Raw genomic sequence first — 72,089 nt, 5'->3', positions numbered from 1 at the left:
GAATTGGTGACGCACACTTGTCGAGGACAAGTGGAAGATTGTTGGGAAATGTGTCCTCAACAATAGTGCGATCACATGATTTAAATATCATTATTAAAATCTCATTTTAAAGAATACAATTGGGAAGTAATTTTTACTGTCAACTGGTCAACATATATCGGTAATGATTGGCTGACTAGAGTTTGACATTACTGTCATGCGACGGTGGTGATCAGTTGACCCCCTAGGTCATACCTATAGGGCAACACTCTTAATTGATCATTTAATTAATCGTATAATGTTACGAGTTAATTAAATTACTTGAAAAATTGACGGACGATTTTGGAAGTAAAATTTACGTATCACATTGAAATGTGATTAAATGAGATACGGTCTGAGTAATTGAATCGTATCATTACTCGGATGAAATTATTGTTTAAAGAAACAATTGAAATTGAATGAATTATTATAAATACAATCTGTTGTGATTTATAAATGGTAAAATATTTTGGTACAAGTAATTGTGAATTACTAAGTCAATTTTTGTATATGACGTATTTTTAATAATACGTTGATTTTTAATATGTTAAAAATGCACAACAAATTTATGTAACATATGACATGTGACATAAGTCAAAATTGACAAAAATAATATGGATCCCATATTATGAGTGTACCGAAATGAAGAGGGAATTAGGCTAGAAATTGTGTTGTTTAAATAAGTGGAAAACACAATCATTCATAATATAGCCTAGCCATGCAACCCTAGTTTGCATTGTGAAGGCAAACAAGAGCATGCATTGGGTCTTTCTCTTCCCCCTTTCTTCCCTCCTACCCGGTTTCACCATAGAAAAGGCAAAAGGATTTTTGTTTTATTTTTGGTAATACACTACATGCATTAGTGTGATTATCATTCATTCATTCTAACTAATCAAAAATAAAGATTTTAGAAAGAGAAAATCACCTTCCATTCTCCTCTCTCTCAACCGGTTTTGAGAGCAAAACCCAAAATATTTTTGGGTCATTTTTCTACAAGAATTAATATTATCTAGTACCTATAATATTAATTTTAATTAAGAGTAAGCCTTGGGTATAATTCCTTGGGAGAGATCCTACACTTGGGTCTTTGTTCATCCAAAAGGAAAGCTCAAGAACAAAGGAGAAGGAGATCTCTTTTGTGCCCATAAGAACCGTACAATGTAAGGATAATTTCTTCTTTATTTTGCTAATTAGTTTGCATGCATAAAATCCATCTTTAATTTTATGACAAATTAAATAAAAACATATATGAATATGTAAGTATATAGATCTACTTTTCTATCAATTGGTATCAGAGCCACGGTTGTTTGCATGCAAATCGGTTAAAAGTTTTTCCGAGTTATAAAGATTAACATATAAAACTTGTAAAATTTGTGTTATTATGATATATCACGAAATTAATTCATGAATGTTAAAATTTCTGGTCCTAAAATGTTTTAGGATATTCTGGTTAAATTTACGGATTTTTATTGTTCATATTTTACAATAATGACATTTAAATATGATTTTGTGAGTAAAAATGTCATTTTCGGTCTAAAATTAGCTATACTTCAAATTTTGCAGTGATTTTTGGATATGTTGTCACATATATTATTTTGAGATAACCTGTAAAGTTTCATAATTTTTGGACTTGTTATGCTCGAAAAATGGATTTTTCATTATTAAATTCGGATTTAGGTGAAAAATAGGTTAATATGAGTTAAATTTCAAATCTGGTCATAGAAAATTAATATAATGTCACATACAATTTTACAAGATTTGTGTAAAATAATGGGCTATAGTGAAGTCTTTTTGCATGATTTATGGATTTTTGAAGAAAATAGCATAAATAGTGACATTATTAGTGAAAAATTAATAAAAACATAATCTATGACTAAGGAAAAACGTCAAATGTTGCATTTTATTACCTTTTTCAAATCTAAAATTGAAAAGTTGATGAATATAATTTTTCCCATGTTTTTATGATTATTTTAGTTAAATCGATAAACCGCAACATTGTTTTTCCGGAAAATTTCGAAATTTTTAACCTAAGTTTTTGAACATTATGAGTGTCATGGTATTTTTCCAGAATGTTCATGAGTTTAAATTTCAAATTTCAAATTTATTTGAAATTTTGTGATTTATTTGAAGTTTATAGCTTATTTTTGTAATTTTAGTCCATTAACGAACAATTTTATAAATGTGAGTTAATTATGGTCAAATTATTAGTGAAGACTAAATTTTGAGTCCTAAGAGGTTAGGGTAATTAACTTATGCATAAATATGAATTTATGTAATTTTTGTGATTATAAAATGTTGAAATCACGCAAATCCGTAAAAACCGAGTAATATACGATATTGGCTAATTAAAGGCGATTTAGCATAAAATTGAGCATGTTCATACATATTATAATGCTGCATTTTCTTTATGATTGTCATAATTTTAATTTATGTAATTTTACTTAGTATGGCCTTAGATTTTAATTGGTATTTCCCGAAATGTATGGGAATATCAATTCGGTTGTAATTTTATTGTGTTTTCGTATCACCGTTTTGTAATTTAAATAGATTTATTTTATTTTAGCTACAAATGTATAATAGGAAATTATGTAATTTATTATGTAATTTTATTCATTCCGGAGTTCCCAAAGACGGATTTCTTCAAGAATGGCGATACATAAAGACGGTGTTACCTCGAGATGCGTGCCACAACCGAAGTTCAAGGGACCAATGGAGTTGGTTTCCGAATATGTAATAGTTAAATAGTTTTTCTATTTTAGGAAAGGCCATACTAGGATTTATTTATTTTTATGCTTGCATTTTATTTTATGTCGCATGCATCGCTAAATCGCCATAACTAAAACATGCATCTTCTTTCATCGAGTTTATCGACCGTGTCAATTAAAATTATCGTAGTTCACCGCTTTAGTTCACTTAAAACGTGATAGATAATAAATTGACATGACCTCTCGCTAAAACAATCAATTGAGACATAGCCTTACCAAATAGTAGAAACCATGAAAACCTATTTCGCGAGGGAGTGCACTCGGCTACCCCGGGGTACAAACCTTGTTACGTAGGGGAAGTGGGTGATGAATGTTAATCCACCGAGTTCATGTCAATGAGGGGTATTTCGGCACACCGTGCCCTAAGTTGATATGGGTTTGGATAATGGACACATTTATTCGAAATTTGGGTTGTACTCAACGAAAGTATTCACGACGATTTCCGATGTGTTTCGGGCTAGAGATGAATATTAATGTAAATATCATCGACCAAGAGTTCTAAGAGTAGAATCGATTAAAAGGTTAATCCACCGAGTTATGTTAATAAAGGGTATTTCGGCACACCGTGCCCTAAGTTGATATGAATTTGGGTCTTGGAATCATTTCATATAGTTGGGTAGAGGTCACTATATAAATGCTCATATCTTGTTAAATTTAATTACAAGTATGATTTAAAAAGACAAAATGTTAATATTTCCTTTCCTCCATATTTGTAGTGCATTACAATGAATCCATCAAACGTTACCGCACTGATAACTATTGAGTCATACCACAATGTTTTTGACGACGTTTGCTCCAACAATGATTTTGACACTACTAGAGAACTTCATTTTGGGATAGGTTCGGATGAAAACCTTAACTTCATCACTTCTTCTAAACCACCTACTATTACTAGACCTCGTGTGAGTCCGTCTCAGGAAGACTACCTCATACAATCTATAGGGTCTTTGTCTCTGGAAGATAAAGATGTCAAAACTAGTGGGAGCTCAAGCAATCAAGTTCTTGCTTCAAAGGGCTAAAGGTTCAAGAAGAAGGGAAAGAAAATAAAAAAACTTCAAGCAAGTTGATGATGAGTGCCATTATTTCTATGGCATGGGACATTGGCTTAGGAATTGTCCCGTATATTTGCGAAATATAAGGGAAGGAATCATCACTCGAAAAGGTAAAATTCCTAAGGAAATTTATGTTATTGATATAAATTATACTTCCACTACGACATGGGTACTAGATACCGGTTGTGGTTCTCACCTTTGTAATCATTTACAGGGTTTAAGAGATGTGGAGAGGCTTAGCAAGGGAGATGTGGATCTACGCCTTGGAAATGGAGCTCGGGTAGCGGCCGAATCAAAAGGAACTTATGTTTTAGCTTTGCCTAATGGATTTGAGTTGCATTTACATAATTGTTTTTATGTGCCTACACTCTCTAAAAACATTATTTCAATCGCCATGCTAGACATTATTTATGTGCTGTTTATGTGCCGTTTCTTTTTGTCTACCTTGCAAACCTATGAAAATTTAGACAAATTACCATGGGGTTGAGGGGGGGGGGGATGTTAGAAGATATTACGATATATTACAATATACCGTAATCGGAATAATATAATATTAGGAATAAACTTATTATATGTTGCCTATAATAGTTGATACGATTTATATCTCGGGAGTACTATAAATGTCGAGACAATGTAATCATTCGAGACAAATTATCAATAATACGAGCGACTCATTTATGCTTTCCCCTCTCTACGATTCTAATACTATCTGTGCTCCACAAAGAAATAAGGCTCCAAAAATGAATGTACAAGTGTACTTAACTTTACGGTTTAAATTGTATTCCATCTTTAAAGCTTTATAAATTTTTTATCAAAAGCGAAGGCCCGATACTCACGCTTATGGTTGGACATGGCCTTAGATGCCCCTAGCTATATATGTATGTGTAAACGGCATCTTATTGGTAATTGCTTGGTCTAAGTGTTTGTTTTTTTTTTCCAAGTAAGGCTTATGGTTTGAAGGCATTCCTAATCTTGCAAGTTTAGACATATTTTAGTCAACGAAATAATAGTAGGGCCAGGTACGTAACTACGCAGTCGTGGTTGACATTGATCCGTTAGTAGCATCGATCCGTCACTCGGTTTCAATACTACCAATGCTTTCTGAAAGAACTGCATCCCGAGTACTAACTTGAAGTCATCCAGCGTAACGGTGGTGAAGTCGAGCTCACCTGCCCACTCCCCCACCTGGACCGCGTCCTTCTTTTCCACTCCTTGGACGCGTCTCAATTTCCCATTGACCGGCTTCAGGCAGCTATTAGCATCTCGCAATACTAGACCCAACCGATCAGCTTCCTCTTTAGTAACAAAGTTGTAGGAGGCGCCCGAGTCGATCAAGGCTCGTGCTTGATTACCATTCACCATCAAGTCCACGTACATGAGCCCGTTGGATTTCTTGGCGGAGGAATCTTCGTACTTCCCCATCGCGCTAATCCTTTGAAGTGAGCCCATCCGTGGTTGGTCTTCACCATCACTCGAGTCTTCGTTACACTCTTGGTGATAGTCGGCCAATGCCCCATCAAGACGTTCTTGAGCCCCTTTCGGCATCTTCTTGAGCATGGCATTGAACTTCGCTTTGTTCGGACACTCGGCCATCTTGTGAGGACCCTTGCAGACAAAACACGTAAACGGTCTCTTCGTTGTGGAAGCAGTTGAGTTTCCTGCCTTAGAAGACGAGCTTGAGGGCGAGTTCGTAGTGCTCGTCGATTGGGCTTGACTTCCTTGTGAGCGGAACCGACTGTTCCCAAGTGAAATGGCGCTATTCCGTGGCCTTTGTCCATTGTACCCACTCTGTGACGCACTAGTATTCCTCGTTGGTGCCATAACTCTTGGTGCCTCTCGTTTCCTATGAAAGTCGAGCAGGCGCTCCGCGGCCGATATGGCCGAAGACAGAGTTTTGGGATTCTGCCTCATGACCTCCTATTCTGCCCACCTCTTCAATCAGTCAATAAATTCGAATATCCTATCTGTCTCGGACATTTTGGTAATCTCGAGCATGCACGCTGAGAATTCCCTTACATATTCTCGGATTGATTTGGTGTGCTTGATTTTCTTCAACTTCTTCCGAGCAACAAACTCCGTGTTCTCGGGTAAAAGTGATCCTTCTAGATCCTCTTGAAGTCGGCCCACGATGTCACCGTAATCGTGCCCGCATCGATTTCCTTGTACCTAGCCCTCCAGCACATCTTGGCATCGTCGACTAGATACATGCTTGCCGTGACAACTTCCGCGTCTTCGTCGACCCCACTTACTCGGAAGTATTGCTCCATATCGAAGATAAAGTTATCGACGCTTTCGAATCCCTCGCCCCCATCGTAGGCACGAGGTGGAGGTGCCTTCACCTTATGGCTCCCCACAGATTTCCCGTCATTGGCCACCGCTTTCACGAGCGTGGCGCAAGTGTTCTCTAACATCTCGACCTTCCGATGCAGATGATTGATCTCTTTCTCCCGATCATCGGGGATCGCATCACTGATCACTTGGATGCGGGTGTTCATCCCGTCCACCTTCGTCTCGAGGTCACAAACCGTCTTCTGCAACTCCTCGAGGCTCGCGGCCATCCGCATAACGATGCCCTCGAGTTTGGGAAGCTTGACGTCGATTGCTTCCTCTAAGGCATCCACTCGGTCCTCGATTGTTTCGCCCATTTTCTCGATCTCGATGAACAAATGCGGCCGGCAGAAACCCGTCCGAAGACCGGGCTCTGATACCAAATGTCACGGTCCGGTACTTTAGCCGGATCGTGGCGCGCACCCTTGCCCGTCTCAAGGCAAGATGCAAGCGACAAGGATCTTCGTACTAGTGAAGGATCGCTCACTAGCACGATACTCGGGTCTCAGCAACACTCGACAGGATGCAACGAGAGCGTCAAGCACTAGTGTTTGTCAAGCACAAGGCATTCGTAATCGGTCTCGGGTGTGTGAGTCGGGATCCTAGTGTCGATCCCACAAACACGGCTTGTTATTAAAGTGAAGGCAAAGAGTCGTTCACAACAAAGCAACAACAAGCAATACGAAGGCACAAGGTAGGTAGCAGATTTCCATTCACTAGTACTCTCTAAAGAGGGAAATATGATAGTTACATCCTAGTAGCAGGAAACATTGAAATTTCAAAACTAGTGTAGAATAACGATATACCTATTTATGGAAACCTATTCTAAAGCTTTGCTAGACTAAGAAAATATTTACTACAAATGTACAAGGGAAATGAAATTACATAAGTATGAATAAATCTAAGGGTTCGAGTGTACGGATCGTCACACAAGGCACCAAGTGAAATAATAAGCCTGTTTTCATAAGAACAAGAGTTAGCTAATTAAGTGATAACAGTTTTTTTACTCCACTCGTGGGGTTGAGTTGATTCTCAACCTAACATAGTGTAATCGATCTTTTGAAAAAAAAAAAAAGTTTTTTTTATCAAAAAGAGAAAAGTTAAGATTGGGCCCCTTTTAAGATTGGACCGCTTTTAAGAGTAGTCCAATTTCTACGAATTATGTGCAATCTTCCATTCAAGATTAGTCCGATTTCTAGGGTCATAAATGTTCCAGCAACTCTCCTATAGGACCGTCCTATAGCATAAGACAGACCCAATAGGAGAATAGAGCCCAAATACAAGATACAAGAGTTAAAATCAAAACAAAATAAAGAAAAAAAATGAACGCCTTCTAGTCTTTTGTCAGCCACTAAACAACAGCCGCCATTGTCTTACCCGTCCCTGGTCCCCACTATCTCCACCACCAGGTCCGCCACCGACTCCACCGTGTTTGCAATTACAACTCACCGATTCTCTCCTTACACCAACCAATAACACGAGAAGACGAACACCGACAACGTCAACAACAAGTCAGTTCCGGTTTCGACCTTGGAAGTTTCAGATTTCAATTAAAATTCAGTCCATATGAATGAGTCTTCAAGTTGAGACAATTAGTACAACTAAATTTTGGTAACTAGTTGTCTCAACTTGAATACTCAATCCTTTAGATTGAAAACTTTAATCTTTAAGTTGAATACTTGATAGCTTCTTCATCTTAATTGTTTGTAAGATAAGATTTTAATTTAATAACTTCTGGTTTTAGTTCGACAAGTTTATATTCTAAGACTTTTTTTGTGTCTTTCATAATGTTAAATTATATGTTCCATGACTAGTTGATTGATTCCATAAGATAAGATTATACTGTGTTGTGACTTGTGAGAGACTACTAGTAGTGAGGATGAGAGAAAGGGGTAATGTTTAGGTTTTGTTTTATGGAGTAATTGTGTTTGTCTGGGATATGATTGGGATTTTAAGTAATTGGACTGGTCTTATGATATGAGACCGTCTTATTAAATAATTAGTGTCAATAATCATACATTTTAAATTCTAGAAAATTGGGCCTCTTTCAAACTTAGGCTCTAGGCCATTGTTCTTTAAAAACCCCTTTTGACCGGGCCGATATATAGGTCCTGAAAAAAAAAAATTCAACAATGACCATATATATATATATATATATCCATCTGAAAGATAATTTTAAAGCGATTATTTATCAACTTAAGAAAGTTTTATACAACATAATGATGCATATATAATTATATACTCCCGAAATCTTTTAATTTTGTATTTATCAGTAAGACCCTGTTCTTTTGGATTTTTCTTTACTTAAGTTAAGTTAAGAAAAAATAAGTTAAGTTAAGTTTAGCAAAAATATGTTCAGAAAAGTTCAACAAAAATAAGTTAAGTTCAGCAAAAATAAGTTAAGTTAAGTTAAGGAAAAATAAGTCCAAAAGAAATGGGCCTAAATGATTTTTTTTTTTGTCCAACGATGCCCACACTTAATCGTATTACAATAAAGGGAATGAGATTCAAAATTGGGACTTATTATCCACAATACCTCCGTTTTAATTACTTGACTAAGACATCTTCGGTATCAGTAAATGATTTTGTGTAGCTTAGCATATCTGTTTAGACATGACGTGGGAACGCCATTGAATACTTTCATTTCGTTCATTCTTCTGTTGAACTAAATTAAATAAATTTACAGAATTGACAAAATAATTAGCTAGTTTAGCAAATTTTCCATACAACTATCTAGTAGATAGAACAATTCAAAACGGAATTTAAAACTCAAACAAAAACAATTGCATACTTTAAAAAACAATTCACTTTAAATTTTATTCTTACAACTTCATACTTTTTAAAAAATGATATATTAGTCATATGTAAATATATCATTATAAAATATTCAGAAAAATAGGTAAGTAGAACAATTTAGCTAAAGAGGTAGATTATGACAACATAACGAAGGATCTTGGATCACCCACACAAATTATACAGATAGAACTCATTTCATTGTAGGCTCCTATGTACGCACAAAAAAGGTAAGATGTTGCTATTAGTAACAGTTTTTTGAGAGATTGTCTCTCAGTGACTACCGCAAAATGATTTTATAACTTGAAATAAAATGATTTTCGAGTACAAAATGATAAAAACGTGCGTGTACAAAATGAACTTTGAACTACTAATAGTATTAGAGAAATTCGGAAATTTTAACAAAAAAAACTTTGAAATTTTCATGCTTCGGTAGAAGCAATCGCTTCTGCTAACCCTCCCCTAACTCCATCACTACTTTTGGTCACAATTAATAATAAACATGTAGAATTCTATGTAATTCCATAGACATTAGCCATGGAAGCCATTGATGAACAAGCTTAAGCTCAAAATATCTAAGTAGAACTCAAGCTAAATAAAGTGTGATATTATTGATGTGTATGAAAATGAGAAAATGAAGTTCTTAACTTACAAGAGTTTGTTACAGCTTTATTTATATCAAGCTGAGTAACCAACTAGTAACAAACTATACAAAGAATGCTAACAAACTTTTGTTGACCAAAGTTGACTAACTATGTAACTAACTAGGTCCATATACTTAACACCCCCCCTCAAGCAGGACTGGGAGTAGAAGCAAGCAGACCTAGCTTGGCAACAAAAAAAGAATGTTGTGCTTCACCCAATGCTTTAGTTAAGACATCAGCAGTTTGCATTGAAGATGAAACATGGGCTGTTGCAATGAAACCCTCTTCAATACGTTCCCGTACATAATGACAGTCCAGTTTGAGATGCTTGGTCCTTTCGTGGAACACTGGATTTGCTGCAATATGCTGGGCAGCTTTGTTGTCACAAAATAAAGTGACTGGTTGGGGTATGTCAATCTGCAGATCTTTTAAAAGTTCTGCAATCCAGACCAATTCACTTGCAGTGTGACTCATGCTCCTGTACTCAGCTTCTGCTGAAGATTTGCCAACAGTATTTTGCTTTTTAGTCTTCCATGACACCAAAACAGAGCCAAGGAACACACAATAACCCGTGAGAGATCGACCAGAGAAAGCACAAGTTCCCCAGCCAGCGTCACAATAGCTTTTAAGGGTCAATTCTTGTGTAGCAGAGTAGAAGAGTCCCAAATTTATGGTATGCTTGAGATATCTAACAAGATGGAGTGCTGCATTGTAATGAGGTGTCTTGGGAGCACTCAGGAATTGACTCAAATGTTGTACACTGTAGCTGATATCAGGTTTGGTTATATTTAGGTAGAGCAATCTTCCTACCAACCTTCGAAACAATTCAGGATACTCCATCAGTTCTCCCTCATCTGTAGAAAGATGTAATCCAGTGGGTAAGGGAAATGAAGCAGGCATGCAGTCCTGCATATGAGTATCCTTCAAGATATCTACAATATACTTCCTCTGATTAAGGAGGATTCCACTTGGTGACCTTGCAACCTCAATACCCAAGAAATATCTTAGGTGTCCCAAATCCTTGATGGTAAAAGCATTATCAAGCAAAAGCTTGATTTGAGAAATACCTTTACTATCACTGTCAGTAAGTAGAAGGTCATCCACATAAACCACTATTGCAATGAATTTATTAGGAGAAGTAGTCTTAGTGAATAGAGAATAATCAGACTTGGATTTTTTGAAACCATGCCTGATTAGAAATTTGGATAGCTCTAAGTTCCATTGTCTTGAGGCTTGCTTGAGACCATAGAGGGATTTTTTGAGAAGACCAACATCATTCTTATCTCCCATGGTATAACCTTCAGGTTTCCTCATATACATTTCCTCCTCAAGGAACCCATGAAGAAAAGCATTATTTATATCCAGATGATAAAGTGGCCATCCCTTGGCAGCAGCTATGGCAATAATACACCTCACAGTTGTAAACTTTGCAACTGGACTAAAGGTATGTTTGTAATCTTTACCTTCTATTTGTGTATATCCTTTTGCCACTAACCGTGCTTTATATCTTTCAATAGTCCCATCTGGGTTAAATTTAATCTTATAGACCCATTTAACTCCAATCACTTTCTTGCCAGGAGGTAACTTGGTCAAAATCCAAGTCTTGTTCTCCTCAAAAGCTGTCAGCTCCCTTTGTATAGCCTCAACCCATTTAGGATCAGTGCTGGCTTGGGAGTAACAGGAAGGCTCATAGTGAGTGAGGACATTATAACAGGATGCTTGATAGACTGAGGAATAGCCTTGAAAATCAAGCTTGTCCAGAACAGTAGCAGAAAGTGTCACAGAATTAGCAGCAGCAGTGCCTTTGGAATGCAAGGAAGGAGGAAGCCCTTTGCAGATTTAGCCTTGTAATCTGCTAGAAAGCTGTCTGGCCCTATGTGACTGTATGGACTGAACAGGTTCATCAGTAGAAGAAATAAACTGATGTCTGTGTAACAGCATCAGTGCTAGCTGATGCAGTAGGAGAAGGGTTTGCCACTGGTTGAGCATCATCAGAGTCAGTAGCTGTTGTAGTAGGAGATGTATCATTGAGTGTAGGATTATTTGGTGTATTTTCTTCATCATAAAGGATATTAGAAGAGATATTGGTAGTTGGATTTTTTTGAATATTTGAGGATTGAATGTAATTTGGTGAAAAAGGAAACAAATTTTCTTGAAAGATAACATCTCTACTAAGTATTATTTTCTGATTAGCTATATCAAAAAGTTTGTAACCTTTTTGTCCAAAAGGATAACCCAAAAGAACACATCTAATGGCTCTTGGTTCAAACTTATCTCCCAACTTTTGTGCAGCATAACACAAACTCCCTATAACCTTCAAATGAGTATAATCTGGTGGCCTTTTGAACAACCATTCATGAGGAGTTTTCCAGTCTAGGACAGCAGTGGGCAACAGATTAATGATGTGGGTGGCAGCTAGGACCATTTTACCCCAAAACCTTTTAGGGAGACTACTTTGTATCCTTAGTGCCCTAGCAACCTCTAAAAGATGTCTGTGCTGTCTTTCAACAGTCCCATTCTGTTGAGGATTACCAGGTATGGATTTCTGATGAACAATCCCTTGGCTAGAAAGAATACTCCCACACCCATGTTGCACTATCTCAGTACCATTATCAGTTCTAATGATCTTAACATTGGTATGAAATTGAGTATGCACATAAGAAATAAAATTACTAATAGCTTGCTTAACACCAGTTTTGTCTTTGAGTAATATAGTCCAAGTGACTCTACTAAAATCATCCACTATGGTTAGAAAATAAGAAGCACCATTGATGGACTTCACTCTGTAAGGACCCCATAAGTCCACATGTATTAAATCAAAATGAGTATCACTCTTAGTAGTAATCAATGAGAATGGCATTTTGTGATGCTTTACCAACACACAAGTATCACAATGAAAATTATCTTTATTACTGCTTAAAAGTACATTATGGTGCATGACATGCTTAAGAGTAAAAACAAAAGTGTACCCTAATCTAGCATGCATCAAAGCTACATCATCAAAAGTTACAGCAGCATAGAAAGATGTACTAACATCATGTATTATTCTAGACTGATTACAAGAGGATGGAACTAAATGGAAGATGCCACCACTCTTCTGTCCATAGCATAAGATTTCCTTAGTTGAAATGTCCTGGATGAAACATCCATTATTATTAAAAATGGCATTCAGTAGACCATCCTTAAGAAGTTGTCCCAGAGACAACAGGTTATGTTTAAAATCAGGAATGAAGAGAACCTGATTCAATTTAATTTTATCATTGACAATGACCTCACCAACATATTGCACTTGTTTAGTCTGACCATCAGGTAAAGTAACTCCCAGTGACTTACTCAATTGCTTGATATTATGAAACAAGGAAAGATCATGACACATATGGTCTGAGGCTCCTGAGTCTATAATCCAACTAGACTGAGCAACATTATGAGAATGAGTACCAGCACTAGAGGCAAAAATAATACCTGAGTGCCTTGGTCCTGCAATATCTGAGTAAGTCTTTTGTGCCTGGAGCCTAGCTATCTCCTTAGCAACAAGCTGAATAAACCCTGGATTCATCATTGGATCAGCTGATGCAGAAGACGAAGAAGCTTCACAAGGAGTGTCTACAAGAAAACCAGTTATCTCCACCACATTTCCTGCAAACTTCTTCTGAGCACCACCAGCTCCCTGAGCAGGAGAGACAACTGCAGAGTGACCTTGAGCAGCAGCAGCCTTTGCTCTAGCTAGAAATTTCTTGTACTGCCAACAATACTCAATTGAATGACCAGGTTTTTGGCAATAATTGCAAAAATAAGCTGGTTTTTCATACTTTGGCTTCTTGTTATCCTTCCTCCAAATATTAGAAGGCATGTATTGAGTGTCAGGTGCAGCAATGATAGGTGCATTATGAGGTACAACATTAACAGGAAAAGTAGGATAGGATTGTGCAACATTGACAGTGGAAGACTGAGCAGCAGCAAGAGCAATGCTGTGATGATCATTCCCTGTGTCACCATTACTGATGTTCATTTGCACTTTAGTCCGATGGATCTTAGCAAAAGCCTGGTTGGTAGTAGGTAGAGGATCTAAAACAAGAATTTGATTCCTCACATGCTCATATTTCTTATTCAATCCCATAAGAAAATCAAGCAAATTGTGAGAATTCTCCCTATCTATGATCTTCTTGAGTAACATACAACTACATTTGTCAACTGCACCACAATCACACATAGGCAGGGGATCAAGAGACCTCATGTCCTCCCAGCTAGACCTTAAACGAGCATAATACTCTGCAACAGGCAAATCTCCTTGAGAAATCTGATGCACATCCTTCCTCAACTGATAAAGGTAAGGGGTGTTGGATTGATTATAACGCTCATTAAACTATTCCCAAAATTGTTTACTAGAAGTAGCATAACCAAGGCTTACAGCAATATCCTCAGATACAGAATTAACAATCCAACGCAGAACAATATAATCAGCTCTAATCCAATCATGAAATATAGCATGTGATTCAGATGGACGAGGACATTTACCATTGATAAAACCTAATTTGTTCTTTGATATTAAAGCAACGCGTAAATTACGTGACCAATGAAGGAAAGATTTACCGGAGAAGACATGCGGCGTGAGCTGAGACAAAGACTGATCACCGGTGGTCAAATGCAATGGATCCTTGTAGACAGAAGAATGCGTAACCTCTGGCATGATGATCGATCAAAGAAATGCAGCGGAAGATTCAATTGATCAAAAAATTGAACAAAAAAAGTGATTCGTAGCAACCGCAGAAGAACGACGAAAAGAATACGGTATTTTTATGTATTTTGATGAAGAAAGAAGAAAAAAGGAACAAAAAGTGAAGAAATTAGGGTTTCTGATTGAAGAAAACGAAAGAAATCAGAAAAATGATGATCATAAAGAAGATGATCAATGAAACGCCAGAATCGAACAATTCGAGACTGATACCATGTTGAATTCTATGTAATTCCATAGACATTAGCCATGGAAGCCATTGATGAACAAGCTTAAGCTCAAAATATCTAAGTAGAACTCAAGCTAAATAAAGTGTGATATTATTGATGTGTATGAAAATGAGAAAATGAAGTTCTTAACTTACAAGAGTTTGTTACAGCTTTATTTATATCAAGCTGAGTAACAAACTATACAAAGAATGCTAACAAACTTTTGTTGACCAAAGTTGACTAACTATGTAACTAACTAGGTCCATATACTTAACAAAACACCATAAAATTTCACATAAAATAATTCTCGATAAATTAATAAGAGACCGTTTTCACAGTTATTTGCGAAATGAAATATCCTACGAAATACGGAGTACATATTATTACTTTACAAAAATTTATCTACTTGTAATAATTAAGGGAATAGTTAGAAAACATGGATAATTTGGATGCATGAATGCAACCGCATTTTGGAGTATTACCCCTTGAATAATCCATGATACATTTTAGTCACTTTCCAATATTCGATTGTTATTTTTTTTTTTTTTTAGGTAAGGAAACTAGGTTGATCCTCTAGGGTAGGACCAACCTATCTCATCATTTAGAATGAGGGAGGTGAGTTGAAGCCACCGGCTATCAAACCACCTCGAAAGATTTGGACATGAATGTCCAATAGTAGCCATGAAGTCAGCAACCTTGTTGGCTTCACGAAAGCAATGTTTAATTATCACTTCATCGAAAAAATGAAGGTCTAATTTCATATCCTCGATAATACTATAAATTTCCCAAGGAATTTGCCAAGTACCTCGAATTGAGTTAATAACACATAAATTATCACCCTCCACAATTAACTTTGAGATTCCTAAGTATTTAGCTATTAAAATACCTTCTTTTAAAGCGAGAGCTTCCGCAACAAGGATACTATTGGATCCGCACTTTTTTGCTCCCAACAAAACGACTTTACCATTGTGATCTCTTATTTAATATCCTAAAGAAGCTTTATTACTTTCTATTCTTGATCCGTCAAAATTTAGTTTTAGGAAACCGTTTCTAGGTTTTTCCCACCAAATTTCTTCCTTACTAGAATTGTTTCTAGCTGACTCTTCTATCTCGAGATTGTTGAGATCCTTAAATCTAGTCACATTCCAGGTCTTAGTGCTAAGTTTTCTGATACTTAAATTAACATTATTAAATATAATGTCATTTCTATGAAACCATGCATTCCACCAAATAAAAATAATCTTAATGAAATCATCTTTTGGAATTAAATCTTTGAGATAATTAAGTTTCTTTAGAAAACTTTTACTTGTAATATTATCATAATTTGACAAAAACTCGTTAATACTAATAACGTTCAGGTTTTGGATGACAGACCCAATCAAGGGACATTCGTAAAAGAAACGATCTTTGTTTGCAATAGGATTGTTGCACAGAATACAATGAGGTGGGACATCAATATGACTCTTAAGAAGTCTACTTTTCGTTGGAAAGCCGTCAACACAGGCTTTCCAAAGAAAAAATTTCAATTTTAGAGGAATATTCAATTTCCAAATCTACTGAAATTCACATTTGTCAAGAGCTTGATCGAACAAACCTTGCGCTAACCAAGTTGCTGTTTTGGTAGAGAAATTTCCATCTACGGACAACCCCCAAATGAGGGTACCTCGAATATCATTCTGTGGCACTGGAATGTTAGTAATCTGATTAACAATATCTTTATTCACTAAAATGGATAATTTACAAACATCCCATTGCTTGTCCGAGGTTATGAAATCTTTAACCAAAAGATTAGGATCACGGTTACTCTCATCATCAACCATACTGCTTGTAAGTGGGTGTGAAAAAACCCAATTATCAGACCAAAACTTAATGTTGCTACCATTACCTACCTGCCATCTCAATCCTTTTCTAAATAGAGCCCGAAGACTCATTAGTTTACGCCATTGCCAAGAAGAGGCTGAATTAGGCTTATGATCAAAGAGTGAACAATTTCTCAAATATTTTTTAGATACCACTTTGACCCATATACTTTCTTTATCCATAAGAATTTTCCATAAAAGTTTCATTTGAAGAGCTTTATTAGCCGCTTCACAAGATTTAAATCCTAAACCACCAACCGACTTTGGTAAACAAACTTTATGCCAACCAACCAAATTAGGAGAACGCTGGGAAGGATTCTTATTCCAAAGAAAGTCTCTATTAATTTTATCTAATCTATTATGGATCGATGAAGGGAGGAGGAAGCTTTGCATCTAAAAAGTTCCCTTCGCTGCTAAATTAGCATTAACAAGAACTAGTCTACCTGCTTGAGATAGAGAATTCGCTTTCCATTTCGATAATTGAGTGCAAGAGGATTGAATAATGTTCTCGAAAGTATTTTTAGTTACTCTGCTATCAATTATAGGACATCCTAAATACTTACCCAAATGAGCTTCCTCGTTCATATGAAGAATGCCTCTAAAGGATTCACGAAGAGAACGCTTAATATTTCTAGTGCATTGAAAAGTGGATTTGTCAAAATTAACAAATTGTCCGGAAATCGTGCAAAATTTATCTAAAATAGACTTAATAGTTCTACAACTCTGGTTAGAGGCTTTAGCGAAAATGATAGTGTCATCCGCAAAAGTGAGAAACGGAATTTTCTCCACCCCAGATCCAATTCTAATACCATATCACTAGAGCTAACATCACTATTTTTTTGTAGAGATCTTGCTAAAATCTCGGCGCACCTAATAAATATATATGGCGAAAATGGGTCTCCTTGTCGAATACCTCGAGTGGGTCTAAAAACGTCTCCCGGTGTTCCATTTACTAACACTGAGTAAGAAATAGTGTTTATACATGCCATAATCCATGAAATCCACTTAGCATTAAAACCCATTTGCTTAAAAGTTTCCTCGATAAAATTCCATTCTAGTCTGTCGTATGCTTTCTCCATATCAAGTTTGATTGCAATCCAACCTCCTTAGCCCTTTTTACGTTTAAACGAGTTGAAAATCTCGTGTGCTAAAAGAATATTATCTTGAATGAATCGATTAGGTGTAAAGGCACCTTGAAACGGGTGTATAATCTTATGCAAGACACTTCAAAGACGATTAGTCAAGATTTTTGCAATAATTTTATAAATTGTTGAACAAAGACTAATCGGTCGAAAATGGTTTGCCGTTTGAGGATTTTCAATTTTAGGAATCAATGTTATGAAAGTATGATTTATTCCTTTTAGTAATTTCTCAGAATGGAAAAACGCTAACACTGCATTAGTGACAGAATTTCCTACAATATCCCAGTATTTTTGAAAAAACTCTGCAGGAAATCCATCGGGACCTGGGCATTTATCTGCGGCTAAACTAAACACAGTTTATTTAACCTCTTCCCTACTAATATTACATGTAAGAAATCTGTTATCTTCGTCTGTAATTAATCCACAAATAGACTTAAAATCCTCATTCTTGTCGAAATTACAAAGATGATTTTTCGCTAACCTAAGTTTAAAATCCTCGTATATTTCTTGCTTAATGAGGTTTTGATCAATAATACAAGCACCATTCTTATTAATAAACTGTTTAATGCCATTTCTACAACGTCTAATCGTGGCATGAGTTTGAAAAAACTTGGTATTATTATCTCCAAAATTAGCTTTGTTTATACGAGCTTTTTGTTGCCAGTAAACACGTTTATAGTCAAGGAGTGCATCCCGCTTTTTCAACCATCTCAATTGCGCGACTTCTAAATTGCTAACATGAGATATGCCTAGTTGATTTTGAATATTTTCTAAAAAAATTTCAGCAATTGAAAGTTGTCTAAAAACATTTCCAAAAGTAGATTGGTTCCATTTCTTAGCCTTTTGTTTTAGCAATTTGCATTTTTGGGAGAGACAGAACATATAAGATCCCTGAAACTGATATTGCCAACAACTTTTGACCATTTTACTGAAATCATTCCGGAGGGTCCACATGAGTTCAAATCGAAAAGGAGGGGCTTTCTTATGAACTTGGTCATGGAATTTCACAGAGATAGGACAATGGTCGGAGCTAGTGAAAGCATGATGCACAAACTGCATGTTTGGATATCTACTAATCCAATTTGGAGACGCTAAGGCTCTATCAAGTATTTCAAAAACATTTTCAGGGCCACTTTTCTTTTTTCTCCAAGTAAAAAAATTACCGGAGAAAGGGAGATCTATGCAATTTGTATTACTTAAAAAATTAGTTAATCTCATACAACGCGCATTCGTTACCGTTGCACCCCTTCTTTTTCACTAGGACTCTTAATCTCGTTAAGATCTCCTAGTAATAAAAAAGGTAAATCAAGATTAAGGACAAAATTCTGCAATTCATTCCAAAATTCCGACTTTTCAGACGGTTGAGCCGGAGCATAAACAAAAATAAGGCAAAAAACAAGATTCTTCGCTAAGTCGCACACTTCACAAGTAATAAATCTTTTCGACTTAAAAGTGACATTTAAAGAAAAAGTCATGGAAATAGACTCTTTCCAAAATAACCAAATACCACCAGATAATCCAGCGCTAGGAATAAAATCGCAATTATTAAACCCAAAGCTAGTTAAAAGAAAAGGTTCGGGCTTAGAGCTAGATTTTGTGTCACATATTGCTAGGATTTTAATTCCATTTGACGAGGAAAATAAATTAATTTCTTCGGCAAAATTCTTTCTTTTGGTACCCCTAACATTCCAAAATGCAATATTCATGGAAAACTTTGAGGCGAAATGACGCATAAGTGGCTGAAAGATATCACAAAAAGCTAAACGCAACCATGAGCAGCATAATTGATGTGCAATGTCACATGTACAATGAATTGCAAAAACAGTCCTACAAGATCCGAAACAATACTTGGTTCTAACAGGGGCGACAAGATCCCAATCAAACTTAAGAAAGCCAGTTTTTTTTTGGCCAGTAAACACATTACTCGTAAAATTCCAAAGGTGCATCGAAACCATAGAGACAAGAGAAACGATTCAAACCTATAGTAATAAGCTTGGACTCTACTCCAAGGGATTTCAAACTGGCAATAAAATCTTACAACCTTGCTTCGCGAAAAATTCGGAATAACAAAATTGGATTCAGAAAGAGCTAGAGAAACATCACCTAATATAGGAATATTTATAATAGTTGGGCTTCAACCATCACCTTAAGGTTTTGGTTGAGTTGGTTCATCTATCAGGTAACCTGTTAAAAAACACAACCCCCCCGGTACAAGATGTTCCCAGCACTTGCTTTAGTAGCAAAAGCTATGAACCTATCCAAAACTTGAAGCACTGCGGAAGAAATTGGAACAACAACACAGGCCATGAAAAGATCCTCATGATCAGATTGCATATCTCCAATAATGAAATTTTCTAGAAAGCAACTTGCAAAATAAGCAAAATGACTAAGAAAAAATCCATCAAAGATGACATAATACTCGGTGATAGGCAAAAATAAAATAAAATGCATTTGAGTATCACAGATGTATAAACCATCAGCTTCAACAATCAATAATATAGCATCATATCGACAAATGGAAAGTCTATTAGAACCGTGTGACAAATTTAATCCTTGAGCTGGATAAAACCATCTCAAACAGATGGCTAAACAAGCATAAAACAAATTCTTATGGGTAAAGAAATTGATTGACTAGATAAGTTTTGGCTTGGGTAGAACCTATGTCCAAATCATCCTCAAAGTAGACAATAGACTGAAATATACTCTCCTGCGCTAGATTGGAGAGCAAATCAATGTCCACAAATGAAGGAATCAATGGACTAGGCGAAAGGAAAGAATCCAATAAGAGTAAAACCTCATAATCAGACAAATTGAAAAATGATTGACAACTTACATCAAATAAATTGATAGAAAAACAAGAAGCCAAATAGTGATCTTCATCAAAGAGATTCAAGAAGAAAAAAACCATGACTGTCTTAATTTATCTACTTTCTCTCTCATTCTTAATTTATCAATCAATATTCGATTGTTATAGGTTGGATTGTGGAAGATGCTAGGTTAATCCTGACCAAAAGAATTTGCCAATTAACCACGTGTTAAATGTATGGCGGTTAAATCGTACTTCCTCCTATTCACTACTATTTTCTTCCCTTTTTTATTTTGAAAACATTTATTCTTATTTTATTAATTACTTTCTCCTATTATTAAACCCCACCCAACTCTTTTATCCATATTTTATTACATTTCTTAATGTTTTGGCGCCGTAATTCTTTATTTAAATCCTAATTATTCATACTTCTCTACTATCACCAAACCCCGCCAACTCTTTTACTCTTATTTTATTCCTCACCTTAATATCCGCACCCACAAACAAAGGAAAGAAAATAAAGACTAGGAAGGAATAGTAAAAAAAATTGAATAGCTAGCAATATGCATGCACAATTGCACATATATATAGTTCTAGAAGCAAGGTTCAATTATGTATATGAATATAGTACTCCGTATGAGGTAAAACAATTAGTCCTTCCGATTATTTAATTACCTATTAGTGTAGCTCCCGTGTAAATATACGATATTTTAGATACAAATATTATAAAATTTGACAAATATTAGAAAATTTGCAATGAGAAATTTTATTAGCCTTATTATTTATATAAAAGTCAATAGGTGTTGAACAATGATTTATGTTAAAAACTTAATTAGGAGATAAATATTGTTCAATAGTAAATATAGATAGTGAATACCAGCGGCGGATCTACTAAGGCCATTCCGGGGTGCGCGGACACCGGAAACAGAATTTTCTTTTTGCGTATTTTGTCTAATTTTCAGGCTAAAAAAATAAATTTATAACTTTTTTATGTGTTTATAGATTTTAAATATTAATCCGGACCCCGGAAAGAAATTTTTCTGTATTCGCTATTGGTGAAGACTAATTAATTACGAAATAAATATTGTCCAGTAAAATATCACTTAGACAGGAAATATAAGCCGGAGAATTTGGAGATGTGTTAATCTTTTACTAGTATATAAGGAATTTCATTTTCAAGCATCTCAATCAATTATTTACCCTTTTCGAATTTGTAAAATATTTAATCATTCCATTCTAATTATTTGCCATCCTTTATGTAACAAAAATAATAAAGGTATTTGATTCCTGACTCTTGCGAATAAAAAAAAGTCAAACTTAGGAGGGGTCAACTCAGGAGCGGATCCAAGATTTTGGTACAAGGGGCACAAAATTATTTTTTAACAAATTGTTTTCCATTTTATTCCGTAAAAGGCACTTTAGGCATTATTATAATTTAAGTTTTCTATAAAATATAAAAAGTAATGAACTAAATGTTATTGATAAGTAGTATTTTAGTGACATTTTATCCCTCATTTGCACCTTATTTCAACTCAATTTTGTGCGCTTTTAATGTCTTATAGCTCATTTGATTTACTAATTTATAATAATTAGTCGCCGTAGTTATATTTATTATTTGGTCGGATTTTTATTCAGTTTTAATATTAATATCATTTTATTACAATAACGTGTAGGCAAGGAGGAATAATGAGACGGAAATTAAGGAGCGAGTCGGATTGAGGCGAGTTAAAGACGGGTCGAAGTGAATGTAGCAAGGCGGGTCAAGTAATACACAATTAGAGCAAATGAGCCAAAGTCAAGTTGGCATATGAGTTGACCAAAAATCATTAACACTCTCCTGCTACCTCATGTTCTTCGTCCTTTGTTACACAGTCACACTGATCAAAATGGAGGTGTTAATAGCCAAGTTCCTCAAATTTTCATTACCAATTACAACGTTTGTCATTCCTTTTACCAAGCACACTCCTCACCTCCATTAATTGGCATGAAACTATCTCGTTACCTTCATTTGACAACTATTGGCAGCCAATAATTGAAGCATCAAAAACCCGAATCGGAGCTCTGTTCGCACATCACCAGCAACAACATCGACATCACCATTACAATTCCATCACCAACATCAGCAACAACCTCGCATCAACCACCAACTCCACTCTCATTCACCAATTCGAATTCGGCACCGAAATCCGACATCGGGGCTCCTCAATTCGTTCTCCGCCATTCTCACCTGTACCTGCAAATAACCCAGCAACAAGATCGACAACCACCGCACCAGCAAGCTCACCTCAACTACCATCAAATTCGCGCGGGATGGAAACTTGGGTAATTGGAAACTATTGTTTCCCAGCCGGTCAACCGACCGACGACTCCCATACCGGCTGGGAATACATGTATTTTCACCTTCATTTCCAGAGAGCTCCCGGCCGGCCTTAGCACCGGTGGCCGGCCAACCGGCTCGCAACACCAATTTGTTCTCCCAGACGGTCAACCGTCTGCCGCCCCCTCAACCGGCTCAGCGCACCATCAAATTACCCCTTTTTTTCCAGAGACTCCCAGCCGGTGTCAACACCGGCGGCCGGTGGACCGGCCGAGCCCCCTTTTTGGCGTGAATCTTGATTTCCCTTTTTCTTCCTTTTGTTGTGTCATCTCCCTTGCATATTTTGTTGATTTGTGTCGTTGGTTTTAAGGGATGAGAGTTAGAATGATTAATATCATTATTATTAGTATTATCTAGAGCTGATCAAGTGCGGGTTTGGCCGTTCGGCGCTAAAATAATGAACAGACGAAAAAAAATCAAAAATTAAATGGGTAATGGACAAGAAAATTAGCCCGCTTAGAATAAATGGACGAACTTGGACTAAACAAAATCTTCCGGGCGGCCCACAGCCCGCTTATTATTAATGAACCTCATAAAAGTCCTCAAACCCTCAATCTCAGACGTTTTATGCTCATTTCATTTGCAATTTGTACACACTAAATTAATTAGGTAGCGCAAATGAATATTTATGCCTTACGTATAAATGGGAGATTGTCGGTATTTACACTTATCGTATAAAGATTCTCTGAGATTGGACATGCTAATGGGATTGTCGTATAAAGATAGTACCTTTCAAGTATTTACACGGGAGTGTATGTAACCGCTAATAGGGCCGCACAAATAACGAGGCAAAAATGAACTTTTGATGTTTGTAGTAGAACATTGCCAAATTTGTGTTTTTTCCAAAGTTAGTAAACTTATCTTTTGAAAATTAGTATACTTTTTTAAGGGTAGACTTTTAAAGATAATTGTTAAGATTTAGGGGATGTAGCTATAACAAACTCGTGTTTTAATAAAAACACTAATTTTTGTATTTTATTTTAGTCAGGCCCACGGGCCGGCCCGCTCTCTTGAAGTGGGCGGGTACGGACAGTGGAAAATTGCCCGCTTAGCGGGCTCGGGCTATTAAATACGGTCCGTCGGACACTTTTTTAGCAGCTAGGCCCGGCCCATGTCCGGCCCAAGCCCGCTTTTGATCAGCTCTAGTATTATCATTAGGATTTTTAATATTAGTATTATAATTATTATATTATTAATTCTATTAGATTAGTATAAAAACACACCTTAGACATTAGGAACACAACCATACACACTACCACATTACACAATTACTACCTTAGAAATTAGACTAGTTCATCTTATTCTCTCTCAATATCGTAAAACCCTCATATTTCCTCTCTTATTTTCATTCAATAAAAAGTTGTTATCTTTCTTTAATTATTAGTTTAATTCTTCTTTTGTTCATTCAAGTTCTTCCCTTTTCATTAGTTTACAATTAGTAATTTTGGGTTGTATTTGGAGAATTGAAGAATCCTTCCATATTTCAATCCAAGTTCCTTTCTTTGCTATTGAGTGAGTATAATTTCTCTTTCTAATTTCATTTGTTTACATTTATTTTTTTTTCAAGTTTAATCTTAATTGTTTATGTTAGATTGTTGTTATTCTCTCTCTTGTTCATCTTTTCTCTTCTCACCATTGTTGTTTACAAGATTGAATCTTTGATTTCTCATGTTAAATATTGAGTCTTTGTGTTTATTGAGTTAAAGTTTGTGCCTTTAGTTTACTCTTCATTGTTTCTTGAATTAAATTGTCTTTCCTTATAATTTAAGTTGGATTGTTGCATGATTAGTAATAGAATTTGTACTTCCATCATGATTATGCATAAAGTTTCCATCTTTGTTGTTTCTCTTGCAATTAGGAACATGATTAGTGAGTAGTCTTCTACTAGGACTCGGTTTGACCCGACATGAGTAGTTTCACTAATTGAATTTCATAAAGGCTAATTATTTGGGGAAATTGGTGAGGGTAGTTTAGAGGATTGACTTGACTTTTGGATCGATTTTGGGTAGTGTCGACTTGTAACCCTTGTCCACCAACGAGAGTTGGTTAGGTTGTAAATCGGGTACCCGGAACTTGGTCTTATCGCCAACCAAGGTTGAGACCGAAAGGGAGAACCGAGGGAGGGTGCCTCTAGACTAGCGTTTGAAATCGACCCTCGAGAGAGGGAGTGGGATGACCCGGAATACGATGGGGGCTTAATGACCTTGACCAAGTTCTTGACCTCCTCGGAATTGTGCATGATTTTGGGGTAGTTGAGTGTTGAGTTAGGGATTCCTACCTTCGAACCCGAGCGGGGGGTTCGTGGGTAGTGCTAGTGTCCTACTTCGAACCCGAGAGGGGGGTCTTAGGCGAATTAGAGCCTTCTCCTCCTTGCTTGTCTACCCGAGTGATTAGCCTAGGGAATTAGTATGTGGAATTACGAATTGTTGTGGGAGAACCGAGTTCTAGGCCTTTTATTCATTTGATTTACAACTTTATTCCTCTCTTACCCATTTATCATCTTTAGTTAATTTGCATTTTATTTCATTTATGTTAGTTGTTTAGTTTAACAATCTCATCTTATATTGCCGACTTAACTAAGCACGAGAATTTAGACGATTAGTAATCACCCATGCTCCCTGTGGATTCGACCTCGACTACCCTACTACATTAGTTGAGTTATTTGTTTGATCGGGGGAGTGCGACAAACCCCGCTTATCAGTTATCTGTACATCAAAAAAAATTTAATTACTTACTTTTTTAAACGGCAATTATAGGATGTCTCTCTTATATAACACACATTTTACTTAGAGATTAGACATTGAAGACTAATAACCTAGTGGTTGAAACTTGAAACATTAACATCCTACATGGAAGGTCCCGGGGTTCGATTCTTGTTGGAAAAAAAATTTTGGGTCAAGAAATTATAATTGTAAGTAGACTATGGAGTATGGGCTATGACCTAAGGCCCAAAAATAATTAGATGCCTGTTGGAGGGGTCAAACCCGGGACGCCTTGCTACATATTCAACTCTTCTACCAACTACACTGCAACATACTTTCGTCTATAAACTACACTTATAAATATATATTCTTAAACTTTCATGGTGGGCACCTGCCCACCCGCCCCCCAGATCCGCCCTTGGGTCAACTCATTAAATTGCCTCCAGTACCCGAAAGAGATTGCCCCAACTTTCGGTAGGGCATACTCTAGCTAGTCAACACCAAAAAAAAATAAAAAATTAACTATCTTCCTTTGTCTCATCTACCATACTTAATTCATTTTAAGTTTAAGAGATATATTGTCGTCTTAAGCATGAATTTGTGAATTATCGTATATTTACGGTTGTGTCAATATTTTAGCATTTGTAATGTCTCAAATATCAAGATGTACCAAAAAAAAATGTTTCAAATATCAATCAAGTTTGTTGAAGAAATGGTCGAAATAATGAATTACATGATTTGAACGGAATATTGTCTTGATAATTGTCCAATAAGACGGCTCGTTAATTAATTCTACTTTGCATAAAATTTATTACTCCCTCGGCTCAGTCAATAAATTATCCTTATTTTATTTCTCTCTAACAAAATAAAATAAGTGTAAATTATTCAGTAGGACATAGTCACTGAGAGAAAGTAGTGAAACCATGTTACACAATCAATACTATATACTAAATCCAGAAACCAAGGGACTTCAATGTAATTAAAGAAAGTTATACAAATTAGTTATACTATATAGTTTTAAATCACTAGCACCGTGTGATGGACCCGATTAAGGGATCTCAATGCAAATATTATATAATTTGGGTTAAAATTAAATTATATAAAAGTTTGGTAATTTTCCTAAACATTACTAAGAGACTAAAACATCGTCAATTTCCTTAAAATAAAATAATTAATTAAGATGGTCAATTTCCTTCAATTAAAATAATTAATTAAGATGGTCAATTTCAAGGAAACTAAAAGAAAGAAGATGTTTGGTAATTTTCCTAAATATTTATAGAATACTAGAACATGGTCAATTTCCTTAAAATAAAATAATTAATTAGTATTAGCATGCACACTTATGGTATTAACTATTATCATCATAAAATTATATATTAAATTTAAAATTTATGCAATTTTATTAAACTTTATAGTTTATTGGATGTATTAATTATTTAACATAAAAAAAATATAATATAAGTAGGTTATAAATAATTCAAGTTAGATTCCATAATATATAATATTTCATAATTCTTTCGAATTTAATTTAACACATATATGTAATATATTTATATAAATATATAATCCTCTTAAAATTGCATGACTAAGTGGTAAAAGTAACTTCGTCACTAATATGATAGTAATTACTCATTTGAATAGTAAAAGTAACAATATTATCAGCGAGATTAGTGAAAGTGGTAGAAACAACAACATGAGTAGTAAAATAACCAATATTAATGCGACAATAGTGAAAGTAACAATAGTTACGGCGGGAGTAGTGAAATTATCATATTAATGCGGCAGTAGTGACAGTAACAATAGTTATGGCAGGAGTAGTGAAAGTAACAATGATTACGGGTAAGTAGTGAAATGTTATTATTGAAATATTATTACTATTGTTTCATTAATAAGAGTAAAATATTAATAGCGGAGTAGTGAATTTGTCTCAAAATTTATTTCATCTTAATTTTAGAATATGTCATAGAAAAATATATTAATGATAAATTTATCGGTTAAGCAAATTTAAGTAATTTTATTTAATGGAAAAAAAATTATGGTAGGTAAAGATAGCCCGGGCGAAGCCGGGCACCAACACTAGTTAATATGAAACTGTTTTACACAAGTTTTGGAAAAGCCGCCAACAAATCCAAAATACTTAATTAAATAATAATCAAACCTTTAATACCTACGGACTACGTACATCTTTCAATTCTCCATATTTCCTTTGGAACCCTAAAAATATAAACATAAAACATCATCTTGAACCATTCACTACTCCTCCACCGTGGAAATAGTAGCATGCATGTAACATGCACGTATGTTAAACTTGCCAATCTCCTTGAACAAATTCATTTCATAAACCTCGCCTAGGGTGATTATCAGCAGTCGAGCTAGGGGACCGAATGCTAATAGGGAAGCTCTTCCCTACCGAAGGATAAAAATTTCAAAGTTTTTTGCTATTTTTTTTCTCTTTTTTTTTTTTTTTTTTTTTTTTTTTGCCTTATACTATTACCTGTTTACCCGTTAATATTTCTTCACGGTAATTTCACGCATTTTAACCTATTTTAATGGCATGCTGTTGGTCCAACTATCAGTATTAATAACATAGTACTCACTCATGGGAGTCGGCCACATTAATGCCATGACATCATCAAACAATGACGCATTTGTTCATGTTAGGCACAAACGGGACTACCAACAACAAAACTATATATAGCCCATGAAAACGACTATTCATTATTTTATCTCCTCTCCTTAATTCCAGTGATTAATTAAGAACCGCCTAAGAAAAATGACGAATTTCATTAATTAAACTTGTTAATTTGATCACTAAACCCAAGATCCAGTTTCCGCATCAAACCCGAACATAACCTTAACAGCCCATAAAGGCCATAATTTAATACTCCCTCCGTCCCGGTTATTTGTTGTCCTTTTCCATTTTGGGTGTCTCAGTCATTTGTTATCCTTTCTATTTTAAGAATAAATTTGATGAGTAATGACGCATTAATGCCATGACATCATCAAACAATGACGCATTTTAGGCACAAACGGGACTACCAACAACAAAACTATATATAGCTCATGAAAACGACTATTCATTATTTTATCTCCTCTCCTTAATTCCAGTGATTAATTAAGAACCGCCTAAGAAAAATGATGATGTTTTCTCGAGCGAGAAAAAGATAGGCGATAAGTGGTGGTGGGATAATGCACGAGTGACGTGGCATTTCCTCCCATACTAAAATTTCACTTGTGAAATTTTAATAGTTTTTAGGATTCGACCTTGTGATCTTAAAATCATCAGGCATCATGCTTGCTCTGATTAGACGAAAAGCGGAAAAGGCTATGTCAACCAAAAACCTTGAGACTTAAGTTAATGGCAACTCAATCAACAATTCTTATAACTTAATTAGACGCGTCTTAAAATAAATTGGACTATGTGTTTTAATCCACAAATAAAATGGGGTCCAAAATATAAATACACAAGTGTCTTCGAATAATACATGACATAGCAACTAGCAAGGTTAATTACATGGGCCATTTAAACTTTGAAGTAAAGTATGAGAAGAGATAGAGGATGTAGGCATTTACCGAACCACTTTAAAAATTATGTTTTTGAATTTTCATTAATAAAATTTGTAAATTTAGGATTTGAACTAAATTTTGTTAATAAAACTTGTAAATTTAGGGTTTGAACTGAATTTCATTAATTAAACTTGTTAATTTGATCACTAAAATCAAGATCCAGTTTCCGCAGTCAGACTTGAACATAACCTTAACAGCCTATAAAAGCCATAATTTAATACTAAAATTATTCTTTAATATAGTCTCTATCTTACAACTCAACTAAGTTGACGATAAAATCATACAACAAAACAAATGATGTATGTAAGTCACACAAACAAATTGGATAGAACAACAAGCATCTATTTGGGACCTCGTATGTACGCAGAAAAGGCCAAGACGTGATTGCTATTTTATACGGCACACTATTTTTTCTCTAAAATATCTACGAAAGAATCAAAGGGAATAATTGATTTTTCTTTAAACGGTACAACAAAATATAAAGAATTTTAATACATATAGGGGAAAATTCATTCAAATCTATATAAAATTGATAGTTTTTTATTTAAGATTTAGTGAATGCTAAAACCAATATTTGTAATATATTGGGTAGCTAATTGAAAATTCAATATAGTAATTACACTACAAATATTTTTAAAAGTATAGGTGTAAAATTAAATGAAATTAAAAGCTCAATGTACCATACTTTTCGTGGTGGGTGGGAATCAAAATTGAAATTAAATTTCGTAATTGAGACATTTTAACCTTTTGTAAAACCCTAGAATTTAAAAATTGGAAAACTAAACGTGTTTAAAATTATACATACACTAAAAACCTCTCTTCCTAGGGCTTCCTAGGGTTCGTCTGGGAATCCTTGTTTCTTCAATTTCTCTTTGATTTTCCTCTCGATCGGGGCTACACTCACGATCTTTGATTGTGAGTTGGTCGGCTTTCTTTGTTTTTCTTTTCCTTTTGTTTCGTGTGCAGGTACAGATGGAGAGTGTAACGAAGGGACAACACCGGGACGGGAAAGAGCCTATGGGGTCGGATGATGGGTTGTTCGAATGGGAGGAGGACACAGGCGGGGGACAAGACGCGGAGAAAATAATGCTTGTGGGAAAGCTTTGGGCAACTAGGGCTATCAATGTCAGAGCGGCCATCGATACAATGGTAAAGCTTTGGAACCCGCAAAACCCTATTATTGGCAATGTCATCGATGCTAAAGAGAAGACGTTCATCTTCCGATTTAATTCGCAGCGGGATAAGGCGAGAGTTTTGGAAGGCCAACCATGGCACTTTGACAAATTTCTGTGGTGTTTTGACGAACCAAATAAATCGGGTAAACTTACTGACTCATCGCTACATCTTTTCCCAATTTGGGCACGCGTTTACGATTTGCCAATTTCGGGACGAACAAGCCTAACAAATGCTAAACGGTTGGGGAACTGCCTGGGCACTTTTATGCATTTTGAACATGGACCCAATCCGGAGCTTGATAGGGCAATTCGGATTCGAGTTTTCACTACTACAAATCCCTTACATTGATGACGCTTTTGTATTGATGCTTTCATAAAGCGTCGACCGTAGTAACCCTCCAATTTTATTTTTTTGCAAAACCGCCAAATACAATTAGCAAAAGGCGCAATTTCTAAAATTCACGAAATAATCTCGCTAATTATTCATGCTATCACCTTATACTCTACTGTACGCGTGTATACATCGCTTTCTTCAAAAAAAAAAAAACCCTAACCTTCAATTTCTCGTTCAATCATCAGATCTCCAAAGACATTCAATCTCTCAATCAATTCTTCTTCTTCACAAAGATGCAATCTGCTTATTACATATCATAGGTACGGTTTTCTCATTCATTTTCAATTACTTGTATGTTATTGATGGTAATTTCGATTGATTTAATCGGAATATGTATAATTTCGATCGAGAATTTCAATTCGATAATTTATTGTTTCTCATTCATTTTCATTTAGTAATTTCGATCATCATCAAAGATGATTAAGTTATTGCTTGATAATTTCAATTACTCGATTTTTATTTAGGGTTAATATGATGTTTTTAATATGTTTGGGATTTCATGATCTGTTATCTTCATTAAATCTGCCCTCTGACAACGAAATTATGTGTATAATTTTTACCTAGTTCTGTTATCTTCATTAAATCCTTCAGTATAATTTGTATAATTCATTTGCGAATTAATTCGACCTTTAATTTGCTTGGTTATGTGTATATATAGTTTGTCGTATTCATTCGACCCGACCGAAATGTTTGAGTTAACCCTTTCAAATATAGAATGCTCGGCGATTGCGATTGCGATTGCGATTCTTAGCGATTCAAATGAAGATAGAATGTCTATAATTTTTCCCGTCTTTGTATTGACCTATCTTAAAGCAAGAATCATACGACTCTGCTCTAATCGTGCGATTGCGGCATCCCTCGTAGCACGTTTGTTGCACCTGCATGTCGATAGAATTAACATAGAAAAATAGCAAATCTTAGCACCATATAGATAAATATCAGATAAAACATCCTCTGGTTCATTGAGTTTGAGTGAGTCGTAAATGGAGGAGCATAAACATTGAATTCCACCTGTTTCAATTTTGTACTAACCAAATGCTCTAATTCCCTTTTACCAACCATTAAAGTTGTCAGTCGGTAATTACTGACTAATTAGCCCATGGGTTGTTTTGGTTACGGAGTTGATGAATCTTACAATCTTCTCATTTCCATGTTTTTTTATCTGCTTGAATGAACTGTTAGGTCTTTGTCCTGTAAGATGATGAACTAATTTTGATTAGCATTCAAAAACTTTTATATGTGTCTTTCATTGATGTGTACCTTCTATGACAAGTACAGGGAAATATCACATTTTGAACAAAAATTATAATATAATAATCAGATCTGATTCGTATATAAATTGTTTTCCTATACCACACATCTTTCTCTTTTAATTTCACTTTTGATTTGATTTGATTGTTTACATGTGTTGTTTCTTCCTTCTTTTTTATTGTTTTCTCTTTTGACATTTAATTTTGATTATCTCATACTCTTTTCTGTTGTTTATCCTTTATAAAGTTTATATCTTTTTAGTGATTTCATCTTGTTGTTTGAGATATTGGCTTCCAATGCTTATTACTCAATAAACTTGGAATCTTTGGCTGATTAGCTTGGGATTTAGTTCAGTGGTGCCTCGGTTTAGCTTAGTAAATGCCAGGGATTTGTTATGAGAAATTAAGGACTCATCGTCAGGTGTAGAAATTCCGGTGCGTAGAGCCGCAGAGATATTAGTCCTTAAAGTTGGAATCTTTGGCTGATTAGTATGGTGTATAGTTTTCAAATGGGATCTTGCATTGATCAATTGTTGTTTAGAGATAGCATTATAGCAATAAGTGAAAATATCAGGTAGCCGTGAGTAATTGGCAAGGACTCAATTTTAGAAACTAGGGACTGATAGCCAGCCGCGTATATAAATTGTTTTCTTTTTTAGCATGTATCACGTGATTCGTATTAATTTGAGCGCAATATTTTTCTTAGATTAGAGTATTATATGGGGAGTATGATTGTGATGTAATTGATGGGTTCATTAATTCTTGTACTGCAAAGGAAGGAATTTTAAGTGTTGATTTAATTGGGGCACATGGTAGTGATTAGTGAAGGTGGAACTTTTTTTTTTTGAAAAAAGTGTTTTTGAGAAACAAAAACAAAAATAACAATCACTATGGTCTACGACTTGTAATCTACTACTCACTAGGATACAAAAATGAGGCACAAGTAGGTCACAGTAAATCAAAAGGGAGATATTACAGTAGTTCCGTCACTTTAACATACAAACAGGAAGAAAGGTGGGTGCTAAAAGGTGAACTGCATATATTCTTATTTTTTTTGTATGAAAGATTATAGATTTACGAATAACCTATATTGTTCATTTTGTTTATGTTCAGAAGTAAAAGCATACTCATGACAATGTCCACTATGCATAGACTATTCAAAAGGTCAGTGCATTCAAGAATGTCTTTTCTTTTAATTTCTCTTTGCATTTGATGTGGTGGATTAACTTTTAAAGTAACGAGTAAGACTTGAGAGATTAGAAGGGTTGAACAATACCTAGTAACTATGAATCTTTAGAAACAAGTGGAATATACTTTGATATGTTTGATTTGGAGGATAAGTTGTTCTATATTTTTCTTTTGGAAGTTTTCGTGTTGGAATGTAAATTAGGTCATGTCGAGAAAATTGCTAGTATTACACAAAATAAGATCGTGACACTAGTAATGTCTGAAAGTTATTGGCTGCTAAAGATCTTTACAATCTTATGATTTTTATTGTAAGTCATTATCAATGCTAAGCTAGTCCAATTGTGAACATCAGAGAAAATATGAACACTGCAGAACCTGCTAATGCAACATATGCAGGTGTGAATTCTCATCTTGATATATTTTCATTTCCCTTCCTCTAGTCACACGGAGAATGTTTTGTTAGTATATTTGCAATTATTTTTTGTTGTTTCTTCTATATATGACTTAAGTTTGCATATTCAAGAAATAAGCAGGAGGGACGATTCAAAATCTCGCTGCTAGTTGCTGATCTAATTCCTTGAAGGCAAGGTTATGATTTATCCCCTTTTAAGCTACACCATATGTATAAGTGTAAGTCTCCTTTTATTCGTCTTGTGATTTTTTATTCTAAATAGTATTGTACCTAATTTCTGTTTCAACATGTGCAAGTCTGGTGTTTCTCTTAATGCCAATGTGAAGTTGTATTCGCCAACAGTATATTCATACACTTGCATTCAAAGGAAAAAACTTTGTAACAATAGTTTTTTCTATTAATAATTACAGGCTTAATGCTCATGGAAGATAGAGAGTCCTAAAAAGAATGTCTCGGTCATAGTCTATATGAGGTTTTGGTACTTAACGTTGGTATAGAGTATGTAATGTCACCAAAATGTATGCCATCACAAAACTTCACTGAGTCCACTGATCTTAATTAGACATTAGCTTTTATAACATTTTATGTCTATGACTTGCAAAAACTTGTTTTGTAATAATGGCACTTAAAATTACATTCTCCCTTCGTCCCAGTCATTTTCTCGTTTGCGTATCCTTTAAAAAAATACTTATTCACTCATTAATAAATTTGGTTTCATATATTTAAAGTAGCACTTTCAAAAGCGTATTTCAACTGGTCACTAAATTTGTGTCTTACCATAACTTACTACAATTATACTCCCTATGTCTTAGATTATTTATTTCTTATTGATTACAACACCCTCACTAAGAATATAAAGGTAAACAAATGACTGAGACGAAGGGAGAAGGTAATTTTAAGTTTGTGCACCATAGTGCAAGTGTGATAGATTGGATGGTAGACTTGACAACGAAACTTCATTTATTATTTGGATTGAGCTTCTCTTGTTTCTAAATGGGTTAAGACAATGTTACTACAGATAAGCTTTGAATTCTAGACGAAAGTTAATTATTGTTTCTCCTTCCTGTTTTTTCTTCGTATAACTAGAGTGTTCTCAATTGTCTTGCACTTAAACTTGTAGGATTCGTGAATAAGGCATCTTCGATCGCTTAATTTGAATAGGATTTAAGCACAAGATGGATCAGGTATAACCTTACAGCGCATATGAAACACAATGCTATTGGATTTGAATGCCTACATATTTAAAAGATGTGCTGGTGCCATTTACATTAGGTGATCAAATTTGCCGTCTTTTGGTTGCATTGATCTAATATTCTTGTTTGATATTGTGTTCCTTACCACCTTGCCTAAGTTGTTTGAAATTTCATAATCAAGTGATAAATGGACTCTTACATATTTTTGAATGAAAATTGGCGCGGTTGTATAGATTACTAAGCGATGTGTGTACAAATTTTCTATTACATATCAGGTTTTAAGTTATGGACAAGCTATAATTTGGGGATTTCCTCATCAGAATTTGCTGGTTGATCAAACAAGAGGCATTCAATATGCCAAATGTAGATTAATTACTAATTATTGTGTTCTGTCACAGCCTCAAATGATATATTTGTTAATGTTGCAGCATTTTGTTGTTTTCACATAGTTTGTCAAGTTTCTTTATATACTAAAAATTGCCTTTTTGCATTGACCAACTTAAGGTCATTTGATGCTAACAAGTTTCTAAACCCTTTCTCTTTTGCTCTCCAGATAATGCATTCTAAACTAACGATGCTATCAAAATATGTCTATTAAGCTTCCGATTTCAGGTACTTCACTCTTTCAATTCTATCCAAGTGCAATGAGAGTAATGGACTGTTGAAAAAAATGACGACACAGTTTGCTCAAATACTGGACCTCTTTAGTACTGGAAAAGCTACGACTGAAGTTATAGACATGGCAAAATCAGTCTTGAACATGAACATGGGCAGTACACAGGTATGCGTAATTCTTTTTACTTGTCCTTATATAAATCAGTCTGGAACTCTTTAATTTTGTTTCTTTTGAGTGAAGTAGTTAAGTCGCGGTTTGCTTGTGCCTCGTGGGTGCGTGTTTGTGTTGTAATTGGCTGGAGTTTCTGTTGCGACTCTAACTTATTTCTATTATTGGGAGTTCTAACTATATTTAGTTAATTGTCCTCTAATCAAGTTTTTCTTGCGCTATAATTTTGCGAGATTGTGATTGTTTTTGTGCTTTATTGACCTGAATCTAATATTGTTTAGTAGTCTCATCCTCTCGCTAATTTTCTCTCTTCTTACCTTTCGACGGGTAATTCTATTCAGCATAATTTTGAAACATTTTTGTGAAGTGTATATGTACTAATCAAATATATTCATATAAATTATATTTTCTTTGCCCGTTATAGGTTTCAGATTCATCAAGACGGTGATGATGCGCCTTCAAATGTTGATTGAAGATGCGCCTTCATATGTTGATTGAAGTCTCTGTGACATTGCGCCTACATGATTGAAGCCCCTACCACATTCAAACTACTGGATCAGTGTCCTTGTCTAGCTAGTTACGTAGCATTTTTTACGATTTTTTGGACTTTTACTATCTTCCGGATCCCTTTTGGTATTTTTGATTTTGTCGTACTAAAAATTACTTACTAGTTTTATATTAGTTAAATTGTCAATGCTAGCTAGCTATAGTATTTGTGATGGAGACGGTATATGTATCAAACGTATAATTATTTATAAAAGTACGTGGGTACGTTATTAATTATATACGGAGTACATTGCATTATGTTTTATTTTTTATGATTTAGTAATGATAGCTAGTAGTACTATATTATTTATAGGTGTATTTAATTAATCTCTACGTACGATTTTATCAGAAATCAAAAAGTCGAAATTAGACCGTGACAAGAAGTGTCCATATATGAATAGTTGACGCCTAATTCCGTCTCATCGACTGACACATAAAACCATCAGTAGTCGCGGAAGACGCTTAAAAGCGTCACATTTATTGACAATTAAAAGTGTCAATAGCCACCAAAGACGCTTAAAAGCGTCAATTTTGTTGACAATTAAAAGCGTCAATAGTCCATGAAGACGTTTAAAAGCGTCACATTTATTGACAATTAAAAGCGTCAATAGCCATCAAAGACGATTAAAAGCGTCAATTTTGTTGACAATTAAAAGCGTCAATAGGCCATGAAGACGCTAAAAAATGTCATAATTATTGACTAAAAAAAGCGTCAAAAAATAGTGACGCCCCAAAATTTGTCGCTTTTATAAAGCGTCGATAAAAAAAACATTGACGCTTTAAAGCGTCGAAAAACGCCTGAAAAAGCGTCACCAATGCAAGGTATGTGTAGTAGTGTTTATATGATATAAGGGTACCTTTAAAGGCCTCAATTCCTATTCGAGTTAGGGATGGACGTAGTATTAGCTTCCCGGTTAAATATGAGAGGCTTCCGACGTATTGCTATGGCTGTGGGGTAATTGGTCATGGGGAAAAAGATTGCGAGAATGGGCCATATGAAGATGATGATTTACAATTTGGAGACTGGCTTCGAGCCTCGCCATGGAAGGTTGTAAAGACGGAAAAGGAGAGCTCGGGGAAGGCTGCTAGGGACCTTCGAGCCAAATTCGATGAGGTTAGTGCGAAAGATTCGGAGGAGATGGTGGCTAACATGATTGAAAAACTACAAAATATAGCATTAGGGCTTCGTCTAAGAAGCAAGAGATGCGTCAAACAGCGGGAGAGATGATGATTATTGAGGAAGGGGAGGGGCAGAAAGGAGGTGGGAGTGTGGATCTGGGGACGAAAAAAGGGCGAGATGGAAAATGGGGAGGAAGGTATTGGGGTTGAGGGTGAGCTGGGCGAGGAAGGAAATGGGTCGGTTAGGGAGAGCCAAGAGCAGGAGAGTAATGGGGTAACAAGAGAGGTGATGCAGGTTCAAGAGGAGCTGGTAGAGAACAGGAGAGAGGAGGTACGGGGAAGGGAGGCTGGGGTGGGGCAGAAGAGCTGGACACGGCTGCCAAGGTCGGGGGAAAAGGGAGAGGGTGCTGGTGGTGGTGGGGGAATTTTTGGAGTGGAGCAGCTGAAGAGGCGAAGGAAGGATACTGTAGAGGAGGTCGGATTCAAGAGAACTAAAACAACTTCAGACGGGGGCGTCTTAATACCTGAGGCGGAGGTTGACGATGGTCAACCCCGCTGGGCCCAATGAATATTTTAAGCATCAATTGTCGGGGCTTGGGCAACCCCGACACAGTCTCTGCACTTCGTGCTCTGGTACGGAGGGAAGCCCCGGCCATTCTATTCTTATGCGAAACAAAATTGAGTGGTCGTGAGTTACGGGGAGTGAGGGAGCGGATGGAGGGTTATTTTGGTATTGAAGTTGATAGTATGGGGAGATCGGGTGGTCTTGCTTTGTTATGGAAAAAGGAGCTCGATTGTTCTTTTGTATCGTCTTCGGTCCATCACATCGATATTAATATTAAAGGGAACGATGGAGAGTGGAGGCTTACAGGTTTCTATGGTTGGCCGGTTGCGTCAGACCGTCATCTTTCTTGGGATCTTCTGCGGCTTTTAAGTAGGCAATCCCCATTGCCTTGGGTTTGTGTTGGGGACTTTAATGAAATTCTCTTTTCCACTGAAATGAAGGGAGGGAGTCGGCCACAATGGCAAATGAATAATTTCCGGGCAGCTGTGGACGAGTGTGGTCTTAAAGATGTTTCACGTGAAGGGTACCAGTTTTCTTACGATAATGGGCAAATTAGTGAGGCTAATCGCCAATGTATGCTGGACAGAGCGATGAGTTCGTCATCTTGGACGGATATGTTTTCTTATGCTCGTTTGATCTACTTGGAGAGGGAATGGTCGGACCATGCCCCAATCAAGCTTGTGCTAGACCATAGGACGCGGGAGGTATATAGACAGAGGGGCTTCAAGTTTGAACAAATGTGGGTAGGGGAGGAGGGGTGTGCTGAGGCCGTGGAGCGTGGGGTGCAGCGGGGAAGGAGGGATTTGGTTCAGGTTTTGGAGGAGTGTGCAGTAGAGTTGAGAAAGTGGAAGGGCACCAATATAAAACAAATTAACAGGTGCATTGGTTTGAATCAACAACAGTTGGGCCGATTGAATTGTAGCGAGAGAACGGAAGCGAATGTGCTAAAGCGGCGTAAACTTATAGCTGAGCTGGCTGGATTGAGACGACAAGAGGAACAATACTGGCGACAGCGATCAAGGGCTCTGTGGCTGAAAGATGGCGATAAGAACACGAAATTTTTTCATACTAGGGCAGGTGAACGGAAAAGGAAAAATTTCATTGCCAAGCTTGTTGATGATAGGGGTGTCACGAGGTGTGGGGATGCAGCTGTAGCTAGCGTGGCCAATGCTTATTTCCAGGAGCTTTTTGCGACGTCAAATCCGGTTATTCCAAACGAGACACTTCAGGGAATTGCGAATAGGGTAACGGATGATATGAATGCTAACTTACGACGTGCTTATGACGAGGAAGAAGTGATTGACGCCCTACATCAAATGCACCCGTTAAAGGCCCCGGGACCAGACGGTATGAATGGACTTTTTTATCAAACTTATTGGGATTCGGTCGGGTCGGAAGTTATTAGCACAGTCCTTGCTATTTTACGTGGTGAAATTTCGGCGAGAGAGCTTAATAAGACAAACATTGTCTTAATACCAAAAAAGAAGGCTCCGGATAAAATTCGAGACTTTAGGCCAATCAGCTTGTGTAATGTGGCGTATAAATTAGTGTCTAAAGTTCTTGCTAATCGTCTGAAACTGTTCCTGAATGATATTGTGTCTGAAAACCAGAGTGCCTTCACGCCAGGTAGAACGATATCGGATAATGTTCTAGTTGCTTTCGAAATTTTCCATTACATGAAAAATTCGAAGAGCACAGGGGGTTACATGGCCATTAAATTAGACATGGCGAAGGCATATGACCGGGTTGAATGGTGTTTCCTGGAACGGGTTTTGAGAACGATGGGATTTGACCGAGCATGGATAGCGCGGGTGATGGACTGTGTCTCGACTGTCTCATTTTCCGTCCTTGTTTATGGTCATCCTTCAGAGACTTTTGTTCCTTCGCGGGGATTAAGACAAGGTGACCCGCTCTCTCCTTATTTGTTTATTCTTTGTGCTGAAGTCCTCTCGAGTCTTATGAGACGAGCAGTCGAAATGAACAGCTTACATGGTGTGCGTGTGTCGAGTAATGCACCTCCTATTTCACATCTCCTATTTTCGAATGATAGTATATTTTTTATGAGGGCAAATGAACAGGAGGCTGAGGTGGTGAAGGACGTTCTTCGAAAATACGAGTATGCCTCGGGTCAGTTGGTGAGTTTAGACAAGACTACTGTCTCGTTTAGTAAGGGAATACCGGTGCAAAAAAGGAACAATTTGGCTACAAGATTGAGAGTAGCAGAAGTGGCGGTACATGACAGATATTTGGGGTTACCTACGGTAGTGTGGAGGTCCAAAAAAGTTCTCACGGATATTTTACGAGATAAGCTTAGCAAAAGACTGTCTGGTTGGCGCGGGAAAATATTGTCTAGGGCTGGTAAGGAGGTTCTTATAAAGGCTGTGGCCAATTCACTCCCTACCTATGTTATGAGCATTTTTAAAATTCCTGCGAGTTTTTGTGATGAGCTTCGAGTCTTGATATCCCGATTTTGGTGGGGCTTTGAGGACGGGAAGAGAGGGATCAGCTGGGTTGCGGGGAGAAAATTGTGTCAATCGAAGAGTTTGGGTGGCATGGGCTTCCGCGATTTCCACTTATTTAATATGGCTTTGTTGGGCAAGCAGGTTTGGCGTTTAATGACGGAAACTGAGGGGTTATGGACGCAGCGGATGAGAGCTAAATACTATCCCACGGGCAACATAATGTCGGCTGTTTTGGGTTCCAATCCGAGTTACACGTGGAGGAGAATTCTTGAGGCTCGTGATATGTTGAGACGTGGATGGCGTCGTCGTATTGGGGATGGGTTGTCGGCTAGGGTGTGGGGGGATGCATGGCTACCAGGAACACAAACAGGGTGCATTATCTCGCCACAGGTGCCCGGCCGTGAGGGTATGATGGTCGCGGATCTCATGGAGGTGAATGGTAATGGCTGGAATGACGATTTGCTTGACACTATGTCTCTTCCTTTCGAACGGGAACGAATTAGAAATATTCGGCTGAGCTCTAATAGACCGGTGGATGAGTGGTATTGGGTGGCGGAGAAGGATGGAATTTTCACTGTTAAGTCGGCCTATCGACGCTTGGCGGGAGAGGGGATGGAGCTTGAGCTAGGAGGGATGTCAAATTGGGAGAGGGAGAAATGGTTATGGAATAAGCTCTGGAAAGTCCCGGTGTGGCCCCGAGTGAAGCTTTTCTTCTGGCAACTGTGCAGCGAAGCTTTGGCAACAAGAGCAAACATAGCTAACCGAGTTCGAGGTGAGTCTGCTTTTTGTTCTTTATGTAATTCTTTTAAGGAGTCAAGTATCCATCTGTTTCGGGAGTGTGCTATAGCTAGGCGGGTTTGGGAGGGCCTTGAGTTGGGTGAGGGCGAGGGTGAAGGAATGGGTATACGGGATTGGGTGGAAGCGAGGTGGAGGGAATTTGGTCACCGCGAGCAGGTCATTTTTATGGTGGGATGTTGGGCTTTGTGGGAGCACCGTAACAAAGTGGTCTTCGATACTAGGGAGGTGGACCCGAGTTCGATTGTTAAGAGGGTCGTGGATGTGGTTGAGGAGATGGAAGGGGGTGGTTTTGTACGTATGGGCCGTGGGGATGAGGGGATCAAGAGTGGTAATGAGGCGGGGAAGAAAGGGTGGGTGGCTCCTTCGGTGGGCTTCGTAAAAATCAATGTTGATGCGGGAGCAAAAGAGGGAGAAGGGGTGAGTGTGGGGGTGGTTAGCCGAGATGATAATGGCAGGGTGCTTTGGGGCCTTTCAGTGGTACAGAACTTGGCATGGGAGCCTCATTTAGCGGAAACAAGTGCGGTCTTTGAAGGCATTAGCGAAGCTGCGAGAAGAGGGCATACAAAGATCGTCGTGGAAAGCGATTGTCTGACGGTGATTGACGCGCTACAGAGGAAAGCTAAGGGCAGGAGCATTTTTTCGTTATTGCTAGATGACATTTTAATTTTATGTAATTCGTTAGAGTCTGTTTTGTGGTCGTATACGAGTCGAGTCAACAACATGGTTGCTCATTCGTTAGCTCATTTACTTCCTAGAATTCCTGGTAGAGTAGTGTGGTCGGATGTCCTACCTCCGATTGCAAACAATGCTGTTAATTTTGATTCCAGATTAATATAGTAAGGCCCTCGGGCTTTCACCTCAAAAAAAAAAACCCTAGAATTTGGAACTGTAATTGGATTCAATTCCTAATCAATTTCAACCTAATTAAAATGTGAGGTTCTCAAATTCTTATCATATAGTACTCATTTCAATTCCATCATTATTATTTACAGTTTTTTTTTCATTATGCAAATAGCATCGTAATATTTTGATTTATGATATTTTTTTCCTATTGCCAATATATTCCATGACAATATTTATTTATTTTTTTAAAAAATCGATTTTCGATGACTTCAAACTCATATCCGTCCCGCCAATTCCAGTTCTAATTCTATGGGTTTCTCAAACGAAATTTTGGTATTAGATTTGAAATTGAATTCAAACATTTTGATTTTTAAAACTGAAATCATTCCGCGTTTTCAAACACTACCTTAGGTTCAGTGAACTTCTTTATTATCCGAAATAAAAACATTATATGTATAATAAGTGAACCCACGACTTCATCTATTTGGGAATTTTGAATGCTTACTTCCCACCGCCTTAACTATACATACTTACGAGTTCTCTGCCTTAATTATTTGTTTACATCTGATTAAAATACTACTTCGTATTCACAAATAATACAATAGGTAAATAAGTAATCGGAATAGAGAGAGTATCATCTAGTTAAATGAAAGCAAAAAAGCAGGTAGGGCTATAGCCCATATAACCTATAGTATAGTCCTTATATGTTGGTTCATTCCCTAGATAAGACGGATTCATGAATGATGCATCCATATAGGAGTGCTAAAAAATTAGTACAAGGGGAATGGACCACATACACACTAACGAAAAAATTTTAAAAAAAATAAACATATACATTATCATAAGAGCTAGTCGGTTATACATTTAATGTACAACTGAAGCAGTTTCATGCTAGAATTATTTGAAAACTGAAAAGAACTAGTTACATAATCGAACTTTTAATCCTCCTTCTTCATCGATCATCGTTAATCTTCCAAAGATTACATTTTTCAATTCATCCGAACTCCATATCTCCATTGAAACGTTAGAAATCACAACATCTTGAATCATTAACTCTCCTATAGTAGAAATAGTAGCATGTTTAACTTGCAAATTAAGCTCCTTAAACAAATCCATTAATCTTGCGGTAGGGTGATTAATATTCTCACATTGAACCCTAATCATAGCCTCACTACCCAAAATCCTAACATTAACTTCAGTTGGAATTACCGCAGTCATTTCTTTACGGTGATTTTCACTAGGCACGTTAATCATTTTCACGTCTTTTAAAAGCGTACTCGTGCAATTATCACTATTGTTACTAGCACACTCCTTAGTGAATTTAAGTTGTAACTCTAAACTTTCAATTTTACTTTTTAACTCGTTGATATATGCCACGGCGTCACTTAACAGTGACGCCTTATCCATTTTGGACACATACGGGACAACAGACCTTAGGGCATAAAATCGAATATTCATTTTATCTCTCCTTTGTCTCTCCGCTTCCACGTGATTGACCGTGATAGGGAGAGTCCCACTACGACGTCTCCCTCTTCTCCTCGCCGTTTTTTCAGGACTCAGGAGCCTGTCTGAGTCACACCTCTCAGACAGGCTCAAATGACTATGTAGATCATTATTAGTTACAAAATTAGGCCGAGTGTAGCCCTTATCAGGAACACTCAACAACCCAAAAAGTTTATTAACTTGCTGAACCAAATCCCAATTCTCATGGATCGAGTCAATAGAACCCAACTCGAGAACACCATTGGACACAGGTATAATAACAAGAGTCTCTAGCCCATGTGAACCGGCTTCTTTCACGCGGTCACAATTATACGAGCCTAGTGAACCCGCTCCACTTAACCAAACTAAAGACCCGGTAGTGTAAACCTTGGCAAGTACACCACCTTGTTTTATTGGGTGTGACCTAGTAGGTGAAGACATGTAAAACAATTCCACATCGGTCACCATGTCATCCATTGAAGAACCTTCTTCGTCAGAGATAATCGGCTGCTTAGTGGGCTTGGTAGATGGGCTTCGGAAGCCTTGGAAATGACCCTCAGCCCAAATTAAGCTAAGAGTTTCGGTATTGTTGTTGATGTTGTGAGTTGTAGTTTGCCATAAAATGGCGTAATTCCACCAAAATGGTTGAGTTTGAAGTAAGAATTGTAAATTTGATAGTAATGTTGATGGGAATTGGAATTCTTGGGGTTTTGGTGCCTTGGATGATGATGAAGTTGAGGATGAAATTGTGAAATTCTGGTCCATTTATTTTTAGGTTTTCTTGAGCTAGTGGGATACTAAAAAAGGGGAATTCTAAGTAAGGGATTAAAGGGAATTTTTTGCTAATTTTGAGGGAAGTTGAGGATGTTGCTAATTTGAGCAAAAGGTGAATGTAGGGTGGTTATATATACAACAAGGGAACCCTACGATAAGGACTCAAACTTTATTAACAAGTTATTGCTTTGACGACCTGCCTGAATTTTAATTTAGAGGTCTCAAGGATTTCATCTTGCTTATTTAACTAAAATAGCCGTTTATACTTTATATCAATAATTTTGTTGAAATGTATTTATGTGATCGAAAATAAGGCAATGAAAATAAAATAAAAGTTCGATTAATCATTTTTGTATTTTTCTTTGTTTTCCACTATTTATTTGCCCTTATTTTGTCGTTTACTATAAGTGAAATTAATTTTCTCTATAATCCTTATCTTCCACAAATATATGTGTAAGATTAGCAAGTGCAATTATTTGCACATTACCCATTCTGCCATACACAGTAAGCTAGGTAGCACGGACACTTCTACTAATCAGTCGTTCCGTGTCCGACACCTAAAAATTCGTGTCTAACTTTCAACATTTATTCGGGAACTTGTCCGACGCGTGTCCATGGTATTTGAGCCGTGTCCGACGCATGTCCGTGACATTTGGACATCATTTCAGGTGAATAATGTTCTTTAAACGAGAAATGAGCAGTGAAAGAGATTGATTAGAAGATGCTTTTGGATGATAAATGAAAATGAGTTATAATTAAGGGTAAATTTTACTTCACTTATTTAAATTTATTATCAAATAATTTTACAAAAATAAAATCGAACGTTTATAATTATAAAATATATATTTTATTAAATTTTAATAACGTATCCCGTGTCCAAATTTTATGGGATGCTGTGTCCGTATCCGTTTTGGTGCTACCTAGACAGTAAGACGGTCATTATAGAGTTGATTATGAAGTTATTAATACAATACTAGTATTGATTTTGTGGAATGCATACATAGTATATATAAAATTTTAATTTTATTGAACTATTTATAGTCTCTAAATGAACAGTTCATTAATTAATTTTTCATGACCGGAAGCATGTATTTTAACGGAACTAATTTTCACACAAATCTAATGTTATTATTTTATAATTTCTTTCTAACTATATACCCCCTCGGTCCCGGTTATTTGTTGTCCTAATCCATTTTGGGGTGTCTTAGTCAATTGTTGTCCTTTCTATTTTAAGAATGAACTTAAAGAGCAATTTGATTATTAATACTCGATTTGGTTCACTTATCATTTAGTAATTGGCCTCCTCTTTCCTTGGGCTTTGTGCCAAAATCAAAGGACAACAATTGATCGGGACGGAGGGAGTATTTTTTAGCCAGAACTTTTTATCATGAAAGGTCAATTAATTTTATGTTTGGGTTTTTCTTATCTGTACCCCTGAAATTTTCACTTTTCCCAACTATACCCCTGCGTATGGCATAATAGTAATTGTGCCCTTGAACTTTATTAGTTATTCCCATCAGTGACTAAAGTAGTCAAAACCGTCACTTTTGGCATTAAGTGCCAACATGTCATGCTTGAGTGCCAACATGGAAGCTTACATGGCATTATATTGACGGTTTTTCTTATTTATCGTCTCACTTACGTTTTATCGATTTTTACTTATTTGTAATGACCAAACTACCCATATTATTTTCACTGACTGTAGATACCTCATTTCTGCACCTCCCGCGAACCACCCGGTGATGATTGGGCCGCATGTTTGGTACGCGAAACGATTTATGACAGTTCTTAAGTTTGTCGTCAAGTGATTGCTCAAATATTAATGTCTACCTCTTAGTTGTCATCTACGTGCCGATACGGTCGTTTTGACAGTAATTAGAGTACATTTGGAGTCCGGGCCTAAAATTGTCTTCATTTTTTGATAACCGTTAAATCCCGAGTCAGAATGTTCTGGAATGTTCCGGATATTTCTATTCCATATTTTTATAAATATTTCACAATCTTTAATATTTGGTAAACAATTTCCCGTAATATTCACACAAAATATTAAGGAAAACCGAATTATCCCTTTATTCCATAATTTAAACACGGAAATCTTTCTTCCGCAGGAGGAAACCACTTGGGAACAGACGCAGCAGGTGCTGCGCCTCTTCCAAGAGACGCAGTGGCTGCTGCGCCTCTTCCCAGGTCCTTTTCTGCGTAATTTTCGTATCTAGCTTTTTCATATCTTTCCGAGATTCACTTCCAAAGAGTCTCCGAAACCCAAATTCCTTCACGTGATTAGTATAAATAGGAGCCTTCGCTCCTCATATTTCTCACGCGAGTGTCCGCCCTTCTCTTCTCCCTTTGCATTCTAGACCTTTGTTCTTACTTTTTGGCGTCTACATGCTTGAACATTCGATCACGTAAGCTCGGATCCTTCTGAGTACCAGCCTCGTTTGCATGACCGACCAATTTGACCAACTTCACATCAATCAACTTAATTAATCTAATTGTTTTCCTCTTACGAGGGCACTCTCATATTTGCATTATAGTTCGAGTCGAGCATCTCTAATCGATAACTTAGTTCATCTCGTTTCGTCAAACATGTAAGTTTGTGGGTGTAAATCTCTCTTTTATTATTGTTATTTACTTTTTGTATCACTAATGTAAGGTTCATGTCGAAAATATCATTAAAACCGATTTCTAAAACCGTGCTTTAAAATCCCTTTTTACGGATTTTCAGAAGACAAACCGTCGAGAAAGGACGCAGCAACTGCTGCGCCTCTTCGAAGGAGCGCAGTTCCTGCTGCGCCTCTTCGTGAGGCTGCCGCAGTTCCTGCTTCCTTTCTTCTTCCTTCGTCCTCTGTAATTCGTCAAATATTTGTTTCGTTTCGTTTGTTCTTTAATTCTTTGTTATCATAGCACAATAATTTCACATGTATATAATTTGTCATTCATTAGCACGTAATTTATCATTAAATTCCGACTTAAATCCCAAGTAATCTCATATTTGCGGGTTTTCGTCATTAAACTCAATTCGGATTTTAGAGATTCAATTCATCAAAATTGAGTTTCTGGAATTCGTCGTTGACACATTTACATCTGTTTATTGTCTTATTCATCGCATATTCGTCATTAACTTGTCATCAATTCATCATGTTTAGCCTATTTCATTCACCCATGTCACTAATTAAATCGTTCATCCATGTAATTAATTCGTTTGCATCCGTCTCATCCATGTTTTATTGTTTTTATGACCATTAATCACATGTAAATAACCTATTAATCATTTTCATCCGAGTAAATAATTTAATCAATCATTGAATTTACCGACGAGTATTAACAACACGCAATTAAAACTTCACAAATGCGAAATTGTCGAACAGACGCAAAGAATCTGCTGCGCCTATTCCAAGGGACGCAGCTCTGCTGTGCCTGTTCCGGGTTGAATTCTGTCTCTGAACTCCGTTGTTGCTTGACCTAGTTTAATTAGCTTACGTATTAATTAACTATTAACCGTATTATCACCTTAATTCCTGTTCGTTATTTCTTTCTTTTATTCGTTTTCTCAAATTATCCGTTTTAAAGGTATTTTCGACATAAATCGTTAAACCCAATGTAATTATTGTAATTTTCTTTATTGTATTTATCATTATTTCTTGTATCACTTGTATGTTTTCACATGTAATTGAGCATTAAATCCTACTTCGACATTAATTGTATGTTAAATTGCTTGTTCACCGACTTAGTCCAATTCTCCACATGCTAGGATTAAAACTTGGATGTTGGATTGCATGCATATAATCGACGATATATCGAGTATAGATGATGTCCCTAATCATTAGTAGAGGCCGCTATCGAGGCGGGCGGGATTAGGTGTTCGATCAAAAGAGCTTCCTAATACGTACTCTCACCCCTTACTCCAGATCTCTGTGAACATCCGTGTTCATTGGCATCCACGAGAGTCATTCTGGACATAGAATGCTAAGGGTAACGATTGCTTGGTGTTCATGTCTCTACTTTGTGTCTTGACATGGCACGAGGTATTCGAACGGTTCCAATTTCCCATAAAAATTGGTGGCGACTCCATACAAAATGCAAACGCTTGTTTCGTTCTCACCAAAGCGCCCCGTGGGGCGGCCCCACCATCACGGTTTGGCGACTCACTGGGGATAATACACTTACGTGTAGCCAAGGGTGAAACTTGAACAAGGTTAGGGAATAATTTGTACAAGACAATTGTCGGTTTTCATAACTCGGTCTTCCTAGACCGTTTTATTCGACCTTCCTAGGCCCAACCAAACCCATTTGACCAATCGTCCCGTCTAAACGGTCCTAATTCTTATTTGGGCCTAAGGATGGATAGCGATTGACGTCATCCATACCATGATGCTTACTCTTGTTTGTATCAAGGGCCTTCACTACTTGAGGAAATGGACTAGGAATCGGCCTTACTCTTGTTTGGTACGAGCCTCTCCACAGACTTCGGGTTTGATGGTTCGGTATGGCAACCCACCATTTAAACCAAAACCTTTTTAAATGCACTCAGCATCCCGTTATAATGCTTGTATGAATGTTTGTACCGTACGTGATCACCATTTCGAAACAAAACCATGACGATTTTGCAAAAAAAAAAACCCTTTTTTAAATAAATATTTCGAAATAGGCCATTGATTAGCGCAAAACCAGTCAAAACTCTGTCCGTTTGTCGAGTCAAAATTCGGGCCACAAGCCCATTTCAAAACCTCACTTCGAGTCCACTCCTACAACTACACTATGGTTGACTAGGATACACATTTCCAAAAACTTTGTCCTTTCTTCAAAGCTCACTCAACACAAGTGGCACACACCCTGTAGACACCTCGTTTCTGCACCTCCCGCCAAACCACCCGGTGATGATTGGGCCGCATGTTTGGTACGCGGAACGATTTGTGACAGTTCGTAAGATTATCGTCAAGTGATTGCTCAAACTTTAATGTCTACCTCTTGGTTGTCATCTAGGTGTCATTACGGTCGTTTTGGCAGTAATTAGAGTACATTCGGAGTCCGTCTCCATTTTCTGATAACTGTTAAATCCCGAGTCAGAATGTTCTGGAATGTTCCGGATATTTCTATTCCATATTTCACAAATTTTATCTTTTGGCAAATAATATCCCGTAATATTCATAAGATATTCAAATTATTTCCGTCCTACCATAACTCAAACGCGAAATCTTTCTTGAGGGAGGAAACCTCCCGGGAACAGACGCAAAGAAAGGCTGCGCCTCTTCCAAGAGACGCAGTGGGCTGCGCTTCGCGCCTCTTCCCAGGCCCTTTTCTGCATGTTTTACGTATCCTTTTCATATCTTTCCGAGATTCACTTCCAAAGAGTCTCCGAAACCATAATTCCGTCGTGTGATTAGTATAAATAGGAGCCTTCGTTCCTCATATTTCTCACGCGAGTGTCCGCCCTTCTCTTCTCCCTTTGCATTCTAGACTTTGTTCTTACTTATTGGCGCCTACGTGCTTGAACTTTCGACCACGTAAGCTCGGATCTTTCCGGGTACCAGCCTCTCCGTTGCATGACCGACCAATTTGACCAACTACACTCAATCAATTTAATTAATCAATCGTTTTCCTCTTACGAGGGCACTTTCTTTGCATTCGCGTCGAGAATCACTAATCGATATCTTAGTCCTTCTCGTTTCGTCAAACATGTAAGTCTGAGGGTGTAAATCTCTCTTTTATTTATTGTATTTATTTATTGTATAATCAATTGTAAGGTTTACGTCGAAAATACCATTAAAACCGATTTCTAAAACCCTTTGTTAAAACCTGTTTTTGCGGATTTCCAGTAGATAACCATCGAGAAAGGACGCAGCAACTGCTGCACCTCTTCGAAGGAGCGCAGTTCCTGCTGCGCCTCTTTGTGAGGCTGCCGCAGTTCCTGCTTCCTTTCTTCTTCGTTTGTCCTCTGTAATTCGTATTCAAATCTTTCTTTTGCTTGTTCGTCTGTTAATTCTTCATCGTAACATATAAATCACATGTGTATATTATTCACCATCATTAGCATGTTTTAATTCCTCATAAATCCGACTTAAATCCTAAATAATCCAATATTTACGGGTTTTCGTCATTAAATTCACACCCGGATTTTAGAGATTCAATTTAATCATATTGAGTTTCTGGAATTCATCTTTGATATAGTTTAATCTGTTTATTCGCATGTTCATCACATATTCGTTGTATATCCATCGTATTTAGTCTAATTGACCTATTTCAATAGAGGACTCATTAATGTTCTTCGCTTTCATCATAATTTCATGTAAATAATCCGTTTCCGATTCATCCTCCCCATGTTTATCGCTTTTATGACCATCATTCACATGTAATTAACCTATTAATCACTTCCATCCGAGTAAATATTATCAATCAATCATTAAATTCACCAATCGACATTAACGATTTGCGCTTCGGCTTCACGACGAAATTCACCCTTGGAATGACGCAAAATCTGCTGCGCCTCTTCCAGAGGGCGCAGTCTTGCTGCGCCTGTTCCAGGATGATTTCTGTCCCTGAACTCCATTTCTGCCTTGACGTAGTTTAATTAGCTTATGTATTAATCTACTACTAATCGTATTATCACTTCTGTTCTGTTCGTAATTCCTTCTTTTATTCCTTTTTCTCAAATCATCCGTTTTAAAGGTATTTTCGACATAAATCGCCTAATCCTTTGTAATTATTGTAATTTTTCATTATTGTAATTCATCATTGTTGTATTTCTTTCATCATTTGTATGCTTTCACATGTAATGAACATTAACTCCTACTTCGACCCAATTGCATGTTAATTACGTGTCAACCGACTTAGTCTAATTCTCACATGCTAGGATTAAAACTTGGATGTTGCATTGCATGCATATAGCCGACGATATATAAAGTACGAATAACTTCCCTAATCATTAGTAGAGGCCGCTATCGAGGCGGGCGGGATTAGGTGTTCGATCAAAAGAGCTTCCTAATACGTACCCTCACCCCTTACTCCAGATCTCCGTGAGCACCCGTGTTCATTGGCATCCACGAGAGTCATTCTAGACATAGAATGCTAAGGGTAATGATTGCTTAGTGTTCATGTCACTACTTTGTGTCTTGACATGACACGAGGTACTCGAACGGTTCCAATTTCCCATAAAAATTGGTGGCGACTCCATACAAAATGCAAACGCTTGTTTCGTTCTCACCAAGCGCCCCCGTGGGCGGCCCGCTGTCCACAATTTGGCGACTCCGCTGGGGATAATACACTTACGTGTAGCCAAGGGTGAAACTTGAACAAGGTTAGGGAATAGTTTGTACAAGACAATTGTCGGTTTTCATAACTCGGTCTTCTTAGAACGTTTAATTCGGCCTTCCTAGGCCCAACCCAACCCATTGACCAATCGTCCCGTCTAAACGGTCCTAATTCTTATTTGGGCCTAAGGATGGATAGCGATTGACGTCATCCATACCATGGTACTTACTCTTGTTTGTATCAAGGGCTTTCACTACTTGAGGAAATGGACTAGGAATCGGCCTTACTCTTGTTTGGCACGAGCCTCTCTACAGACTTCGGGTTTGATTGTTCGGTATGGCAACCCACCCTTTAAACCAAAACCCTTCTAAATGCACTCAGCATACCGTTATAATGCTTGTATAAATGTTTGTACCTTACGTGATCACCATTTCTAAACAAAACCATGACGATTTTTGCAAAAATCAAAACCCTTTTTTAAATCAAAATTTCGAAAAAGGCCATTGGATTAGTGCAAAACCCAGTTGAAACTCTGTCCATATGTCGACTCAAACTTCGGGCCTAAAACCCATTTCAAAACCAAATACAAAAACAAAACAAAAAAAACGTAAAAACAAAAAAAAAAAAACCAAAAAAAATCCGAAAAAAAAAAAACGTTTTAATCAAAATATTTTCAAACCGTGTAAATGTAAATATGTAAATTCAATTGGGCTAAGTTAGAGTCAAAGTTCAAACCGACTATGTCCTAGTCGGAACTCTGTCAAGTTATAAACCCGTCTTCCTTTACATTTTGGGTCTTTTCAAAATTCAAGTCAAGTCCTATGGCGCCACGCCATCATTTTAGACTCCCCTACCCCAATTCAGTTAGGATCTAAACACTCGAGTCACACGTTTCGAGACTCAACACACGAGTCTCAATGGGCCTCATATTGGAGTCCAAACTACAACAAGTCTTCTTAAACACCTATAAGCAAACCTCGAGTCCAGAATCAACACGTGTCATCAAGGTCAATCATATTAGGGTCACTCCGTCCAAGTCAACACTCGAGTCTAAAGGTCAAGGTCAAGCACCGTGAGTCCAAACACGAGAAGTCGCTCACGACATTTCCTGGAGTCACAAATCAAGAGTCTAGTCATCGCGTCACGTCATGTATCCTTTGTTTGTTGCTCTTAGTATGCATGATCCCATGTCAAATCAAGTTGTAATGCGCATCATTTTCTTCTCGGTAGGAATTCCGCAATTTCCAATGAAAGTGTCCAAGAATGATTATCTGTCGTCATCGAGGGACTAAGTACTGCAGTCATTAAGCTTCAGGCCATCATCGAAGACTTGAGCACTCGTGTCATCAATATGGAAAACAAAATAGGCATGATGAAACCTTTACCATCTTCTCATACCCTAAGGCCAGGGCATAGTTTCAACACGACTCACCCATCTAAGAAGGCCAATGAAGGCGGGGGAGTTAACCTCTTACAAACTCCACCCAGAAGGCCGGGACGAGCTCATAAGGAATTCCATGACCTTGGAACCACATATGAAGTAGCTCTACAAAGACTGATTTCCCAAGGAAAACTTCATCCAATTGGTCCAACCCCAGACCCTGAAAAGATACTGCCTAGATGGAAGGGCAATTCATATTGTCAGTACCATCAAGGTAGGGGACACGATACGGAGGAATGCTTTTGTCTAAAGCATATTATTCAGGATATGATCGAGGATGGCAAGCTTCCTGTGCCACCTTCCGCCAAGAAATCCAAGAAGACCGATCCTCTTGGGTCCAACATCATTAAACATGACCGTGAAGAATCATCTCTAGACTGTTCTCATCTCCTCGATCATCATGATGATAAAGAAATCAATGTCCTCGAAGACGAAGATATCCAAAATGGAATGCTCATGCTTTCCATGGCCTTCGACAACAAATTCTCCAAAATAGAGGGAGCTATTGATAGCCTAAACTCTCGGCTTTCCAAAATTGAAAACCAGTTCGCCGAAATGGGTAAGAAGCTTGATGCCCAACCTCTTAAGATGAAAAGTGTCCAGACAAACCCTCAACTTGACAGTCCTAAGGAGAAAGCAACAAATGGACAACCTATTCTTAGTTCTTCTCATCCGGGAATCAAAATCAATAAAAGCATCCTCATGGACCCTTCATCAAAGAAACCTAACAACCCTCCAAGGTCATTTACAAAGGCTTCCGAAAATAAGGGCACACCTCCTAGGAAATTTACCAACATCGGTATTACATACACCGATGCCTTTCAGAGACTCATGGAACAACGAATGTTGAAGCCTATAGGACCTACACCCCAACCAGAAAGGAAATCCAAATTATGGGATGGGAATTCGTACTGCAAATACCATAGAGGCAAAGGGCATGATACAGAGAAATGTTACAAATTAAAAAACGTCATTCAGGATATGATCGAAAATGGGAAGTTGTCCTTCTCAAACTTTAACCCACAAGGTAGCTTAGGAAATCCTCATGGATACGCCACTTATCAAGAAACTTTTCTTGACTATTATCCTTTCAGTGTTCCCAATGATGAGGACGAGATGCTCAAATGGGTGAATGCTCAAAGCCGGATGTCGAAGCCAGCTGCTGGAAGAGAAAATGTTCAAGCATGGGCCGATGATTACGAGTCTGGGTCTAAGATCGCGTCAAAGTCCGGGTCCGAGTCCGAGTCTTAGGCTTTCCATCTCATATTTGTTCTAGTGTCTTTCTTCGTGTCCATTTTCATTTCTAGTGACAACCTGGGGGCTGTCCCACGAGTCACATGTCTTCTCGAGTCTATGTTAAGTACATTTATTATACATTTAAATAAAAGCACAATCTTCAATCCACATATTCTATCATATCTCTTCCTCTTCCCTTTTCCTGTGGCAACAAGAATTGATTTGAGACATTTTAAAATGAACAACAACAATCACGTTCCAAGTCGATGTGAGTACACTTAGATGATGTTCCATTCCAAGTTGTAGAGGACCTGAAACTCCGTGTTCATTTTTCTTACCTATTCCATGTCTGGCAATAGAAACCACAATATAACCCCAGTTTAGACGAGCATGTCTCAAGAGATTCTAAGACGAATCCAGACCATCTCCCTTGTTAACGACCCATGACGGAAGGCAAGCCCATTCCCCACAATAAACAACCCCTGTTTACAAAGACCAACCCGTTTCACACTAAAGGTGCTAGTCTGACCCAAGTCCATGCAAGACGATACGAGCCACGATCAAAGACAAAGGCTCAATCAAGAGAACCCAAGATCGATATCCAAGGCCGCAATTATGCCTATAGCCTAAGACAAAAGAGTCAAAAGAACAAGGCTCAATCAAGCGAGTCAAGTCAGTATCCAAAGTCAAAATTATCCTCAAAAACCCGAATCAAGAATTTGAGCAAAAAGCCGAGATATATTCCAGACCAAGAATCTGAGTCTGAATCAAGAACAATATTGAGTGGAATACTGCTGAAGTCTAGGTAGAATCAAGACATCAATCAAGATGGTCATCTAGCACCCTCACTTAGCCTTTCACACATCACACACCCTAAGTCCTTCTCGAGACCGTTACGGGGAGATAGTTAGGAATTTTGAGAATCCTCTCAAGCTCGTCAAGTATACCTATCCATTAGGGCCAAGACATGGAAACTTGAACCCACGTCATTTTAACCTACCTATATGTGCTCAGGCTACATCAAGCCAAGAGACTCCATTTCCAAGCCACATTACAAGCCTTAATCCCATTAAGCCTTAACTCCACAAAATCAAGCTCCAGAGATTTGTTCATTAAAGCCTCTTATTACCGAGCTCCACATTCCAAATATCCAATCTAGTTTCACCTTGACCCAAACACGGAGTCTTCCAATACTTTGCTACCCAGAACGGGACATATCCATATTCATCCTTAGGGTCCACTTTTGAGTGTGCTCACATGACAAGGAAATTTTTACAAAATTAGTTATACCTCTTTGGTCTATGATCAGAGGGAGTTATCTCAAATCGATTCTTCGAGTCACCAAAGGAAAATACTCTCCTGACCCCTGCACTTTAAGGCCCTAACAACATAGCTTAGGCACACACCTGAACTACGAGCATGGTTTGATTTCACCTTTTCAGGTGGATACGTAGGCAGTCCTTTCTTACACAAGAAGGATACAACCACAACACCCAAATAAAATTAACCAAACCTCAGAACTACGATCTGGTTTGATTTCACTTCACGTGAATACGTAGGCAGTCCTCAAGGACACAACCATCCCCACTTCCAACTTTCAATCTCAATTACCAACCACCTCAACTATCAACTTTCAACCTCTATCACAACCTTCCAACCTCAGTTAACATCCCATCCACAAACAACACCTCTATACTGGGGGCTCCTTATTGTTGGCCAGTCTCTTTTTACCAAAGTCCAGAGTCAGCTTCTCATTCTGGGGGCTTCTCTTCCGAGATGCCGCCCTTCTTTTATTCCCCTAAGTCTAGTTAGTACTTGGTCCGGACAATGATAAGGGTCTTAGATCGATTCTCCGATTTATCGTGCCTCAAGAGGGGTCTCTTTTACAGCAAACGGTGGTGAAAGAAGTCCTAGTAGACAGCTGATCCATGGCTCATGCCTTGCCTTTATATGCCTTCATCATTCTTGCAATTTTTATACCTTTGGAACTGATACGCATTGTCACCCATACTTGGCTAGGGGTTGCGCATACTTAAGCAAAGTCTGTCAAAGTCATCTCTGTGTCGCGTCAAATCTAAGTTAGTGTCGCGTCAGTCAAACCTAAGTCTACATTTCGCGTTGTGTCCTAGTAGATCTGTGTCATGTCAATAACTATGTCTAAAGCCCTTTGAATATGCGTAACGCATTACAAACGACAAATTTCTTTGAACAAGTTTTAAACGACTTTTAAAAAGAAACAACTTTTGCAAAACCTATGTGTTTCCTTATTCGAGGTCCATGTGATAATTGCTTACGTGCATATATTAGATTGCATTCTTGTGTGGCTACTAACCACGCAGGTAAGTATCAGAAGCAGTACTTTACCAAGACCTTGCTTGTCACAACGAGCGAGTATTTCCCGACAGGTGTTTCGACGCACCTCTATTATGTTCCCCCAATGAGAGTAAACGGATAGACTTTCCCTCTCGAGACATGGAGATCAGTTCCCGATTATGTTCCCCCAACGAGAGTAAACGGATAGACTTTTCCTCTCGAGACAAGGAGATCTACATTAACCCCAAGACTTATCGAAGTTTGTTTGAAGATGACCCAAGCAGATTTCCCCAGCAGTTCCTGCCTACGTCCTGCTACCCTCAACATTATTGTTTCCTCACGGAGTTCGGCAAAGGTGTCGTTCTCCAGAAGTTCCCAAACCAGAACCTCCTTCCTTAGGTTCGTAAACCCAAAGTTAGGATTCTTACCCCTAGATTCTTAGATCCCAAAATGGCTTCCCATAGGTTCATAAGCCTTTAAGCTCCCACACCAACATCCTTAGGTTCATAAACCCATAAATCCTTTTGGGATTCTCGTACCCCTCAGAAAGCTTAAGTGCATGCGTTCAAAACAAGAATTAGTAACCCAGTAAGTTCCTAAACTTAACCCTAGGATCCCAAATCCTCTTAGGTTCACAAGCCTTTAAGTTCTCATACAAGCCTTTCATATACCCAGGTTCATACACCCAACTCTTTAGGTAACCCTTTTCAGGATAAACCCTTCAGATCTTTCAGAAACTTACCTTAATCTTTCAGACAACCCTTCCTTATTCTTTCAGGATAATCCTTCCTTATCCTTTCAGGATAATCCTTCCTTATCCCTTCAGATAACCTTCCTATATTCAGATAACCTTCAGATACCCTTCAGATAACTCCTTAGATATCCCTTTTAGGATAATCCTTCCTTCAGCCTTATCCCTTCAAGATAATCCTTCATATGTTAATCCTTTCAGTAACCTTCAGATAACCCCTTTTCAGTTAAGTCCCCTTTCAGTCCTTCAGAGAATTATCCTTTCAGCCTTCCCTTTAGAGAGAATTATCCTTTCAGCCTTCCCTTTAGAGAGAATTATCCTTCAGTCCTTCCCTTTAGAGAGAGATATCCTTCAGAGTTAGCCTTCAGAAGTATTAAGAAGTTTCTTCATAATCCCTGTGACCTCTAATGCCTTCAGACACCAAGTTATCTTCAGACCAAAGAGTTTTGCCGAAGCGTCTTCGATCCGTTTCACCCGGGGTATCTCGGGTATGGTCTCTTCTTATGGTTGGCGAGCTTCCTTACGTAGTCTAATGGACTTTAAACGACCCTCCCCGATAGTCGACGGACTCTAAAATGTTCCCGACGACAGTCCTTGGCTCGACCCCTTGAGCGCCTAGCGTCGCCATAGTCGTCGAGTTGTAATCTTTGATTGACCTGATGGCTATACTTTGACTTTCGCCTTGTCCAAGCCTCAGTCAAAGTGGGGGCTCTGTAGACACCTCGTTTCTGCACTTCCCGCCAAACCACCCGGTGATGATTGGGCCGCATGTTTGGTACGCGGAACGATTTGTGACAGTTCGTAAGATTATCGTCAAGTGATTGCTCAAACATTAATGTCTACCTCTTGGTTGTCATCTAGGTGTCATTACGGTCGTTTTGGCAGTAATTAGAGTACATTCGGAGTCCGGGTCAAAAACCGTCTCCATTTTCTGATAACTGTTAAATCCCGAGTCAGAATGTTCTGGAATGTTCCGGATATTTCTATTCCATATTTCACAAATTTTATCTTTTGGCAAATAATATCTCGTAATATTCATAAGATATTCAAATTATTTCCGTCCTACCATAACTCAAACGCGAAATCTTTCTTCAAACAGAGGAAACCTCCTGGGAACAGACACGAAGGCGCTGCGCCTCTTCCAAGAGACGCAGTGGCTGCTGCGCCTCTTCCCAGGCCCTTTTCTGCATGTTTTACGTATCCTTTTCATATCTTTCCGAGATTCACTTCCAAAGAGTCTCCGAAACCATAATTCCGTCGTGTGATTAGTATAAATAGGAGCCTTCGTTCCTCATATTTCTCACGCGAGTGTCCGCCCTTCTCTTCTCCCTTTGCATTCTAGACTTTGTTCTTACTTATTGGCGCCTACGTGCTTGAACTTTCGACCACGTAAGCTCGGATCTTTCCGGTACCCAGCTCTCCGTTGCATGACCGACCAATTTGACCAACTACACTCAATCAATTTAATTAATCAATCGTTTTCCTCTTACGACGACACTTTCTTTGCATTCGCGTCGAGCATCACTAATCGATATCTTAGTCCTTCTCGTTTCGTCAAACATGTAAGTCTGAGGGTGTAAATCTCTCTTTTATTTATTGTATTTATTTATTGTATAATCAATTGTAAGGTTTACGTCGAAAATACCATTAAAACCGATTTCTAAAACCCTTTGTTAAAACCTGTTTTTGCGGATTTCCAGTAGATAACCATCGAGAAAGGACGCAAAGAATCGCCGCACCTCTTCGAAGGAGCGCATTTCCTGCTGCGCCTCTTCGTGAGGCTGCCGCAGTTCCTGCTTCCTTTCTTCTTCGTTTGTCCTCTGTAATTCGTATTCAAATCTTTCTTTTGCTTGTTCGTCTGTTAATTCTTCATCGTAACATATAAATCACATGTGTATATTATTCACCATCATTAGCATGTTTTAATTCCTCATAAATCCGACTTAAATCCTAAATAATCCAATATTTACGGGTTTTCGTCATTAAATTCACACCCGGATTTTAGAGATTCAATTTAATCATATTGAGTTTCTGGAATTCATCTTTGATATAGTTTAATCTGTTTATTCGCATGTTCGTCACATATTCGTTGTATATCCATCGTATTTAGTCTAATTGACCTATTTCAATAGAGGACTCATTAATGTTCTTCGCTTTCATCATAATTTCATGTAAATAATCCGTTTCCGATTCATCCCCTCCATGTTTATCGCTTTTATGACCATCATTCACATGTAATTAACCTATTAATCACTTCCATCCGAGTAAATATTATCAATCAATCATTAAATTCACCAATCGACATTAACGATTTGCGCTTAAAACTTCACGGCCCGAGAATTCACCCTTGAACAGGCAAGCAAGAACGCGCTCTTCCGAGGGCGCAGATCTTCTTTGCGCTGTTCCAGGATGATTTCTGTCCCTGAACTCCGTTTCTGCCTTGACGTAGTTTAATTAGCTTATGTATTAATCTACTACTAATCGTATTATCACTTCTGTTCTGTTCGTAATTCCTTCTTTTATTCCTTTTTCTCAAATCATCCGTTTTAAAGGTATTTTCGACATAAATCGCCTAATCCTTTGTAATTATTGTAATTTTTCATTATTGTAATTCATCATTGTTGTATTTCTTTCATCATTTGTATGCTTTCACATGTAATGAACATTAACTCCTACTTCGACCCAATTGCATGTTAATTACGTGTCAACCGACTTAGTCTAATTCTCACATGCTAGGATTAAAACTTGGATGTTGCATTGCATGCATATAGCCGACGATATATCAAGTACGAATAACTTCCCTAATCATTAGTAGAGGCCGCTATCGAGGCGGGCGGGATTAGGTGTTCGATCAAAAGAGCTTCCTAATACGTACCCTCACCCCTTACTCCAGATCTCCGTGAGCACCCGTGTTCATTGGCATCCACGAGAGTCATTCTAGACATAGAATGCTAAGGGTAACGATTGCTTAGTGTTCATGTCACTACTTTGTGTCTTGACATGACACGAGGTACTCGAACGGTTCCAATTTCCCATAAAAATTGGTGGCGACTCCATACAAAATGCAAACGCTTGTTTCGTTCTCACCAAGATCCCCCGTGGGCGGCCCGCTGTCCACACACCCACTTCACGAGTCAAAACATTTCTTCTTTTAGCAAGTGTGTTAGATTGGTCTATCGTGTTTTGATTCGTCATCGGTCTCTTATCCAGTTTTCAAGATGCCTGGATCCAGCGAAACAAACCTCCACCAACTTCAAGATGATAATGATCGAATCCTAGCCGCGCTAGCCCAAATCCAAGTTACCCAAGACCAAGTCCATGATCGCCTTGAGACCATCGAGGGTCGGATCTATGCCGTAGAGGGGAGGTTGCCTCCTCATGAAAGTGAAGTAATAGGTGACTCCGTAGATGAATCCAGGGACGAAAATCCTGCCATGGGACTAACTGTAGCCGAGAAAAAACTCCAATACTTAGAGGAGCAATTGATGTACCTTAAAGGGGATGACATTTATAGGGAGAATAATCGCAAGTATGAGGCCGTCAACTCCAAATTGCCAACCAACTTCAATATGACGGATATCCCTCAATTCAAGGGGCACGAGAAACCTTTGAACCACATCCGTGCCTTCAAGGATTACATGTCTATCAAAGGCATCAAACCCGAGATGTTCTTAAGGATCTTTCTTTCATCTCTTGACACCATCCCCAAGCAATGGTTCTACTCTTTAGAACACAAGAAGGTCGCTACCTGGGAAGATGCCGCGATCGAGTTTTCTAAACAATATGCGGATAATGCCGAGATCCAAGTTAACATGGGCGCTCTAGAGGTTCTTACCCAAAATGACAAAGAAGGATTCACCGACTTCCTGAGTAGGTGGAGGAAGACTAGTACCCAACTAGTTGAACGCCCGGATGAGGCTACCCTTGTGGAGAAGTTCGTGGACAATCTCAAACCCATTTATGCCAACCATTTGAGATACCAAAACATCAAGTCTTTCAAGGACTTAACCGTACTAGGGACAAGGATTGAAGATGACATCCGTTAAGGACTCTTGTCCAAAACGGTAGGTCGAGGATATCAAGGCTCAACAAGTCGTTCATACGGCTCTACTAGCAAGACCGATGAAGTTAACCTTCTCGAGCCATCCAAGAAAAGTACCCCACCAAGGAAATTCACAAATCTTGGGGACACTTACTCCAACGCTCTTAAGAGGTTAATGAAACAGGGCAAACTCCAACCCATTGGACCAACTCCCGAACCTGAAAGGAAATCCAAATTCTGGGACGAGAACTCGTACTGTGAATACCATAGGGGCAAAGGGCACGACACAGAAAAATGTTACAAATTGAAAAATGTGCTTCAAGACATGATTGAAGATGGTCGACTACCAATACCGCCGGGAGGCAAACCCAACAACACTCAGAATCCTCTTGGAGTTCTAGTGATTATAAGTGACGAATCTACCTTAGATTGTTCACACCTCATTTCTCCAATTGAAGATGATATCCATGCAATCGAGAATGAGGGGTTCTACTCCACTATATCTCCTAACATCTCCGACTTCATCACATGGGCAAGGAGTGTGGATAGGCAAGTTTGGGAATTAGAAAATGTGGTGACAACCTTACATGATCCCAACGTGACACCCAAGGAGCATGTGCCACTAACCTTCTCTCAAAATGCTACTATGCAAGAAGTAGTCACCGTGGTTGATAAACTAGTCGATCAAATCATACGACTAGAAGATGAAATCTTGAGAATGAGGGAACTAGCTACAATCAATGGAGTTTGGGCCGACGATGATGAGGACGAGTACCTCATCGAAAACTCCCTAGTCAAAAAAATAGTCCAAAATGGTGAAGACCAAGATGTGGACCACCTAACTCGTTCGGGTCGTCCATATCAAAGCACTACTCAAAATAGTCCAACCAACGTTGTCACACCAAATGATAACGAAGAAGACCCCACTGACCATTTGCTCAAGCAATTACAGAAGACAAAGGCTGATCTTTCAGTCTGGCAATTGGTAGCGAGCTCATTCCCACATCGCCAAGCCTTACTGCAAGCTTTGGCCAAACTAAATGTAGCACATAACTCGACACCAGAAGATATAGTCAACTTGGTCGTCAAGGAATCACAGAAGCTAAGTAATCCTATTACTTTCTCAGACGAAGATTTGCCACCTTTTGGCGCTAGTCACAATTTAGCTCTTTACATCACTGTTCATTTGTCTAAAGAAGAATGTGCCAATGACCTTGGTAGATGATGGCTCCGCGGTCAACGTCATACCCCTCAAAACGGCATACAAATTAGGCATGAAAGAGTCGGATTGGACCCCTACCAATCAAGGTGCTCGCGCATATGATGGTACACGACGAAAGGTAGTAGGACTTGCTAACCTAACCATAGCCACATGGCCAATTGAGCGAAAGGTTAACTTCCAAATAGTGGACATTGAAGCTTCCTTCAACATACTTCTAGGAAGACCTTGGATTCACGTTTCCAAAGCAGTGACGTCCACCCTTCATCAAAAGATCAAGATCCCACTAAATGGCAAAGTGGTGACGATCACTTCGTCACCCATCAAGGCAATAATCGAAAAGAAGTCGAACAATCAAGTCCTTGCAGATCCAGTATATGAACTTGGGGGCTTCCAACGCATAAGTGTCATAGAAAGCGAATTGGAACCCTTATACTATGATCCATACTCCAACTTGGTGGTCAACCACATACTCAAATCCCAGGGATACTTCCCTGGAATGCCTTTGAACCCTACCCGAAGAAATACCTTCGCACCATACAAGGAAGGCAACTCAAAGAGGATACCACTTGGACTAGGTTACAAACCCACTAAAGAGGAGGTTCTCGAAATGCTTGCTCAAGTTCAAAATCGTAAGTATGTAGGAGTCCAAATGCGACCCTATCTCCCTACCTTAAATGGGTACTTTTTTAAGGAAGGAAGTCTAGAACTCTTTCACGGTTTTCCCGAGCCTTGGCATTATCTCGAGAGGAAGCTAGCTGGAATCGAGATCTTTCATGATTTCTACTTCATCCCTCCAGAAACGGTTCCTACCGTCAAAGCCCGTCAAGCACCTTGCTTAGACGAACATGCTGTTAGCTTATTGTTTGGAGAAGATCGATTTGTTTGGGCCGCGCAGGATGAGATCATTACCATGATACTTCAAGACGATCGCTTCAACCCCACCGCATTAATCACAGAAACCAACACAAGTCAGCAGAAAGGATGGAGAAAATCAATCAAGTGGACCAACAATCAAGGAAGACTCTTCGAGCTCACCACTGGAGAAGGAAAGATGTTCAAAGGAGAACCAGAAGACGATGAGTTCGAGTTGGAGTCAGAGTTGGAGTCTAGAGAAGTCATTAGGGAGTCTCCTCCTGTCGTCATCCCCATTCCCTCTGTTTCTCCTAGCTTAGCCTCGAGTAGTCACAATAGTTCGGGAAATGTCTCAACCACTGTCCCTTTGCCGCCACTGACCACAGATCAGATGGCTTATTTGTTTCAACTTTACTCAAACTTTAATATGAATAAATCAGGTTCTTCTTACTCTTTGTGTTATCTTGAGTGCAATTCTGTTTACGATGATACTGAGGATGACCAAGACCCAGACTCAATCGAAATACCTCCCTACGTAGCCAAAGAAATACTACGGGAAGGGGAAGGGGGACCAGTAATAGAGGACACCGAACCCATCAATGTAGGAACCGAACTAGAATCCCAAGAACTTAGGATAGGGACTACCTTGAGCTCTACCGAAAGGGCCGATTTCATAGACCTCCTAAACGAATTCAAAGATGTTTTCGCTTGGTCCTACAAAGACATGTCAGGGATCGACAGGGATATCGCCGAATATAGAATTCCGATTAAGCCAGATTTCAAACCTGTAAAACAGAAGCTTCGCCGCATGAGAACAGAATGGGCTCTCAAGATTAAGGAAGAAGTCGATAAGCAATTCAAAGCCGGGTTCATCAAAGTTTCCGAGTATTCTGACTGGGTAGCCAACATAGTACCCGTACCCAAAAAGGATGGGAGAATCCGTGTTTGTGTTGACTTTAGGGACTTAACCAAAGCAAGTCGTAAAGATGACTTCCCTCTACCACACATCGACATATTGGTGGACAATACTGCAAACCACGCATTACTATCCTTCATGGATGGGTATGCGGGTTAGAACCAAATCAAAATGGCCATAGAAGACATGCATAAGACCGCCTTTGTCACTCAGTGGGGAACCTATTGCTATACTGTCATGCCGTTTGGGTTAATCAACGCCGGAGCTACATATCAACGCACCGCAACTACACTCTTACATGACATGATGCACAAAGAAGTTGAAGTATACGTAGATGACATGATTGTCAAATCCAAGGATAGAGAGGGGCATATTGCGAACCTTCGCAAATTTTTCGCAAGGCTACGAAAGTACAATATGAGGCTCAATCCTCAGAAATGCACATTCGGAGTAACTTCTGGCAAACTCCTGGGATACGTCGTTAGCCAACGAGGTATAGAAATAGACCCTTCCAAGATCAAGGCTCTGATCGAAATGCCACAACCTCAAACAGAAAAAGAAGTCAGAGGATTCCTTGGAAAAGTGCAATACATAAGTCGATTCATATCGAAACTCACCATGATTTGTGAGCCTATCTTCAAGAAACTCAAGAAGACAGACCACACCATGTGGGACGATGACTGTCAAAAGGCATTTGACCGAATCAAAGAGATATTGGCTAAACCACCAGTGCTCATGCCACCTCAATGAGATCAACCTCTTGGTTTATATCTCACAGTAACCGAAACAGTCATGGGTGCCATGCTAGCTCAAACTGTAGGAAGTGAAGAAATGGCTATCTACTACCTTAGTAAGAAGTTCTTGGAGTACGAGTGTAAATACTCACAACTCGAAAAGACATGCCTCGCTCTTGTGTGGGCGACGAAGAAGCTACGCCATTACATGCTTAGCTACTCCGTAAAAATATACTCCAAAATGGATCCAGTCAAATACCTCTTCGAGAAACCCGTCCTCAACGGACGCCTAGCAAGATGGACCTTGATGCTCTCAGAATTCGATCTCAAATACGTGCCTCTGAAAGTAGGTCGTGCCGTTGCCGAATTCTTCGCAGAAAATCCCGTCAATGATGCACAAACAATAGACACTTGGTCATTTCCAGACGAGGATATACTCCAAACTGATGTAGACTCCTGGGACCTTTACTTTGATGGGGCATCAAACTTAAGAGGATTTGGAATAGGAGTGTTGCTCATTTCTCCTGAAGGCGAGCCTACACCAATCTCTGTCAAACTCGACTTCGAGGTGACAAACAATGCTGCAGAATACGAAGCTTGTCTAATTGGACTACAAGCGACAGTGAGCTTAGGCATTAAAAACCTCCGAGTACATGGGGATTCATCACTGATCATCAATCAAGTTACAGGATCTTGGAAAATTCTAATCGAAAGCTTAGCACCATACCAAGCTAGAATAGACCAAGTTGCCCAATTCTTTGACCACGTGACATATCTACACCTACCTCGGGAAGAAAATCAATTTGCAGATGCTCTTGCAAAACTTGCATCTTTGATTAATATGCCAGATGACATGGTGGAAATGCCTTTGTGCATCGAACGACGGTCAGAACCAGCTTATGTACACCAAATCACCAATGAAGAGGAGATCGCGCAGGAACCCTGGTTCCAAGCAATTCTAAATTTCAAGCTCAACGGTACCTATCCACCGAATATGGACAAGAGGGGACAACGCGCTATACGCCTACTAGCTTCTCAATACGTTCTCATGCAAGGAGACTTATACAAAAGAACACCTCTTGGTGTAATCCTACGTTGCCTTGATCATTCACAGGCACGAAAGGTGATGGAAGAAGTCCACGATGGAGAATGCGGCCCTCACATGAGTGGGCCCATGATGGCAAAGAAAATCACACGTTTGAGGTATTATTGGACCACAATGGAATCCGATTGCATCAAATACGTAAGACATTGCCACAATTGCCAAATCTTCGGGAATGTACAACATGTCCCTCCTTCATTGCTCTATACGATGACATATCCTTGGCCATTTTCTGCTTGGGGAATTGACATAATCGGGAAGATAACCCCAGCCGGAACAGGAGGTCACTGTTTTATCCTAGTGGCAATCGACTATTTCACCAAATGGGTAGAAGCGGCTTCCTACACTAGTCTCACGGCCAAAAATGTGGCAAAGTTCATACAGAACAACATCATCTGTCGATATGGTTGCCCACATGAGATCATCAGTGATAATGGATCACATTTCCAAGCTGAGACTGAGCAATTACTAGCCAAGTATAAAATTAGGCATCACCACTCTTCGCCCTATAGACCACAGACTAATGGCGCAGTAGAGGCAGCAAACAAGAATGTTGTCACGATTCTAAAGAAAATGATTGACAACTATCGAGATTGGCCAAGCAAGATACCCTTTGCTTTGTGGGGATATCGTACATCCGTTAGGATGCCCACTGGGGCTACCCTTTTCTATTTGACTTACGGTATGGAAGCTATACAACCAGTCAAGCTAGAGATACCATCCTTGCGTATTTTACTCGAAAGTCAAATCCCAGAAGCCGATTGGAAGAGGGATAGATATGAAGAACTCATCCTCCTGGATGAACGTAGGCTACGCGCCTTAAATAATGTCCAAACATATCAATTACGTATCAAACGAGCTTTCAACAAAAGGGTTAAGCCAAGAAACATCAAGGAAGGAGACTTAGTACTCAAATCGGTTAGAGCTCTTTTACCTGTCGACCCACGAGGAAAATTCAAACCTAATTGAGCCAGACCATTTCTAGTCAAGTCCATACTTCCAGGGGGTGCGGTTAGAATCACAGACCTAGATGGGAATGAGTTTTCCAACCCAACAAACCTCGACCAACCAAAACAAGACTATGCCTAGAATGGGAACAAAAACGCGCCTCGCGTAACCTTACGTGTCGCTCTTGTGGCACTAAATAAACGGCCCCTGGCCAAGCTGAAATAAGCTAATGTCACTTTGCTCTTGCATTTTGACAAATTTGTCATCCTCATATCATCAAATAAACTAAACTGCACCTTCATAGTAAGCAAAAAGCTCATGCTTATTTTCTAAGTTCATTACAAGCTCTTACTTAGAACAATTATTCTTTTACATTTACTCGAACTACGCGCAAGGGTTTGATTTCATTTTTTTTTTAAGTGAATACGTAGGCAATCCGTTACAGGATACAACCAACCTTTTTTAAAAAAATCTAAATAGAAGGACATTTGCATTGCATTTGGAATTCGACAAGAATAATAAATAGAAAATCACAACGGTTTCATAAATATTTAACCTTTTTTATTTCATTCAATTTCTAATAGTAATAATACGCTACATAATAAAAATAAAATAGGCTAAGATTCTAAAAACCACACCTTTTTATTACAACAATAATAATAATAATAAATAATAAATAAAGACTTGGGCTATTCCTCCATCTTCCCTTTGCCCTTGTCATTCTTGTCATACTTCTTGTCACGACCTCGAGCCGGACGCTCTTGCGCCACTTCGGACCTAATCACCAACGGTCTTTCTCGAGGCCTAGACTTCCCGTTCTTGCCAATCACCATCTCCACGACAGGAGTAGTCTTCGGTTTCTTTGAAGGATGAACAACTCGAAACCCGGCTTCCTCCTCTCCCTCGGTCAGATGCTTCTCTTTCTCTTTCTCCACCTAGCGCACCTTGTAGTCAACGGGCTCGCGCTTCCTCAATCTCTCGCGCTCTTCCGGAGTAGTAGCTTTTCTCCATCGCAGATAAGAATCCGACACCCATAAGGCATTAGCAGAAGAGTTCAAGAACCACACATTTCTTTGAGCCCATTTAATGGCCCATTCCTTGGCTCTCGTAGTAAGCGCCACGGCGATCTGGGACGATATCAAGCTTCGGGATTGTCTGTTTTAGTCCAACTTGTCTCATCAGCCTTTCCGGGAAGATGCACACCATGAATTCCAAACCAGGAATGCGCACGGATCGAGAAGGATCCAAAGAAGACACTCCAGTGACAGATTTGAGGTGCCACCACGGTACAATCCACCTAATCAAGGGGCCATCATCACTCTTCAGTTTGTTCTCCCAATAATTGCAGACTCGGGTGAAATCCACCATGTACAGCCTGGTCCTCATCGCAATTGAACGAGCATGATAGGAAGGAACATGAACTGGGGGCTCGATCAATCGAAGCCGTTCCATAAGCCAAACCTACCAAAAGCGGGTATTAGACAACAAAAAAAAAACGAAAAAAAAAAAAAAAAAAAAAAAAAAAAACGAAAAAAAAAAAAAAGAAAAAGAGAAAAGTTCTTTTACCTGCAGAATGACGGGACTTCCCAAATACGGTAGGTCGCGATTGGCTTTCCTATTATCCAAGCCCAAAAGGATCTCTCCTAGACATAAACAAGCTGGGCTCCTGCGCAGCTCCATTTGCTCAATAAGGCCCAGAAGACGGGGATCACCTCTCAAGTCTTCATCAACATGCCCTTGAAATACATACACATGCAACAAGCAAAACCCAAATGCCCTTCGCCTGGCAACATAAGAAACGGTGGGGTCGGCCCTGTTAATAAATCGATCTATGAACTCCAACATTCGCACTCCCTTCGAGGTCACTAGACGGTCTACCTCAAGTCTAGTCAATCCAAGCAACTCTCTAAATTTGCTCTTGTACCCTTGCGAAGTAGAGGAAATGGCAGGCAAGTGTTCAGGGTCCCACCCACCAATCGCAGCAATTTCTTCAGGAAATTGGCAAATATCGCCTCCAGGGAACGCAAAAACATGGTAATTCGGGTCCCAATAGTCAAGACAAGCATCCAAGAACGGTTTAACAACCTTTATAAGCTTTAAACTCAACAATGATCCAAGATTATAGGCGCCCATATCATATTTCTCCATGTTTGAAAATTCGTTGGTCCATTCCTTCAAGCGAATTTCCAAAGTATTCATGATGAAGAGTTTATTTTGAGAATCTTATGTAATAAGACGAAGAAGAGACGGAAGAATTGTGTGAATAAAACCTCTATCGACGTCTCTATTTATACTAATTTCTGTTTCCAAAAATCTGCCAGAACAGAACCACCTGGGAACAGGAGCAGCACCTGCTGCGCCTCCTCAAAGGGACGCAGCTCATGATGCGCCTCTTCCCCATCTTGATTTCTGTGATTTTCCGGGTTGGATATTTCCTAATTCCTCGACGAATAATTTCTCCTATTCCTATGGGCTATTTTTTTGGTAAATACGTGAAAGTTACCATATTTCATGTTTCCTAAAGTCCGCAGGCGCGCATTTCGAGACGACATCGACATTTTCGCCATTTTACCACACTTGCACATTTTCATTTTAGGAAATATTTCTCATTTGGATATAATTCATTTTAAGAAGTAATTTTCATTTTTTAAATCATTTTCATTTTAGGAAATAATTTTCATTTAATTCATTTCAAATGTATATATTTATTTCATTTATATATTTCTTTTATTCCTTTTTCATTTCATTTCTAAACTTATAGGTTTCTATTTTTTCTTTTTTTTAGGGGGTAACCTTCCCTACTGTCCGGTCATTTTCGGCAAAATTTTTGCATTTTTGCATTCTTTTGAGTCACTCTTTTTCCGCTAATTAAGGCCATATATATATCCAAATGTATGTTTTGCCTGATTTCTATGTAAATTTCGGCAGCATGACGGCATAAACCGTCATCTACCAAACCTATTCAAAGCTAACCTGCAGGTACAAGCAACGCAACCCAGTAGCAAAGGCACTCATGCCATCTTATATACAACAAAAAAGAGAAATGTACAACAAACTGGGGGCTCTCGCCCCAAACAAAGTCCAACATGTACAAAATGAAGGTCAAAATGTACAAATGTGCAAAATACGGCCAACAAACAAACATAAACTAAACAAAGCTACTGATGGCCGCCCTCCAGCTCCGCAACTCTTGCCGCAAGAGCAGCAATCTCGGCGTCTTGAACCTCGAGGTCCATCAACAAGCGAGTTATCTCCTCCCGAGACTGGGCCAACTCTCGCTCCAGCTCGCAGTCCCCCTGTAAACAACAAAATTGGCTCATGTCAATCATTCCAAGCAATTACAAGAAAGATGGAAAATCAAAATTCAAAAATGAAACAGGCACAAGGTTCATACCTGACGGCCTCTACCGCCGACAAGTGCCTCGACGGCAGTAGCTCGCAGCCGTTGGCCACCCTCCACAACGCCACGAACCAAGACGGCGCAACCTGCATTTTCAAAAAGAAGTTCTCAATAATTGAATAAGTTCAATCAAATGTGTTCTTACACAAAAAGTTATGCAAATTAGAGGCTCACCCTCTGAATCAGATGCTGCCAGTCGTCCAGGCCAGCATCCGTCACAGCCATGTCAAAGTCACGTAGCTCGGAGATCGTCGTCCTCCCGGTCGCGTCAGTATACTCGAGGGTCTCGGGGTACTCTAGGGGCTCGATGCCCGCCGCCTCAACCTCCTGCAAAGTCAAATATTTCTCATTAATCGATGATCTTTCATCTTAAGTTCTCAAAAATCAAATAAAGAAGAGTACAGATGCTCACCACTACCGGCCAGTACGCCAACCTTCCGTAGAGGAACGCCGAGTAGTCCTCGCCAGGAAGAAGGAGGGCGTCACCACTAGCGTCAGCCAAGTCCGCCTCCCTCTCAGCCTTAGAAGGCTCCCTGAACATCGTCCTAGGAGGATCGATGGGAACCGTCAACGCATCCCGAGAGCACTGATGAGCCAAACGCTCGCCCAAGTACCACACAGGACCCATCGACGTCCTCAACAGCAGCCAACTCGAGCTCCTAGGTCGAAGGAACTCAGCCACAAAAGGAGGCGCTCCAGCGTACTCCGCCCAAGGCCTGGGCACCCACTGGGACAAGATAAACAAAGGATCATTCTTATGATCAATAAAAACAATGAAGAAGCAAATGAATATAAGTGAGATGCTTACGCTGTCCAGCAGAAGGGCGTTCACGTCCCGCCGGTAGACATCGTGAGAAGAACGCTTGCTCTTCGTCCTGCACATCACCCAATCTCTCACCACGGGATAGGCCTTCTCCAGCGGCTCCGTCCTCTTGGGCGCGAGGCCCGGAAAGTAGGAGTACACCCACGCCTGCAAAACGAATAGTCAATGGCGATCTTTCGTGATTTGATAAAGAAAGGAATTGATTTTAGTCTAAATGAAGGTTTATACCTCCAGCAGTAGTCCAGGTCCGACAGCGCCAGGAGATGTCTCCTTCTCCATCAACTCCGGACGAACCATGGCCCTCATGAAGCGGATGAGGACCGCAAAACCGGCAGTGACCCAGTCCCAACGCCCTAGGGAGCTCAGGTCAGAAAGGAAGGGAAGAAGCTTCGTCGATAGCCTCTCTCCCTTGTCTCCGAGGTAAATCGAAGGCAGAAACCACCAAAGCCACAAACGAACCCTCTGCTCAGCTGTACAGGGAGGAGGAGCCGTCTCCCTCCCGTCAATCGTCACCAGCGCCGGGATCTTTCCCACAAAGTAGTCTCGAACGTAGGATTTGGGCACCAAACCCGGCAATGTGACAGCCCTCGGCGACAAGTTCCAGCCGATCAACCTCCTAGCCTCGGCCGAGTCCACACTCATGGCAGTCTCCGGCCACTCCACAGCCTCAGACCCGCACGTCAGACCAGAAATCATGCCGTAGTCCTCCAGAGTGACTCCCACCTCACCAAAAGGCATGTGAAACGTGGAAGTCGTATCCCAGAATCAGTCCAAGAAAGCGCGGACCAGGCTAAGGTTAGCCCGCAGCTTCCTCTTCGCGATATCCCTCCAGGCCTGCACCAATGCATCGAACGCTCCACGCTCGATCATGGTGCGCTCCTCCGCCGACAGCCGCTCGTAGCACTCCATCGCCGTCGTGTAACCCGAGAACGACCTGATTTTACCGACCTCCTATTGTGATTTGAATCAAAAGCTATCTTTAGTTTTGAATGAAAATTGAAAAGATATGAACAAATGAATGAAAGAAGATGGGTGATGAGTAGTGAATTCCTATTTACCAAGCTCTTCACCGTCCTGTAGGA

At 38.7% G+C, this 72,089-nt stretch overlaps 1 protein-coding gene across 1 annotated transcript; it reads right to left on the bottom strand.

Annotated features, from left to right (window-relative positions):
- Positions 1-42,582: 42,582 nt before the first annotated feature.
- LOC141658523 (transcription factor bHLH14-like) lies at positions 42,583-44,062 on the bottom strand. The gene has a single exon (XM_074465457.1). It carries the CDS (start codon positions 43,968-43,970, stop codon positions 42,642-42,644), a length of 1,329 nt encoding a protein of 442 aa, XP_074321558.1. The 5' UTR covers positions 43,971-44,062; the 3' UTR covers positions 42,583-42,641.
- Positions 44,063-72,089: the final 28,027 nt, after the last annotated feature.

The sequence above is a fragment of the Silene latifolia genome, chromosome 6 (genome assembly GCF_048544455.1).
Source record: "Silene latifolia isolate original U9 population chromosome 6, ASM4854445v1, whole genome shotgun sequence".
NCBI classification, from domain to species: domain Eukaryota; kingdom Viridiplantae; phylum Streptophyta; class Magnoliopsida; order Caryophyllales; family Caryophyllaceae; genus Silene; species Silene latifolia.
This window is presented reverse-complemented; position numbering and strand designations above follow the sequence as displayed.

What these genes read in the sequence shown, in the direction of transcription:
- LOC141658523 (XM_074465457.1), bottom strand. Translation starts at nt 43,970, where the DNA reads ATGGACCAGAATTTCACAATTTCATCCTCAACTTCATCATCATCCAAG.